Consider the following 72,089-nt stretch of genomic DNA (forward strand, 5'->3'; position numbering starts at 1 on the left):
TCATGCTGTTTCTGAGCCACCTGCTCCAGAAACACGGGTGCCACTCTCATCTGGGCTACCAAAGCACCTGTACCAGACAACTCCAACTGTAGACCTTCCTCAACGAGCTTGTAAAACTCCTTCACCACTGGCCTCCTTTCTGCCGATATGTGGGATAAATTGCCTAGTGACTTCCGGCTTAGGGCGTCTGCCACGACATTCGCCTTACCCGGATGATACTGAATCTTGCAATCATAGTCACTCAGCAGCTCAACCCATCTTCTCTATCTCAGGTTCAAATCTCTTTGACTCAGGATGTACTGCAGGCTCTTATGATCTGTAAAGATCTCACATTTTACCCCATAGAGGTAGTGCCTCCACATCTTGAGTGCAAAGATTACTGCTGCCATCTCAAGGTCATGTGTGGGGTAATTCAACTCATGCTTCTTTAGCTGCCTAGAAGCATAAGCGATCACCCTCTCATTCTGCATTAGTACACAACCCAGTCCCACACGGGACGCATCACAAAAGACTGTAAAGTCCTCATCACTAGATGGCAGAGCTAACACTGGTGCTGAAGTCAACCTCTTCTTAAGCTCTTCAAAACTCTCTTCGCACTGGTCGGTCCACACAAACTTCTGATTCTTCCTGGTCAACCTGGTCAGAGGAGCTGCTATTTTCGAGAAGTCCTGAACAAACCTCCTGTAGTAACCTGCCAAACCCAAGAAACTTCTAATCTCTATCACTGAAGTGGGTCTAGGCGAATTAGCCACAGTTTCTGTCTTCTTGGGGTCCACCTCTATTCCATTTTCTGACACGACATGCCCCAAAAATGAAATGCTCCTCAGCCAGAACTCACACTTAGAGAACTTGGCATACAAGCCATGTTCCCTCAAGGTCTGTAGAACCAACCTCAGATGATGGGCATGCTCCTCTGCATTCCTGGAATACACTAAGATATCATCTATGAAGACAATAACGAAGTGATCCAGGTACTGGTTAAACACTCTGTTCATGAGATCCATGAATGCTGCAGGGGCGTTGGTTAACCCGAACGGCATTACAAGGAACTCAAAATGCCCATATCTGGTCTTGAAAGCTGTCTTTGGCACATCCTCCTCCCTTATCCTTAGCTGATGGTACCCCGATCTCAGATCTATTTTGGAGAAACAACCTGCTCCGGCTAGCTGGTCAAATAGATCGTCGATCCTAGGCAACGGGTACTTATTCTTGGTAGTGACTTTGTTCAACTGCCTGTAGTCGATACAAAGCCTAAGGGATCCATCCTTCTTTCTTACAAACAAAACTGGAGCACCCCAGGGTGAGGTACTCGGTCGGATGAAGCCCTTGTCTACCAGCTCTTGCAACTGTTCTTTCAATTCCTTCAACTCTGCTGGTGCCATCCTGTAAGGAGGGATAGAGATCTGTCGGGTTCCAGGCATCAGTTCTATCTCGAACTCTATCTCCCTAGCAGGTGGTAAACCTGGCAGCTCGTCTGGGAACACATCCAAAAACTCTTTGACCACCGGCACCGAGGTGGGCTCTCTAACCTGACTGCTAAGCTCTCTCACATGAGCCAAATACCCCTGACATCCCTTCCTAAGCAACCTACGAGCCTGAAGAGCTGATATCAGACCTCTAGGTGTACCTCTCCTGTCTCCCCTGAAGACAACCTCTGACCCATCCTGACCTCTGAACCTGACTACCTTGTCCCTGCAGTCCAAGGTAGCACTATGGGTAGATAACCAGTCCATCCCTAGAATGACGTCAAAATCTGTCAAATCTAGAACCACCAGGTCGGCGGACAAGCATCTTCCCTCAACAAACACAGGACTACACTGGCAGACTGACTCTGCCACTGATGGATCACACTTGGGTCCACTGACCCAGAGAGGACATTCTAACTCAGAGATCATCAACCCTAACCTCTGGACGGCTCTCGGTGCAATAAAAGAATGAGATGCACCAGGGTCCATCAAGGCATACACATCTGAACAACCAATGACTAAGTTACCTGCCACCACGGTGTTAGATGCATCTGCCTCCTGCTGTGTCATTGTGAAGATCCGTGCTGGAGCTGATGGACCTTCACCTCTGAAACCCGCTGAAGAAGAGGCTGTCCCTCTCCCTCTACCTCTGCCACTGGCCTGAGTCGTGGCTGGAGCTGCTGGCTGCGCTACACTACCTGAAGCTGTCTGCTGGGACTGTGCCATCGGGGCTGCTCTTGGACATTCTCGAGACATATGCCCCTCTTGACCACATCTGTAACAGGCTGTCATCCCAAACCGACATACTCCCCTGTGTGGCTTACCACACCTTTCACAAACTGCATTATCCGCACCAGAGCTTGAGCCACCTCCAAATCCCATACTGGACTTAACCTTGTTCCAGAACTTGTTCTTCTTGGACTTCCTAGAGCCTCTGTCCCACTTTTTACTACCTGAAGCTGCTGCACTCATAGAAGAAGAGCCTGGGGTCTTAGAACCAGAAGGTTGTGCTACTGACTGCTTGACTTTCCCCTCGATGATAGCACTAGCCTCCATCCTCCTAGCCATATCCACTATGGCGTGGAAGCTCTCCCTATCTGCGGACTGGATCAAGGAGGAATACCTGGAGTGAAGTTTCATGATATACCTCCTTGACTTCTTCTGGTCTGTGTCAAGAGTTTGCCCTGCAAACGGCAACAGCTCCAAGAATCTGTCGGTGTACTCCTCTACACTCATTTCCTCTGTCTGTCTTAACTGTTCAAACTCAATCATTTTCAATTCTCTTGAACTATCAGGAAAAGCCCATCCTGCAAATTCATTTGCAAACTCCTCCCATGATAGGCTGTCCAACCTCGGGCTCACATAGTTCTTAAACCACTCGCGGCCCTTTTTGCATTTTAATGTGAACCCAACCATCTGAATGGCTCTACTGTCATCCGCCCCTATCTCATCTGTAATGGTTTTGACCCTCTCAAGGTACACAAACGGGTCATCACCGGGTTCAAACTGGGGAGCACCCAGCTTCATGTAGTCGGTCATCTTGACCTTGCTCCCACCAGATGAGCTAGGCTTAGGCACATGGGTTGCTGGAACTATGGGTTCTGCTGATGGTGGAGGAGGTGCAACATTTTCTGAGGTAGGGTTTGCTGGATTTGGATAATAAGGTGGGGGTGGATACATTGGGTATTGTGAATATGGTGGGTAGTAGGGTGGGTATGGCATCTGTGTGGGATAAGGGGTGAAGCTAGGGTAATCCGATGTACCTCCCATCGAATACCCGGGATTTTGTGAGAAGTGTGGGTAGTGGGGTGGCTGAAAAAATCCCGAGGCCTGAGTGCCTCCTTGGGACTCTCCCATTCCCTCTTCTGACATGCTAACTCCCAGACTGCCATCCCTCCTTTGCTCTACATCCATATCATCCCCCATGTCCTCTGACATACCTCCCTGAACTGTTCCCCTCACTGATCTGCTCCTACCCAGATCCAGAGACCTTCTAGGGTCTCTTACTGCTCTTTCTCTGATAGACCTACTAGACATTGCCCTAGGCAATGTAGGAGGACGGGCGCTCATGCCCTCATCCTCAGGTGGCACTCCAGTCAATCGTGCAGATCGACGAGTTCCTCTCATCCTGTTTTCTGAAAAACAGCACAAAGCACATAAACATCAGCATCAAATGGTTCATGTGTCAACACATGAACCCGCATCACATAACAATCATAACATTAATGCACATGCATATAATCATGGCATTTCACATCATCATACAAGATAGGACTCCACATCCTATCCTAGTGGACATGACCTTTCCTATTGTGCTTGACCTTCTATAACTTCTATGAGCCCAACATTCTAGGTCCGACCATATGAACCTAGGGCTTTGATACCATTCTGTAACGACCCGAAAATCGGACCGCTACCGACGCTAGGATCCAGGTCGGCTTAAGGCCGCCGGGACCCGTAGCAAGCCTAACATACATCCTGTGAACCTATTTAATCCCATACATGATCAACAACATACGTAAAAATTAAAACTTTTCTTTCATTCAAACACCAAACTCAACCTGAACATAGACATAATCATAAACATCGACCCCTCTGTGGGATCTCAACAATGCCTCAAAGGGCAAATACAACATATGTTGAGTTGGTTTACATGAGCATCATAAAAGATCTAGGATCATGCATTAAAAGAGATACCTTACACATAGAGTCAAGCACATCTTCTAATCCTCAATATCATTACATTTCATCACTATTCATAACATTACAATTTATCATGTCCACATTCTATCTATTACATACAAATGACTTCAATACTCTTGCTGACCTCCTGGTCTACCCTGTACCTGCAAACCTGGGGAATTTGAGAGAGGGGTGAGCTACTAGAGCCCAGTGAGCAGAATAATAATAACAATTTAAAACACATGCTATCATGTAATGCATCACATCACAACCATATCACATCAAGGATGGACTTGTCACCAAGGGTCCTCTACATAGTCCAACTGTGCCAGGGGCGTAGTGCAGGCCACACCTGGTCTTTCTCTTACATAAAACATAACATACATGTCCAACTGTGCCGGGGGCGTAGTGCAGGCCACACCCGGTCTTTCCCTTACATAGTGCCAGGGGCGTAGTGCAGGCCACACCTGGTCTTACATATCATATCACGTCTCATCATACTGAGGACCAATGGGTCATCCAACATCCATCCACAACAACATCAAGATATGCAATGCAACATATTCGTGAATTCTAATGCAAACACCCTAAAATATCACATGGCATTTATGATGGATGATTCATGCTAAAACTTTCATTTATTTAGAACATAAGAGTTTATTCTACTCACCTCTGGCTAGCTCTGACACTGACTGAAGCAGCTGACTCACTGCTGAGGTCCTCGGTTCCTCGGGTCCGAACCTACACAGGTGGACTCAAATGAGGGACCAAACAACTAGAACATAACTCTAAAAACATCCCCCAAAAACCCTCTAAAACTCCTCAAAACATCCATGCAAAAACATGCAAAGGAAGGCTGGACAGGGCACTTTCGGCGGCAGGTTCGGCGGCCAAAAGTCCCTCTAGAGCCGAAAGTCAGGCAGGTTCGGCGACACCTTCGGCGGCCAAAACTCCCAGACAGAGGCGAAACTCATGCATGTTCGGCGGCACTTTCGGCGGCCGAAACTCCCAGACAGAGACGAAAGTCTCCTTTCGGGGGCAAGCTTCGGCAGCTGAAGGCTGCTTCCACAAGAGGGTTCGACGACCGAAAGTCCTTTCGGCTGCCGAACCTGGTTTCTCCCAAAGGGCAGAAACTTAGTTCAAACATGCACAAATGCCTCCTAACTCATACCATCATGCATTTAGCTCAACCAAAACATGCATACAAGCTCCTAGGGGTCTCAAACTACCTTAAACCCCAACTACAACACAACAAACATACATTTATAAGCCACATTGCTCAAAAAACTCATCAAAAACCCATAAACTCAACATAAGCTTTCTCATGCATTTTCTACCCCATGAACTTGCATAAAACTTGTTTAAAACATAGTGTAAGCTAGAGATCGACTCTTACCTCTGGAAGATCAAGAGTAGAGGCGATCTAACTTGGAGTTGGGAGAGATTTAGCTCCTTGGGTCTCCAAGTGCAAAACTTGCTCAAAACTTGAAAATCTTCAAAAGAAAGCAAAAACTTGTGAAAATCTTGAAAGATCTGAAGGAAAAGACTCAAGATTGGTGAGGGACGGCGGAGAACTCACCTTGGCCGACAATGGGGAGAAAAACTCGCCCGTTTTCGGCTAAGGGACCCTTTTATAGTGGCTGGCTAGGCCACGTTTGGGGGCCGAACGTGCCTCCGCATGCATGCCATGTTCGGCGGCCGACCCTAGACTTCCCTCACTTATGCCTTCGGGGGCCTAAGGCACACCCGAAATGCATGCATGTTTGGCGGCCGAACCTGAGTTTTCCTCCAAGGTTGTTTTCATGCAAAAACTCATTCCCTTTTCATTTAAAATCATGAAATACATTAAAACATTTTATGAAAACATGTTTCTACCCTACTAGAGGCTTCCGACATCCGAGATTCCACCGGACGGTAGGAATTTCGATACCGGAGTCTAGCCGGGTATTACAAAGCCGCTGCAAGAGTTTATGCATAGGATGATGGCACATTAAGGTACTGGAACATCCTCTCAGATATCCGCTCCTACCTCCTTATTCCGCAACAACACTGTGATGATGCTTTGTTTGATTCTGACTAGTATGCAAACAAAGATAAATATACAAATGATGAGTTAGCAAGTTTAGTTTAATATGTTTTTATAGATGATGATGCATTATTAGTTTAACTTGTGAAACTTATCACATATTATACTTAAATTAGATATTATTTATGTAATATTTGACATTTTAAAATATTTTTAGTTTAAATTTAAATTTTAGTGTTTAAGTTAATACTTACTTTTATATAATATTAGTGTTATTCAACATGCATTGCACGTTTTTAAACTCGTTATAATATTCCTAAATGTTATTTATTTATATATATTATAAATTTAATTTATAATAAAAAATTAACTATAAAAAATAATAAGAATTTTAAAATTTAATTTTATTATGTGATATCTTAATTATCCTAATAATTTAACATTTACTATATTTTTATAAATCAAATAATTTTATTATTTAAATTATTTAATATTTTATTATTATCTTTTAATAAATCGATTGATATTATTAATTATTTTTAGCACTCCGAGACTTAACCTGGTGGAAAGTGCATCCTCATGGACCTGAGAGGTTTAAGGTTCGACTCCCCAATCCCCCTATTTCAAACAAAAATTATTAATTATTTTTAATAAATATTATATTATATTATTTTTTAATAATATAACATTAAATTTTAAAATTAATATAGTTAATTTTTGAAATTTTTTCTAAGAGTATGAGAATAAATTTTATTGTGCTTAAAGTACAATATTATTAGTTATTAATTAAAATAAAAACATTTAACTTCATACTTTTACAAATATTTAAAAATTTATTTTTATATTTATTTTATTATACGATATAATTTTATAATAATTATATTATTGCATAATATTAAATAATTTATTTTAATCTACCTATATATATATATTATAAATAATAAAATCACCATCTAATTTATATCTTTATTTTTAAAAATTTAATATTATTATATCTTATATATCTTTTTAAAATTTTCTTTAACTAACTAAAATTAATATAAAATATAATATTATCATCTATTCTAAAAATTAAATTTTAAAAAATAAATTACCAACAATTTAAATAATTAAATATAGTTGAAAATAATTTAAAGACTTAAAGGGTATTATTAGCAATCCCATTAATCCCTCTCTTTCCACTTTTATATATGATATAGATAATTGATTATGTTTGTATTGAGATCATAAATATTATAAATATACAGATACATAGTATTATAAAATTATGGATATAGTAAAAAAATAAATGATACTATAATTGAAATTCTATAATCGCTAACAAATTACCTATAAATTGTCCGTTGGTATCAATAACAAGAAAAATCCGTTAGCGATCTAGTTAATTGTTGTACTCTATATTAACGAATTGTGACAGAAGTTTTATTAATATCTGTAATGGAATAGTAAAAAAAATTTTGTTAATATCTGTAATAAAATAGTGACAAAAATTTTATTAATATTTGTGACGAAATCATGATGGAAATTCATTTAATAATATTATAAAATTAGTTGTCAACAATAGATTGGTCATGCATTTTAATCGCTAATGAAAGTTTTCATTGTTGGTCTGTCAAGACAATAATAAATTTTGAAAGGCCATTCGAAATAAAATTACTAACGAGATTTTCTATTATGAATAAAATTTATTAGTAATCGTTAATGATTTCGATCAATAATGGAATTATATTATTTATTAATGAATTTTTTTATTAATAAATTGTGAATTTCTTATGGTGCTATGATATATTAGAAAATTAATAACAACATACTTGAAAAGAAATCAATAAAAAGAAAATATTTATAATTTGATATAGATGAAAAAGAAAATAAGTCTATTTTTATGAAGGGAGTATTACAATAAATTATTAAATAAGTTGAGATTGAGTTTAACTAGCGTACATAACTAACGAATTACTGATGAATAGAGTTCAAAGTTAGCTTAGTTTAACTTTTTTTTTAACAAATAAAATCTTATAACATTAAATAAGTGTTAATCTAATAAAATATTATTTTTAATATAAAGTATTAAAAATTATTTCTCTATATTAATTAAAACAAAAATAAAATAAAGAATAAAAAATTAAAAAATGAAAATAGTAAATAATTTTTAATACTTAAAATTATGAATTTCAAATTTTAAAGATAAAATTGAATATTTTGCTTAAAACAACTTAAACTAGGCTTATTTTAATTTTTGGAGATTGAAACGATGAGTTTTGATTTTACAATTCAAAATTCTTGAGTTTCAGCTACTTGAGTGCTAAATCTCTTAGGTTTTAACTCTTTTTGGAGTCGAAACTCTTTGTAGATCTAGAATTTTAGGCTATATTAAGTGCATTAAATTAGTCATTGAAGGATATCAATTATCATTAAAAAAATAAATAAAACTAATATTTATTAAAATTTTTTAAGTGTTAGCAATATGATGAGTTTATTTAAATTTTTAATTATAATTTAGAAATAAATTTAAATAAAAATAAAATTTAATAATTTTAATCAACGGTAAAATTCAAAATATATTTTACCTTTTAAATTTCATTTATTTGCATAAAATAACTTGTATTTATAAAATATTTTTTATAAAAATATTTTCTGTAATAAAAAATATTTTTTGATAAAATAATTTTATTTTTTATTATTTAATTTTAATTTAAAATAAAATATATTAAAAATTTATATATAGAAATATTAATAAGAATTTTAAAATATAAAAAAATACTTAATTTTTTTTTGAATATTAGCAAAATAATTTTTTGTTAATTAAACTTTTTAAATATTTTAAATGATAAAAAATTGCAGAAAATCGTAGGAGAAAAAGGAAATTGTATATTTTTTCAGAAGAAAATATATGTATATTTTTATCGGGGATAGAGTCTAATTAAGAGGAACAACTCTACGTTTACCTTTGTCAAGCCCAACCTAAAGGCTGGCAGGCACCGTCTTACCTTACATTACCCGGCAAAAACCTGCGCAGATTAGTCAAAAGGGTATCTGACCGTGAAATTCGCCCTTCTGACGGCTGGCCAAATGCGTTCACAGGCGTCACTCCCTTGTGCACGTTACCTTCCAATGTTACCCTTTTTTTAATCCAAAATTATTATTAATTATATTTATTTGTTTTTTAAAAGAAACTGAAAATGTGAAGCAATGGCGCTACTTCTAAGAAGCTTCCAAGTGCTGGCCAATATATTCTCATAGTCCAATCTTTGATCTTTCCTTCCTTGATTTATAAAGCCACTCTTCGCTCCAACTATCTTTCATTTTACAATTTAGGCAAATTCCAAGGAACACCGAAACCGTTCTCTCTCTTTCTCTCTCCATTGCAGGATTTCCTTCAAATCTCCTCTAGATCCGTAGATTCTCCTCCATCAACATAGTGTTTGGTTCAATTTGTGCAAATCTTTGGTAACTTCGCCTCTGTCTGATGATCGTCTTTCTAATATTTTTAATGCATCAAAGATTTCTGTATACTTTTGATCCCAATTTCCCTCATCAATTTTTTGTTTACTTCAAATTAGTACTTCTTCAGTAGAAGAATAAGCAATCTTAGAACTATAACCTAGGGTTTTTACTTTGTTGCTTGACATTGTTTTTTGTTCTTTCATTGTTTCAGATTGTAGTATCACAAGATTTGGATATATTATCCTACAATCTCTAGCATACTCAGTGATGCGACATCTCCACAAAAATTGACTGAGGTAAAACTTCTGTTTTTTATCTTATTAGGCCTTTTATTATCTGCATTGTATGCAATGCTACATAAAAGTTAGTAGTACTGTGTTAGATGCCACACATGACACTGGAGAAATGTTAAGAGATTTTTATTCCTAGTCAAATGAAATTTTATCTTTGCAATTTTCTCTAGAGTCTAATGTAAGCAGTTTATTTTTCATTTATAATTGCTATAATGAAACAATGACCAAGTATAAAAATGATCGCGTAGCTTCATATATTTTAAGAAAAATTACTATTTCGTCCTTATAGAAAAACTCATGAATTTGTCATTCAGTTTTGAAAATTACATTAAAATGTTCTTGAATTTTTTAAAAAATCTACTGATTAGTCCTTCCATTAATTTTAGCCGTTAAGTGTTTCAAAAAAGTCTAAAATGTCTTCAATATGGAAGACTAATTAGTAGATATTTTTACAAAACTAAGAGATCAACTAATGAGTTTTTTCATATTACAAGAATTAAATTGTATAACACTTAATGGCTTTAACGGCTATAACCAACAAAATGACTAATTAGTAGAACTTTTAAGACCTCAAGCATATTTTAATGTATTTTGCAAAGTATGGGAACTAACTTATGAGTTCCCCATACCACAAGTCTAAATTGTAAATTTCCCTAATTTTTTTTGGCAAGTGGTATAGTGATGCTTAGACACTTGAAGGAACTAGGTTTTCCCAAACGTGTAAGCTTGCAAAGTTTATTTGCTGAATGTGATTGTAATTTAATTTTTTATATGCAATTTTCTGATAATTTTATAAAATGATTTTACCATTCTATATTGATTTTTAATAGGTTAAATATGATAATTGATTGCTATGATAAATTACGATAGCTATATTTTACCCCTAGTTAAAGTTGGTTTACTTTATGTTTTATTTCTTTTAAAACCATAATCTTTGATTTCAAATTTCGATGTAGCCAATTAAATTAGCCTTTCATTTTTATAGTAGAAAATTACGTGGGGTTTTTTCCCATCTCATTATTTTCTCCCTTCCCAATTTTATATATTGTAGCTGTAAGTATTAGATATTAAATTAATATTAATAAAATAAATTTTAAAAAATAATAAATAAACACAATTGCAGTGATAGTGTTATATGTATTTAATTCATAATCACAATTTCATCCTAATTTAAAAGTCTAAAACAACTAAAAAATTAATTATTATTTAATATATTCCAGGAAATTAAGAAATTTTAAAATTTCAATATGTAAGAGGTTTACCTAAATCTATAGGAGAGGATGTTTTAGCAATATATGTATATAAATAAATTTAAATTAAGAGAATTTATCAGTAAATAGGATTCTACTGGTTTGTATTTTTAAATTTTTATATGTTCAATAAGTTAATTTGTATTTTATCATCTTATTATCTAAAGTTATAAATTTAAAATCAAAATTTATTTCAATTTGTATAGAAAATATATATATTAATAACTTAACATTTCTCTTTAGCATTTAAAAAGAAGATTATATATGATTGAAATATATAATTTCTGATTTTTAAAATTTATTATTTTTTATATTCATTATCTATAAGTTTATAACATTAAAACTAAAGGAAGAATTTAATTAATTATGACAAATTTAAATCTTAAATAATTAAGCATTTAAATAATAATTTATTCTAAAATTGATTTGTTGCTTGTGAGTAGGATATTTTTATATGTTATTTTATTTTCTTGCTTTCGTGGAAACTCTTGTTTGTAGAATTAATGTGACTTTCTAATCTTGATAGTTGTTTTACTAGTGAAAGACTTTTTTTCCCCAGAGAATGAGGCTAAACAAATTAAATACGAAGTATTTCAAATTCTTAAATAAACAAAACTCAACGAATTTTTTTAGCAGAAGAATTTTATTATGAAGTTGGAAAAGTGAGATTGTGCTCAGTGGAAACTCTTATTTATATATTCAATGGGACTTTTACCTTTCTAAGGCAGTAATTCCTGTAACAATGGAAGACTTCTTGTGAAAGAGAATGAGGCTAGGCAAATTAAATAGGATTTATTATGACTTCTTAAATAAACAACAATTAACGAATTTTTACTGAAGAATTTTTATATGAAGTTGGAAAAGTGAGATTGCACTGCGAAAAAAAGGTATATTTATTCTAAAAACTTTATAGTTAAAAAGTTCAGTTTATTTAAATTTTACAATATCAAATCTTTTGTGTATACCCTTTTGTCCCACAAAGATAGGTTTACTTCTAATTCCATATGGCCTAAGAAAATACAATTAATATAGATAAAGCTATAAATTTTATTCGGTATTTCCTAATATACCCCCTCTCATATTTCTCTATTGAAAATTAAATTATTTATGTTACTATGTTATTTTTTGAATTGATAAATTTACCCTTTTAATGCATATTAGTAAGCCAATGAATAAACTATCATCTTAAAAAGGAAAGTGGCTTATTACTTAGGATGGATAAGAGAAAGAAAGTAAGCCTATCTTTCTAGGATGGAGGGATTATAATTTATTAGGATCCCTAAATCTTATTTGGATTTTTATTAATTAAATTTATTATAGTGATTAAATTTAGTTTAGTAGCCAATTAAAATAAGATAAAATTAGTATTTTGTTGTTATATTACTAAAATTAACATGGTCCATTATTCCCCATGCTTTCCACTTTTATATTTTTCGTAGAAAATTCATTTGGCGAGTCATTTTTATACAATGAGAAGTAAGTTATCATCAGTTTGGTGTCGTCTATTATTACTTTGTTTTATACACACTTTATTTATGCTTTATATGTTTCACCATTGGATTAAATTTTAATCATTAATCTAATGGTAGTTTGTAACTAAGTATGATTTACTTTGTGACATGCAAAGTTATCATATAATCTTCCATCAGTTTGGTATCATGTTAGGATGACTCTGATACCATGTTAATACTCTACACCCAACTCTGAATTGTGAAGAAGAAGAGCAGAAGAAGAGACCTAGAGATTTAGATGGCTCTGATACCATGTTAAGTTCTTATTAGAAAAAAAGAGGAGGAAGGGAGGAGAAGGAAAAACTATAAAGGCTACATCTTTCCTCAATTTCTATATATCTTTATTATATCGCTTTACATAATACATGTTGCATATTTATATAAAGAACTACGAGATTTAAATCCTTAAATCAAGGAAGACATATTCCTTGAATTAAGAGACAACTAATTCCTAAATTAAAGAGTAATATTCTCCTTAATTTAAGCAGAATCTCATCAATTTCAACAGGAACATTTGGTTCCATGATATTAGTCAAAATGGTAATATGGTGATAACAGAAGAACTGTAATGTGTAAAAGATGACACAATAATTACTTTGTCTCATAAGTCTCAAAGTGCTATACTGCTACATCGTGAGTCGCAATATAGAAATTTTATTGGAACCATTTTAAAAAATTAAATGCAGAATATATTGAGTAATGTTTTGGCATAGGATATCAAGCACCTCCTAGATTTTGTTGTTTTTAGATTGAAATTGGATTGGCATAAATTTCTGGCTTTAGCGATGGCAAGAACAGTAGTTCAATTTATGACTTTTGTTTGACATTAGAGTTATGACAGTTTTCTGCAAGAACAGAAATATATCCAATGTTGTTGATTGATCCAGTGAAGGAATATTATTTTGGTTCAGTTCTCACTCACTGTCTGTGCAATTCCAGGGTGGTAAATATTTTTAAAATTGTAGATAGATTTTATTGAGATCTCATGCCTTGGAAGTTGTAAGTTTATTGAACACGAATTTGTTTATGCAGATGGGGCCAATAGAGGAGAAGTTAGACCTTGAATCTGATGAGGACATCTCTTTTGGGTCATCAACGGTCGGGGGGAAAGTACATTCTTTTGATTTTGAGACAACCAATGTGGGCTCTCATGCAGATGTGGTCAATTCATGGGCTTTTAAGCGAATACGAATGTGCCCTCTTAGGAGTGTTTATATCGTCTTAATTAAAGCAAAGATTAACTTGCTGCTGCCTTTTGGTCCCTCAGCAATTTTTCTACATTATTTTACTAGTAAGCATGTAAGACTAAGGTGGTTCTTTATCATTCTTCCTTTTAATTAGATGAAAAAGGAAATAATAGTTTGATTGAGTAGGAAGGAACAGTAGAAGGTAGTTTTATGCAGGATTTATACTCTTTGAAATACTTTATAAAATTTATATGATGGGTTAATGGCAATCACTTGTCTAAAACCCCACTTTAGTTAAATTTTTCAATGATATATACTATGTATTAACAATTGTTTCATGGTTAACAATATTTAGGGATGGATCTTTTTCCTGAGTTTACTGGGCATCATTCCTTTGGCAGAACGTCTAGGTTACACAACTGAGTAATCATCTACATTTCAAGTCAATGTAATACTTGGTTAATTTCTTTTCTCACTTATTATAATGCTAATACACTAGTTTACCAATTGTTATGATGCAGGCAGCTTGCGTTCTACACAGGACCAACAGGTATGACAATCTTAAATACTCTATTTGGTTTTAGGTGACAGGGTTAGCTAAATTGAAGCATATTTTGATTTGCTAAGAAGTTTTGATGCCTTAAATCTCCATTTGGATCTGTCAAATCATGAGCTCCCCAGATCTATTCAGAGTCTCCCATTATAGTTTGAAATCCTTTTTCTCTCAGGTGTTTTTAACCCCGGTGCATTACAATATCCAATCCCTTGCAGCCCATCTTTTCTGTTCTATTTTTAGAACCTTTTCTTTTTCCTTTTGATAACAGACATTTGTAATCATTCATTGATTAATCATCCTTCCACTACAAAAGTTACCACTTGAATGACTTTAGTTTGCAGTCCGTCATATAGGGCTAGCCAGGCTGGGAAAAAGGGAAGCTGGTATGACTTTAGGAACCATTCAGTTCTGAGCTGGTCATTGATGTCAATCTTGTACTGAAGGCCTCCGTTTTCAATATAAAAGATGCACCTGAAGTCTAAAGTCTATCCTTGTGCATTTTAAAATGTAGGAATACAGGGAGTACGTGTTAGACACTCTGCCTAATTAGCTTTTGTGGTGGAAAAACATAAATATTTGTTGAATTTTAGAGCTTGCCTTTAAGGAAGAAGATGTCTATTGTTTGTAAACTGAAGCAAGGGTTAAATGGATGTTTGAGATTTTAAGGAGAATAAGCTACTTTTTCTGGTCGAAGCTATTTTCTGGCTGTGGTAACGTGTGATTTTGAAAGGGTTGATTTAACAGGTTAATGATTATAGTTAGGCAAATAGATAGATATTTAATATGTTCTAAGATCAAATAAGGCTGGAAAAGTTGGAAATTATGTAGCACTGGAGATGCTTAGTTACTGCTGCAAACAGTAATTGGCTAGAAGCAGGCATAAGAAAATTCTGCCGCACAAAAAACAGCAGCATAAGAAAATCTTGCACTCTAAACAATTCTCTGGGACTTATAACTTAATTGAAAAAACATAAGCAACTAGTAACAACTGGTGGGAATTTTTTTAGTTGTTTGGTGATCATTTAAGCATAAAAAGAGAACTTAGACATGAATACCACAAGAGAAACATAAATTACATGCAAATCTAATAAGGAAAGTCGGAAACCAAAGATAACTATGATAAGAAAGAACATAGGATTCTTTTAGTTGTTTGGCCTTCAGATTTACACAAGTTAAAATGCCCATGTGATGCTGCTGATATTTCTTTTCAAATTTCTTCACAATATTATAATAAATGAAATATATATATGCATGTGTGTGTGTGTCTGTACGTGTGTGTTATGTATGTATAATCATAATTATTATTATAATATATTGTAAAAGTTATTTGATCATTTTCATTTTCCATGCATGTAATGTAGATTCATATATAGTCTAAGAAAAATTGTCGTGCTATGATTTTATAAATTAATAGGTTAAAGTGAACAATTAGGGATGATGTTTTGATAGAAAAAAGTCATCTTAATTTCCCATATTAATTATAATGACACTGTGATTCATATTTTTGGGTATGCATATATATATATATATATATATATATATGTAGTAGTTTGCTTTGGAGATAATCTATAGTGATTGAGACAATGTAATAACTTGTTAAAAATAAATAAATTGATAAAGTTGAAATAAAATTTGTATTTATAAATTGATAAAATTTGAAGTATTGGAATTGATCTGAATTTCTTTTTGCATTATTTAGTATTGACTTTTATTTTGTCTCTCTTATGGGACTTGCAGTTGGTGGTCTTCTAAATGCCACATTTGGAAATGCAACGGAAATGATAATATCGATTTATGCATTGAAGAGTGGGATGATAAGAGTTGTTCAACAATCTTTGCTAGGTTCCATCTTGTCAAATATGCTTTTGGTGCTTGGATGTTCTTTCTTCACTGGTGGGATTGTTAATCACAGTAAGGTTCAGGTTTTTAATAAGGTATATTGTCATAATCTTGTCGACTTAGTTGTTTACTTGCACATGTAAGAACAAGTAAATATGATATGGAGTAGGAACTCTTGCATTCTTATCACATTGCAGTCTTGAGTTCATGTTGAATTAGGTTTACCCATGCAACAGGCAGCTGCTGTAGTGAATTCTGGATTGCTTTTGATGGCTGTAATGGGGATTATGTTTCCAGCTGTGCTTCATTCAACACGCACAGAGATTCATTTTGGAAAGTCAGAGTTATATCTTTCAAGATTTAGTAGCTGCATAATGCTAGTAGCATATGGAAGCTACCTCTTCTTTCAACTCAGAAGTCAACATAATCTTTACAGCTCTGTTGATGAGGTTTGTGCTTTTTTCTCAATTTAATGCTTAAGAAATTTAGAGTTAGATGTTGGATTTTTTCATGTTGTTGAAAGCTGTGAATTATGTATAGGTACCTATATGTCATGTTTAGATGTTTATGCTATATATATATATATATATATATATATATATATTCATATTTCTGTGATACTTATTTAGAAAGGATGGCAAAGGCCATAGAGAAGGCATTTTCTCATCCACAATGGACTGCATATATTATTGGTAGGTGGTTAAGTTCTGGGTTGCAGTATTCAGTGTTTGGTTGCTGCTGCTAGTTATGTTGCTTTTGAGGTGAGAATGGCAAAACAAGGTTATACTTTCAAAATGAGTTCAACTATTCATGCATAATGTATTAAGGTGTTTGAAGATTTTTTGAGAGTTCTATTGCTGTAGAAAGTTATCTATACAAGCTATGTGCTCTCTAATTTATACATAAAAAATCAAAGCTAATTAGAAAATTACAAGGAATAAATTCTCTACAATTATGTCCTATAGTTTAGCCTAAAATATGGCATGAGATCTGATAAATATTTTCCTCTTCCTGGTCCATGATAAATCTGGTTTTCTTCTGGGTCCCATCAGAGAGCCCAGCAAGAAGGGACCCAGAAGAAAACCAGATTTATCATGGACCAGGAAGAGGAAAATATTTATCAAGATCAACCCTTAATCTTTGCAATTATATCCTAAAGACCTTCTCATTAGTCAACATTCCCCCTCAAGTTGGTACATAGATATCACACATGCCCAATTTGCAAACCAAATTGTGGTAGGTCCTAATATTAAGCCTTTTAGTGAACATATCAGGTAGCTGCTTCTCAGAAGTCACATGGACTAGATTCAAGGCACCATATATAATTTTCTCTTTAATAAAGTACTGTGTGCTTTGTTCGATCGTGTTGAACTAGGTTTGGAACAATACTAATGGCAGCTTTGTTGTCACAATGTAAGAGTGATTTATCTTTGCAATCACAAAAGTTCACATACTCTTTGAGCCATTGCTCTATACTCGACTTCAGCACGTTATCAAGCAACAACACTTTGCTTTTTGTTTCTCCAAATAACAAGGTTTCCTCCCACTAGTGTGCAGTAACCAGAGGTTGATCTTCTACTAGCAAGTGATCCAATCTAATCTGCATATGTAAAAACTTCTACTTGAAGTAGAAGGTAACCATGTTTGGAGAAAAGGAGACCTTTCCCAAAGGCATACTTAAGGTATTGTAGAATGCGGAAACAACTTGCATATATTAGTCGTGAGGATCATGTATAAACTGACTTACTAACCTAACTGTAAATACAGTGTCTGGTCGAGTGTGTGAGTGATCAATCAATCTCCCTAACCTAAGGTGAACATGTTTTAAATAACGGCAATTATGTAACGTAACGGCCGTTATGTAACGGGTTTTGAGAGGGTCGTTACCCGTTATCCCGTTATACAACGGCCGTTACCTACCATTACATAACTGTAACGACCCTTATCAATAATTAAAATTCTTTTATATCCTTCGTTTTCTACTCCCTATTCTCATTTTCATTAGTTTCTACACTTTTCAGTTTTTTCAGAGACTATATTTTTTAAGTTTTCTCTTCCCTTTCTTTGTCAAATTTCAACCTTTCCTGCATATTTCTCGTATAAGCTTAGATCCATTATAAACTACTCTATTTCCAAACTTATTTTTTCTAAAAAGTTAGTTAAATTTTATCTATTTTAGTTTTTAATTGTTGTTTTTTTCCTTTTTTTTTTTTTTTAATTTTTTGTAGATTAAAGTGTTAGTTTGGAGTTAAAATTGTACTTTGAGCTATTAGTTTACTTGATCTTTACTCGATCTATAAAGATTATGTTGAATTTTTTTTTAAAACTACATGAAACTTAAGTTAAATAATCTATATTTTATATATTTATGTTTATTATGCATTTGTATATATTGTTCTGAATTAAATCTAATCAATATCATTTTATTTATGAACTTTGCAATTTTTTTTTTTAAAAATTTGTGTAGCGCCAGGCCGTTACCGTTACGTTACGGCCGTTACATGTCTGTTTCCATTACCCGCGACCACGACGACTATGAACGTGGCCGCCACCGCGATTTAAAACCAAGATGTAAAAGAAAGGAATCCTGAATCCTCACTTGTCCTTAAGATCATAGTGTGATTACTTGTTCTCTCTTAATGCTCCAAGAAGTGCATTGCATGGTCTATTACTTTATAGTGATAAAAGTGTTGATGTGTTGGCAAATGTGTAACGGATTAGCATGACCTTTATCAAGAATTGAAGACAGAATTGGTGGAGGCCAACGAGAAAAACTATGGCTTTTTAAGTTATTATTATTTCTTTAATTATGATTTAAATTCTGGACCTGGCTCACTACTTAGCCTAATTAGCATATCATATAACTTATTAAAGCATGAGCTTTGAGTTTGAGCCCAATGATAACATGCTGGTACTTAGCTTTCCTTAAGAATTTCGTCACTAAAAAATGTCTATCTCCTTGAAGAATCCTTTTCCAAGAGTTTATTTTAAGAAACAACTATTATAATTCGAAAAGCAATTTTGAAGTTGCATCCCCTTGAAAAATACTTTATGATTCAACCATAATTTGTGTGTTGACTTGATGCCTTCTTACAATTCTATTATCAAGGATAGCTAATTGGAAGTTAGGAATAATAGTAGTTGCAATTGGTAGTGTTGACCTTATTGAAGAATGATGTCTAAAAGTGCATCGAAAGAACTTGACCTTAAGCTTGCCGTGTTAGATGGAGAGTCATATACATAAACACTGGTTGGTATGTTTGCAATATCTTCCTACACAATCCTCTCCTCTTGAGCTAGCTTTCAGATTTGAGTTAGGCCTAAGTCTATTTTATTAACATGGTATTAGAGTCTTTGTGATTAATATTGGGCCTCCCATCACGCACCAAGTGTTAGTATTTGGCATATGTTAAGCGTAGTTGTCACACCGAGATTTGAATCGAAAATCGAAATCTTGATTTTATGAATTGAGAATCGAATTAATTAAAAAATATATGTTCTAAAAGTAAGTAAAAAAGTATCTTGTAATGACATGTTTTGATAAATATATAATTGTTATTTATATAATTAGAAATATTTTTTATAATAGCATAGCATGTATTTTCTAAGTTATATAGTTTATCTTATAAATTTCAACAGTTATCATTATATATATGTTGAAACTCTTATTTAAGTTTGATCAAATAATTAAGTAATAAAAAAAGATAGCTGTTTGTAATATTATTAATATAAATTGTCATAACTTGACAACTATAGTTAGTCTAGTAAATTAACTAAAAAGAAAAAGGAAAAGAAAGAAGAGGGAGAGGGGAAAAAATGGGTGGTGAAATAAAAAAAAAAAAAGAGTTAAGGTTTTATGTACATTTTTCATAGCAAAAATGAATGAGATCTTAAATCTTAAAAATATAAGGTTTGACAAACCTTTTATAAATAATGGATTAAATCAGATGAAGACTCGATGTATTCATATTAATTCACTTGATTTACTATTGATTTTTTCAATCTATTCACAATTCAAGTGCATTTGCAATTTACCCTATATATTTGAATCGCTAGGATGTAGAATCGAATAGAGAATCTTAACTTGTACAATTCAGCTGGGCCAATCCTTATTTGGCTGAGGTTGAAGATTTTTTTTTTTAACTTCTATAAACCTTGTTAAATTTGTGAAATACAAAATATATTTTACTATGAAGTAGCTGCCATGTGGCAATTTCGGGGCTAGAGCGCAATATCTGCTTCAGGTGGTGTTGGTGGCTGCTACTGACTGTTCAAATGATACTTATTATTTTTATACCAAGTATTAGTTAGCCATGTTGAACCTTTTGGTGATTATGTGCTAACGGGGGAATTCATTGGGTATAGACTACAGAGGTGATCAGAGGGGGAAAAGCGAGGCCTTGAAATGTAGAAGCCCTAATAACAGTGCTCTTTTTTGTTCTTTTCCCAGTTTTTCTTTTCATGTTTCTCTGATTTAGTTTTGTGTATATTTGTTATATATATTTATGGTATCACGCTATTAGTGTCGTTTTGTCATTATGACTATTTGGTCTCTTAAAAGTTCTTTCAAGATCCTTGTTAAGTTATCATGAGATAAATCAGCCCTTTGCTGGCTGCAGCATAGGGATGATGAACAAGAATGTTCTGATGAAGAAGAGGCACCAGAAATAACTTATTGGGAAGCAATTGGGTGGCTTGCAATTTTAACTTCATGGATTTCTGTATTGTCTGGATACCTTGTTGATGCAATCCAGGTACATTTGTTTCAATCTTTTATTTTTCCTTCTCCTATTAGTTTTTCTTTGAAAACTTGAATGTTTTAAGGACTGTGGAACTGTTGAACATTTCTAACTTTAAGGTTTCATTTACTTCTTAGAAATTATTTTTCTAGAAAACATCCTTTGCATTTTCTAGTGTTTGGTATGCTTAAGCAATTTGGTCAACAGCAATATTTTTCTTTTTTCTTTTCCTTCTTTTTTTTTTTTTTTGTAATTATTGCAAGTAAATTGCATAGTTTCTTGGAAGAGAGGCATATCAGGTGAGAGCCCAAAGATACCAAGTTAAATGATAAGATAGTGGAATGCTGGTCATTTAACTGGATACAATCATGTCATTCAAGTGTTCATTATTGCCTAAACCATACATACTCATCGTTGCTCCTAGGAAAGGACTTTCTTTTACAAATGTGGGGCTTACAAGATGGAGGGTTTCATAGTTGCTCCTAGATTAGGATTTTTCATTGGCGTTCTAATTTTTTGATCGTAGGTGAGCATTCAGTTGATTTGGTGCGTGCAATTTGAAATTTAGCAAAACAGAAAAAAATTGAAAATCGTTTTAAGAGTGGAAATTGAACCGAACTAGTGGTTGAACTGTACTGATTTGAACCAAAGCCAATATAGCTCAGTTTGGTTTGTGTATTTAATTTTTAACAAAAATATGTATGTGTTTATGTTTTCATATAATATTTCAATAAAATCATATAGAATATTATGTAAATTCTGTTGGTTTGATTATTTTTTTTTTTTCACCTTCAGAAATCAACCAAATTACTTAAAAATGAAAACCGTACTGGAAAAAACAAATAATGTTGGTTCATCATTGTTTTTATGGCTTAAACTGAGGTACTTTGTTGGAGAGAAGTTGAACTTAAAGTATAACGAAAATTCAGTTAGGCTTTGAATGCAATAAAATTTTCTTTGCTTTTTGTACCCTGTGCGAGGACTCTTTTGATAATCCAGCTTGTATATTATCTCTGGTAACTCCCATATCAGTTTTTTGCTTACACATATACAAGAACCATGATTTGAGAAGAAACTAAGCAGGCATCTGGAAGCTTATTGAGAATGATGCCCATGCATCAATGTGAGGGATAATTCTGGGGTTTTGCAGTTTGTGTTTGCTTGCAAATTAATTAATTTCAAGTACTTAGTGAGCACTTGATTACCTGCATGACTTTTTTCTTTCAGGGAGCATCTGACTCATTGAACATGCCTGTGGCTTTTATTAGCGTGATCCTGCTTCCAATTGTAGGAAATGCTGCAGAGCATGCAAGTGCAATCATGTTTGCCATGAAGGATAAGCTCGTTAGTGCTACAATAATACTTATTACTCATTTCACATTTTCTTAAAAGTGTTTATGTTGTTTTCTTTTCTAGTTTTAAAGTTGTTTTAGTCTTGGTTCAGGATATTTCACTTGGAGTTGCAATTGGATCTTGCACACAAATATCAATGTTTGTGGTAAGTTTCTAAAGTCTTCACTTAGTTTTTGTTGCTAACTCTTAGGAGGTTAAGGAACCATCTCTAACTTTTGGGTTAATTGCACCAACAATTCCTCAACTTAGGTGGTAGCATGGTTTTAAATCGCGGTCGCGGCCACGTTCGTGGTCGTGGTCACAGGTAACGGAAACAAATCTGTAACGGCTGTAATGTAACGGTAACGGCCTGGCGCTATGCAAATTTTTTAAAAAAATTTGCAAATTTCATAAATAAAATGATATTAATTAGATTTAATTCAGAACAATGTAAACAAATGCATAATAAACATAAATATATAAAATATAGATTATTTAACTTAAGTTAAACATCATATAGTTTAAAATAAGAAAAATCAACATACTCTTTATAGATTGAGTAAACTAATAGCTCAATTACATTTGTATTGAAGCAAAATTACATTTGGTCCTTAAAATTATTTAGTATGATGTTGATTGTTTAATTTATTTGATGAACATAGATTTGAATTTAATTTTTTTAAATCAAATTATATTTTAGAAAATTATTTTTAAATTAAAAAGAGGGCAAGTACACTAATTGGAGCTTCAATTAAATTATTTGATTTAGGGACAAAAATCGAAAAACTGAAATCATAAAAAAATCAATTGAAAAATGTTGCCTAGATAGTGGAGTCAAATGGGGGTGCCGGGTTTGGTTGGGTTGGAAGCTGGGCTGTGAAGGGGGTCTCTTGATCTCCTTTGTTTGACCACCAAAGCATAGGTTGTCACTGTTGCTCAGTTTATCAAAAGGCGGGGTGATCGGGGAGGGGGAGGGGGAGGGTGAGAGAGGGAGAAGCTTTGGCAGCCAAAACTAGAAGGGAGGGGGGTGCATGAGAGGATGAAGGAAAGGGGAAAAGAGCTAGCCGGACTTTCTTGTAATATCACATTTGTATTGAAGCAAAATTATATTTGGTCCTTAAAATTATTTAGTATGATGTTGATTATTTAATTTATTTGATGAACTTAGATTTGAATTTAATTTTTTTAAATCAAATTATATTTTAGTAAATTATTTTAAAATTAAAAAGAGGGCAAGTACATTAATTGGAGCTTGAATTAAAGTATTTGATTTAGGGACAAAAATTGAAAATCTGAAAAACTGAAATCATGAAAAAATCAATTGAAAAATGTTGCCCTAGATAGTGGAGTCAAATGGGGGTGTCGGGTTTGGCTGGGTTGGAAGCTGGGCTGTGAAGGGGTCTCTTAGATCTCCTTTGTTTGACCACCAAAGCATAGGTTCTCACTGTTGCTTAGTTTACCAAAAGGTGGGGTGATCAAGGAGGGGGTGCGAAAGGGAGAAGCTTTGGCAGCCAAAACTAGAAGGGAGGGGGGAGGGTGCATGAGAGGATGAAGGAAAAGGGAAGAGCTGGCAGGACTTTCTTGTAATATCACATTTTTATGAAGCAATATTACATTTGGTCCTTAAAATTATTTAGTATGATTACATTAATTGGAGATTGAATTAAATTATTTGATTTAGGGACAAAAATCGAAAACTGAAAACATGAAAAAATCAATTGAACCAAACCAATAAAGGAAGAATCACATCGAACCAAACTAAATCGGAATGGTTTCGAGGAAAAAAAAAAGTCTTCCACAATTCTAAATCTCAACTTGCAAATCTGTGATAAATCCCATTGTTAAGCCTTTTAGTGAACACGTTGGCTAGTTGCTTGTTAAAGGTCATCTGAACTAAACTCGAGATATCATCTTATACTTTCTCCTTAAGTCAGGATAAAGTTTTTTAAAAATAAAAGAGGATGGATGTCCTAATCGTTTATGCTACTGTATTATTTTCTAGTTAACAACCTTATTCTCTCCAAGAAAGCCTGAGATGAACTAGAACCTGAATTTCCCTCCAACATATATAACCATCGTGCAACCTAACATTGCTAATCTCTTCTCGGTTTGAAGGTCTTAAATAACATAATGGTCGGGAAAAACATTCAATTTTATGGTTGAGGATTTTGGTAAGAGCACTGACAAATAAAAAATTAATGAGAAACCTAAAGAACATAGGGTAGCTTAATTTTTGGAGCATAAAAAAACAGAACTAATTTAAAAGATAGGAGTGAAAAAATCATCAACTATTTACCAGTGTCCTGTTGTAGACGTAGAAGGTAATTAAGGAAGCTTTTAGAGGAATTCGTCATGTGTCTATTTACTCCATAATTACTCTATGGTTGAGGATTTTGGTAAGAGTACTAACAGATAAAAGATTAATAAGAAAATGAGAAACGTAAAGAACAGCGTTTTTTGGAGCATAAACAATAGAACTGATTTAAAAGATAGGAGTGAAAAAATCAACTATTTACCAGTGTCCTGTTGTAGATGTAAAGGTAATTAAAGAAGCTTTTAGAGGAATTCGTCATGTGTCTTTTTACTCCATCATTACTCTATGGAGCAGTATCAGAAGCGCTTACATCACCCCTATTAGTGTCTTTCTTGTTTGACATTTTAAAGAAAAAAAGGAGCCAACAATACAAAGAGCAAAGAACACCACAGATGGGATGCAAAGCTACTGTTGAAACACCACAAAGAACAAAAGAGAGACCCATTTCATGGGACTGGGCTGCTCAAAGGCGATATGGAGGGAAGATGGTTGGAAAGGAGCACCGCCATAAAAAGTTGTCGGAGAAAGGCCCATGCGCTGGCATGTGGAAGGACATGCAGGGAGCTGTGACGGTGCATGAAGTCTCGCGCGTGCTCAGAATAGTGTTGCATTGCTGAGGAATGGCTGGAAATCTAATGGGCTTTCCTTTCGGACAGGCGGTGTTGACCAACTCCCTTGATTTAGTCGCTTCACCTAGAAACTTGATCAATTAAGTAACCCTAACTCTATGTGACAGATTTAAAACTTATGTAAGCTTTATTGCTTTTCTCTAATTTTTTTAATACAATGTAATCATCAACCTAACTAGAAAGTTTATACAAAAGAACAAATGGAACCTAAAAATCAGTAATCAAAGATTTGAAATCTGCTAAATAGTCACAATTAACCAAGCCGACAAATTGAATTAAAAAAAATAATAATAATAACTGAAACCAAATTAAATCAAGTCAGTTTGATTTTTCTATTAAAAATGATGAGCTCACCCCCCTAATTTGATTGAAATAAAATTTTAGAAAATAGGATTTTAAAATTAAAGGGGAAAATAGAATTATTTATTAATGAACTTAATTAAAGTTTAATAAGATTTAAACTAATGATAAATATAATAAAATAGAAAAATGTAAATTAAGAAATAATTTTATTACTAAATTTAATAAATATCAATTTTATTAAAATTAATTTTATGGATAAATAAGTATCTATTTTGATTTCTTTTGCTTATTGGCTATATTTTATTATTACCCCTTCAGCCGATGATTTTCTCTTCTTTTTATTATTCTTCTTTTTATTGGATTTAAGTTAGCAGCAGTAGGTTGATGTTTAAATGGTTACAATTGTTAGGCTAATGTGGTGTTGAAATTTGTAGATCCCCTTTTGTGTGGTTGTGGGGTGGCTAATGGGACAACCTATGGACTTGAATTTTCAACTCTTTGAAACAGCAACTCTCTTTATCACAGTGCTAGTTGTGGCATTCATGTTGCAGGTTTGTGGCAGTTTGTTCATTCTTTTATCCATTTTCTGGAAGGACTTTTGTGGTTATAGTATTGTTATCTTCTTTTCTTGTGTGAAGCATGACATGCATACGAATAGATGTTTATATTCTTTATTACTTATTTGACACAATTTTCTTTGATATTCACTCTTTTTTATGGCATTTTATGATTTTAACTAGTATGGATAGTGGGAAGTTGTAGAGGGAGAGCTGATGTTACACTCGTCTGTTTTATCACAAGCCCAACAGAAGTTAAATATTGCAACCATGTTTTTATTGAATATCAAAATACAAAATCTTCTGATGAAATTTTTATTGAGATGATAGTGATGGAAGATCTACAAATTTCTCTGATGGGTAAAATATCATTAATGTAAGGTGTAGGTGGATGAAATTTGATTTTATATATATAGATATTGACATAAGTTGACATTTGACAGGGTAATATTTCCATTTTTTTTTTCTTCTGAAAGAGCCTAATATATCGATAGGCATCTTAATGTTTATATATAATGTTACCTGGACCTGGTGCAACGCAATAGATCATGGTGGGGCAGGCTTATTTTGTAAAGCTTTTTTTAAGTTAGGTGGATTTGAGTAAAGCCAGTTTTAAGGTTTAGCTTTAATATACAAGTACATAGATAAGGTGGACTTGAGTCTGTATTGTGCTCCTCAATAAATCTGCATTGCCTCTACCCTCTCTCTCATCAGTTCTTTCCTTGGCAATGTTTATTCAAAAATCAAGATAGATACCTGAGATGTAATTGTACATTCAAATGGCAGGATACTAAAGATAAAAGAATGAAAGATTTAAAAATTTGTGCCATTACTGTGTATGTGTTAAATCAGGAGTCCAACAACCCATGGCTCCTTATGTAGTTGATTATCTGTTGGAAAACAATCCAATTAGACATCTTGCGTAGCTTAAGATTTTGAAAACTTTTACAATTAAGCGCTTTGGAGAATGCAGGTGATTGGAATCAAATTAATAGAAAACGTGCCATATGGTTTGTCATTTTAACCATATGAATAAAAAAAATCTGTGGTCATCTAAGAAGCAAATGGCCACTGACATCTTGTTTACTAATGGACATACAATTGTACTGAATTTAATCGCCTATTAGATGACCACAAATTTATGCTTGAGACATCAATTTACAAGAGCAGTTTGGAAAGTTTCCAGTCCATTATACTACCACCAGAATAAAGAAAAACAATATAAACTTCCTAGTTTCTTAAAATAAAACTTTTTGACTTTTCTAACTAATTCGAGATTGGCTCACTATTAAATTTACAACTTTAAAAATTATAATAAAAAAATGAAGCAAAAATGTTGGTCATGTGCTAGCACACAAAAAGTAATGCTGATTGGCGTGACCATATAGGTAATGATGCATAAAATTATATTAGTTTTATGATTTTAACTCTGTCAATAATTCTTATCAAAATAATTCTCAAAATTTTCTTAGCTGTAAACTTTCAAAGTTCAAGTACTTAGTTGAGGGAGCTGGAAGTTTATTCACGTAAAAGAAGTTTATTATTATTATTTAGGATGTTTTTTTGTTTGAATATAGAAACTTTTTCTTATTTGAGAATTTATTTGTTTTATCAGAACTTTTTTTTTTTTTTCTAGAAGTATTAATCTGAGGAAGATAGGGACCAGACATTGAGTCTTTACAAGTAGCGGGTAATCAAGTTGTCTGGCTTTAATTTGAAGGCATGTGTTACTGGTGCATGATTTTGTGATTTCTCCATCTCTCTTCTTGATTGTAGTGCTTTTTCTTTTTCTTTATTTAGTTGCCTTAAGATAAACATATTTCATTAATTCGCCATGAAGTTAAAGCTCAGGAGCAAATCTATTAAACACATATTCATTGTGTAGAACTTAAGGCTATGTTTAATATTATGTGACAACTGAGAAAAAAATGTAATGTTATGGTAAATTACATTGCAAAGTTGATTACTTTGTTTGGTAATACAAAATAACTTTGTAATGTATTGATAATTACTTAATATAATCAATTGCAGTTTTAAATAATGTAATGATTATTACATATACAAATGGATATGATCATGATTGCTTGTTTTGATTTATTTCATTTATTGTTAACCACCACTACTATTGTCACTGCCACCCCCACCTCTACTATTACCTCCTAGCTACTATTGTCACCAATTATCACAGTAACTATCACTAATTATTACTGTTGAATCCCACATTGGTTGTGGAAAGGGGTAATGTACCCCTTATATAACCCATAGGCACTTCTCCCCCAAGAGTTAGCTTTTGGGGTGAGTTAAGCTTGGCTCAAATTTAACATGGTATCAGAACCTCCCATCCGATGTTGGGCGCCCCATAAATGTGACACGCACCAGTAAAAAATTCTGGGCGTGAGAGGGTGTGTTGAATCCCACATCGGTTGTGGAAAGGGGTAATGTGCTCCTTATATGGGCTATAAGCACTCCTTCCCCAAGAGCTAACTTTTAGGGTGAGTTAGGCCTGACCCAAATTTAACAATTACTACCATAAATAAGTTTAATATTAGAATAAAAAGTTCCATTGTATTATGTTATTTATATTTTATTTTACAACAAAAAATTGTAATGCAATGATAATTGCATTACATTACATCATTCATTACATTATATTATTGATTACATTATATTGCTTTACTTCATACCAATCATAACCTTAGATCTTTCTTTAAATAACTGTAAAATCCACAAAGAGTTCTTAGTTTTAACCATAAAAGTGTACTAGTGGGCTGGTTATATGATGAGGCCTACATTATAGGGTCCTTGTGGAAGAACTAGAAGAAAGAGAACTATTTCATATGTTGAGAAATATAAGGACTTGGTATACAACTTATAATTACTTGCTTATTAATGTAATAAACTATTGTGCTTCTGAAATAACATTGGCTAAGAGAAGCTTTTGATGTGGTAAAAGTATTGGAGTCCTTCAAATAGCTATTTGATGTGTTAATCTAACTGCTATCTTCATTTAAGCATGTAGATTTTGAGTTATTTGTCCTATTCATATATTTTATTTGTTGAAAAATATTGAGATTCGATAACAAATACATGAAGCCAATTATGACACATGAAGCAACACTGAGAATTGTGCTTTAAAGTAGTAATAGCTAACAATAGAATCATTTGCTGGAGAAAATATAGAAATCTTTGAAATGACAGCCTTATATATCAATAAAACTAATATTTTGGCTCACCTATGCACTATTGCTTCTAGTTTGTCAATGACAACTCTTCATTATCATTGTTTTTATGTAGGAAGGGACATCAAACTATTTTAAAGGATTAATGCTTATTCTCTGCTATCTCGTAGTTGCAGCGAGTTTCTTTGTACATGTTGATCCTTCAAATGGTAAGCTTTTGAAACCACTTGGTTATTATGCAGAATAATCCTTAGTGCTTGCAATTGTTTTATCTTAAAATGTCAATTGTTCGTTTTCTTCTATCCCCAACCTCTCTTGAAACCAGCAAAAAGAAGCTTCAAAATGACCAAGTCTAAAAATATAAGAAATAAGAATATAGAATTATTATCCATATTTCATAGGGTGTATTTGGGGGTATCATACAGATTCTAGTGCTTTTAGAGTTAACATGGTATCAAAGCTTACAGAAAATTTTAGGAGCTTCTCCTTCTTAATCTCCCTTAAAAGTCTAGGATTCTTCAATTACTCTTCTCCTTCTCCATGATTTGAGACTCAAGCATTAAAGTCCCTACTCTCTTAATTTCTTATCCTTAATCAGAGCCTGGGGTTGAAGTCTCTATTCTGTTTTATCTTTTCAAAGCTATGGGTTTGAGTTCCAAAAGCTATTCTCCTACTTATGGATGCATTCACCTTGATCTCCTTAATTCAATTGCTTAAGTGCAATGTGGTTGTTGTTGTTGTTTTTCTGACAGATGAGTAGAGATCCATTGATCTTAATAGCAATGGCTGAAGCAAACTGGGTGTATGTACACAGGAAGTCACACTAGCAAAGGCATTTTTTTGGCACTGACTATATTACATGGATTTGATACTTGCCGAGTATTCTATGAATCTGTCTAGTTAGGCATTTATATATCTCTAATGTTTTGCAGCATCTCCTATCATTATTATGTGCAATTATTAATTTTTAAGAAGATACTTGATATGAAGGGGTAGGGAGGATGATTTATGGGCCATTGGCCATGGCCTTCTTTGTTGTTTGTCAATTTAATTGATTTAACAACATGAAACAAGAGAAGCAATTCGTCCACTTGTCAAACCCTCCAGATACCAAGTCATGCTCCCAAGGTATAACCTTTCTAAGATAGCCTTCCTTTAATATAAGAGTTTTTAACTCTTGAGTTCGATTTGTTGAACTAGTTCATGAGGTGACTCGTTAAGCAGATTCATTAATTAAACAATCAAACTTGAGCAAGCTCAAGCTCGTAAGCTGAATTCCTTTATAAATTTATTTAACAGATTTATGAGTTGACTCATTAGTTAAAATATTTATATTAATTTTATATGTTATAAATTTGTAATTATATATATATTTTTAATTTTTTCTAAAGATATTATACATTTTTAAAATTATAGTATAATAATTGTAAAAAATATATTTATAAAATATAGATATTTATAATGTAACGATTTTCAATTTTCAATTTTCAATTTATAACTTATTACTACACTGCATTACTCTCTCCCTCTTTGAGTATTTTTTTTAATCCTTAAATTTTGAAGAGATTAAAAATTAAGTTGAGCACTAAGTAGGGCTTTTTTTTTTTGTGGAAAATAAGTAGGGCCTTATTATACCTCCACTATTTTGCCTTTAAAAATCTGTGTGACTCTCTCTAAACTTTAAATCTAATATTAAAATTAAAGTTTGTTTCGTCCCTTTATATATACTCTCAAAAAATTTATATACACTTTTATGATTATTTTTATACTTAATATTACTTTATTTTCGTAAATTTATTTATTTATATAATTTACATATCAACTCTCTATTTTCACATTGAATATTTATATATAAATTAATTAATTTTGCACAAACATTTATATAAATATTTTACCTAAACTCATTATTATATATATGATGTCGAGTTTATGTTAAATAATACACTTTGTATAATTAATTAAAGTTTCCAATTAGTTGAGTGAATATGTGTTAATATTTAAAGTGAATTAAAATAAAAATAATAATAATAATAATAATAATAATAATAAATAATGTTAAGACCTCAAAATATTTTAAATAATTAATATATTATCATATAATAACTTTATATATTAATATCAACAGAGTACTTTATAGACATTTATTAAAACAAAGAAATAAGAATATAAAGTGGAAAGATATTAAAAGAAAATATGAAAGTAATAAATAACAAAAATGAGAACTCAAAGGAAAATAAATAAAAATAAAAAAGGTCACTTAGGTTGGGTTTCCATAGCAAACCAAGAAAGAAATTCCTAGCTTTAGAGAACCACTTGTCTACAATTGAACATTGAAGACATAAAGAAACATAAATTTTGAGCCTATGCCCCGCTATACTACCTTACAAGTTTAGGAGGGATTTGAAAGTTTTTTAAAGTCAAAATTTTAAAAGATATAAATTAAATTAAAATTTTATTTAAAGTCTCCATAATAACTTAAATATTTATTTTTTAAAATTTTATTTATTTAAAACTTATATAAACGACTTACTTATTTAAAGCTCAAAGCGACCTTGAATTAAGCTTAAATTTAATATATTTAAAATAAATCAAACTCAAGTTTAAATTTAAAAAATAAAAAATTTAAACTATTTAAAATTCTACTCAATTTTACTCCTAGGAACATAAGATAAATATGTAATAAATTATCTTAATTGAAATAAAAATTAAAAATGATTTTTTTTTTCTTTTAGCATGTTTAATAACATTTAAAGTCTGCATAAAATATCATACATTGGAGAAAAAAGAGGCTCGAACCAGAGACACCCAAGATCAAGCATAATACTCTTCATGATCAAACTACACCGCAGTTGGCTAAAAAAATGATACTCTTCATGATCAAACTACGTCCAATTAAATACCCATACGAATTCAACCCTCTACTGTCCCTATGCTAAGTGCCGCACGAACAAGTGTCATTCCAGCGATTTAGGTTTAAATTCAATCGATTTAATTTAAATCGAATCGAAATGAATAAATTAAAAATTAAGAAATTTTAATATTTATAAAAATTAAATCAATAAAAGTAAAGTTAAATCGAGTTTACTTTTTATTTTTAAATTTTATTTTTAGTTTTTTAAAATTTAATTAAAATATTTTAATTTAATCTTTTAATATTATAAAAAATAATATATTATTATTCATTAATCGATATGATTTAATTTTATCAATTTTTTTAATTTTTTTAATTAAAATCAAAATAATTAAAATTTTTAAAAATTAAAATTAAACTAAATTAAAAAAATAAAAAATTAAAATAAAATTTTAAATTAATTTAATTTTATCAATTTTTCCGTCTAAACTAAATAATGATCGCTCCTGTTGGGTGATAAAATCATGGCATTATAAGTTGGATCCTTTCCCTTTTTGCCCTGCGAATCTCTCTATAGGGGCATCAATCATTTCAGACCAATATGCAACATCAAAGATTTCAGAAACTCTCTTCTTCACTTCTACTCTCACTCTCAACTCCAAATACCCGTTCTTCACCATTGGAACCCAAATCTAACAGTTGCTTCTATTGCGTCACCGGTGTGATCCTCACTTGTCTCTCTTGCTTTCTTCTTCTGCCAAATCAAAAGTAAGAGCATTTATCTAGCTATTTCTTTCCTCTTTTTATTTGATTAGGTTTCTATACTATGAATTGGAAATCAATTGCTACAGATGTTGAATTGATTACTCAAATATGGGGCACCTAGAAATGCAGTTCTGTATCCATATTCTTCTGTCCAAGGATTTAATAAGCTTATATTTTTATTTAAGAGCCGAATAAATCATTATTTAATATAATATTTTTTAATAATAAAATATTATTTTTTTAATAATAAAAATAACTTTTTTATATAATAAGATTGCATTTTTATAATTTTAAAAATTATTTACTATTTATATTATATTGTAGGAATTAAAAAATAAATAAATTTCAATTATAAATGTCACAGCTCTATTGAATCCACACAATTTATTTAATGATTTTTAATTAAAGTAATTTTATTAAATGAGGCCATTTAAATTAAAAACTATCATGTAACTCAATTAAATAGGATAAATTAATCAATAAAATGGCAACACTTCCTAAAAAGGAATTGGAGCTCCTCTTCTCAAATCAGAGCTCTATAGATGTAAAGATCTTCCTCTTTAAATGAAACGATGAAGGATATTAAATCTCAAACTATAAAAATTTTATCAAGATTATAAGTTATCAATTTTAAAGAATTTCCATTAAAATTATCAAACTCTAAATCAAAAAAGTTTGTTCTGCCGATTCAAAAACAAGTTTTTAAATCACATGTATTCAAGGAAAGAATTAAAGTATGAAATTTTTTTATTTTAAAAAATTCATTATTTATTAAATTAATATTTGCTTACATTTTTCTTATTTAATTTCAAATATGAAATTTGTGCGTATATATATATTTTTTTAATTTTATATTAATTAAAATATTAAATTTTAATATTTTAAATTATAAAAATAATATTATATTATTAAAAAAATATCAAGACTTATTTAGCTTTTAATAAATATATAAAAGCTAAATTGTTCAAAATTTTTGAATTGAAATTATTTAACCCTTAATAAAAATATCACATTTATGCATATATACCAGAAGACAAACAAGCGTGCGCATTAATTGGCCACAAATGCTACACTTAAGCATAAACTTTCTGAACTCACCACCTTCTAAGTTGCTAGATAATCTTAGACATTGGATACTCGAGTTAGTTCGACTAAGTTAATTTATCTCATTCTTTTTTCTGTTTATCTAAAAAAAATATAACAATTTAATTGAACTTAACAGAGATAGACAAAACATATCATTCCATGGATCAGACATAATTTCTCATTTGTTCAATTTGCTTTGAAAAAAAATATATTATTATATTACACTGATATTGTAGTAAACTCTAAGCTGCAATAATTGTTGTTCATCTTTTTGTGAGAAGAATGTGTAAGCATATGATGTGCAATTGGTCATTGACATTCTACAGTTTCTCCTGGAATAACTCAGGAATCCATCCAATATATTATGATCTAGAATAAGGTTATGGCTCAAAAACTTCCCTCCTCGGTGGTTGGCCGCCTCAAGAAATACCTCAAACTGTTGGCAAGTACCTGCCAAATTTCATAGTCATTTTCATATGCACAACAAGAATCAGCCACAAACTTCCTGTAGGCTGAGCAGCCCAAGAATGCGTAGACTGTAAATGTATGTAAATTTTGGTACTGGGATTCGGTAATGTTTACCGGGGTTTAAATAATGGAAACAAAAAGCGCAACTTAATCAGTCTGCTGCTGATTCAGATTTTTTTTTTTAAACCATTAGCAAACAAGGGTTTAGGCGATGGAATTAGACATGGTGTAATAGGATTGGCTTAGCCTGAATCTTTTGATATTTCAAACTAGTACCAAATTCAAATATTGACTTCGGGAGGTGTTTGGAGGTAAGCTATGCATGTTTAAAGTAATAAATACGACTATCTAGTTTTGGATCAAGGTTTTTTTTTGGGAGGTTAAGGTTCTTAAAGGTTTTAAAACCTCCAAAACCCCACTTTTTCAACTCACCAAATTAGTGGTTGGGGAGATTTTGATGCCTTACTTTACCACCGTACATTAAAAATCCTCATTACACTCCTAAGCACTCAAACACAGGAAAGAATAGCCTTTTTATGATAAACAAGTTAGAAAGTTTTTCAAAATTTACAAGACTCAAAATCTTAATAGCGCAATGATGATCAATTCTGTAAAACACCTCTGTTGCGAGTCTTACCTGTTGAAGAGGTTTGATGATTGCTTTACCCTTGTAGCTAACATGAAACTTTGCCTTTGCCAACAAACCCTGGTTGCCAAAAGAAGAAAATACTAGTCTAATGGCGTTCTTCTGCTAATTCTATTTCAGAATACTTAAAAAAGGGGAAAAAAACAATGGAAACATGCAAATAGATGCCAAGGAATTACTACCTCAGTGTCAAATTCCCCTGATTCAACAGCAATATCAATGTCAGTGATAATCTTTACAAGATCCACCAACAATCCAGGGCGATCAGCTGTCTCCACATAAAGCAAGCTGCGAACAAAGGGAAAAAAAAAAAAAGAAAAGAAAAGAGAACAGTAAACACCATTCCCCACACGGAAAGATAATATTGACACATTACAACTAATAGTTTCCCGAGGATTATGCATCAAAACAACTAAAACTTAACATTTTTCAAGGAATGAGCATTTAATTAGTAATTCTAGGACTCCCCAATCCCCATGAGTGACTTGTCAGAAGATTCATTTATGACAAAAAGAAATTAGAATTTTTTTTCTTTTCAATTAGCTCACACATTATATTGATTATTTCTCTATCATTGTTGTCTTTTAAATATTCTTTTTTTTTTTCATGAATGAAATTTACCATTTCGTTAAAAATATTATTCAGTGCAAACATAATTGTAGTCTTTTTGATATCGCAAGAAGTTGCTAAAAGTAAGTTTTTCATTTTCACTGCAACCAGATGAAGATCAAATAAAATGCTTCCTATTATTAATAAATAATTGATCAAATATACACTTATACCCATGTACCATTTCATATTAGCTCACTAAGCACTTGAACTAAAATTATAACATACCGAACACCTAAACATACAAAAACTATAACAATTAAACACAAATTAATCATATCATTGATGATCTATAAAAAGAGGTCAGAAATAGTTCGACTCATTGCTAATCGTAAATTCTTATAAATTGATAAAATTATACTCCGTCTAACTTTGTTAAATTATAAAAATTCATAGCACAGTTAGTAAAATTTAGAGTACAGCCAACAATATGTGTGATCAATCTTTACTTTTTTAAATAAATCATCAATAATATGACTAATTTATGTTTAATAGTTATAATTTTTATAGTTTAAGTGTTGAATAGATTACAGTTTGAATTCAATAAGTTAATCTCAATTAGTATAGGGATATAAATATATATTCAGCCTAAATAATTAATCTCCCAAAGTTATTGCTTACAAGAGGATAGTGTGTCAATAAGTTTGGGGTATGGTACCAAGAAACACTGTCCTTTAACATTCTTCACAATGACAAATATCACTGAAGAAAATATACGGGAACCTCCTAAACAGTTATTCAGCCAAATGAAAGTGAAATTTCAAGTGTGAAAATGGTTTAACAAGTTATTAATTTATAAGATGTAAATTTCATATTTTCTGTCACTCTAAATAGAATTGCATACTGTCATTTCATTTTCCCCTTAACAATATCGCTAAAGCTTCACATTGGAAAGTTCATTTGCAAGAATAGAATCAAATAAATTTTGAGACAAACATGCATAATTTCTATTTCTTTAGTGAAATTTTTTATATTCCAAATATGAAAATTGACAGGACAGAAATCAATTAAATTCCATGCAAAATTCTTATTTCCAACAGGGGGTAAGAAAGAGAGAGTCAAAATGCACATTTACTAGCGTCACACTTACAAGAAACTATTGTTATACATGCTATATAAAGCTACTTCACAATCTATGCAATTGGGTTGCAAGAGGCCAAAATGCCAAAACATCTCATAAGAGAACCTATTTACCTTCGGTCAGGACCATCATCAGAAACACTTATGTGAGTTGCTATATCCACATCAACCTGAGGAATCACAATTTGATAAGTTTGACAGCATACAAGTTTTAATGCTCTCAGCATTGATACAAAGTATCCAAAATTTATTTCCTCATGATTTCAGATTCACAACAAGGCCAAAGAAAGTTGAAGGACAGTGGTAGAATGTGCGAGATATGACAGCCTTATCCCAGCACTTTGATATGCAGTAAGAAGATGTTATACAAGGGATAAATGACAAGAACTTCAGAAAGCAATAAACTAAGAGCGAGACCACAAGTAAAAAACCTGTTGTTTTGGTGGCTCTACACCGAAGGCAACTCCCATTGCTAACTGGGAACTTGATTCCTGGACCCCAAATTGACATTCATTAGCCCTAGAAGGAGAAACATATCCCACAAGAGTAGCTCCTTATGTGATAATTGAATGGAAGAAAAGTAATTAAAGTTCAAAAGAGATTACAGGGTGATACTGAAGCAGATTATTTATGATTGTCAATCGAATTGCCTCGAGCAGCTCTGGATCTTCAACCTTCCTACCTGTATCACTGTGAAAAAGGCTCCCCTTCTGAGCCAATAAATTCACTACGAAAAAAAAATGCATAACAAGAACTGGTTCATAAAAGCTCATTAGAAACACTAGATCAAATAGAAAAAAGAAGATTATCTCCATCTCTATGAGATAATTGCATACTTTTGCAACACTGTCAACTACACTTTTACTTCAAAATACAAGATAAGTAAACTATGTTTTTTTCACAGAGGAAAAGATTAACAGTTTTGAGGTAAATAAAATATGACTGTTAAACCAGATAAAGCTCATGATACTGAATTAAAGAAGAGGTAGGGAGAGCAAGCCAATTAACATTAATTACAATAATTAAGCGAAAATAATTGAAAAAATTAATGGATGTATGTATAACATATAACTTACGCTTTAGTGATGGCAAATTTATTGTGCTTCCCAGAAGAATCCAAAAAGACATTAGCTTTCAAAACATTGAGCCCAAGGTTTTTAAGCGCATTCATCTGTAGCAAATTGCATATTTTGATCACAACTATGCTAACCAAAATGTGAAAAAGAAAAAAATGACAGACATATTAACATTGACAATGTCAGCAAGAAAACAGGTCCTCACAGTGTCTAGAAGGGCTCCAAGACGATCACCAAAGGTTATCTCCACCACAGTTGCATCAGGATCAGAGTCTTGATCAATTATTACTTTGGGAGTTGGAATGGTATCGCTCTCACTGTAACTTTCATCCTGCTTAGAAAACCATTTTTCCCAAGTAAAAAACCAAAAAAAAAATTAGCTAGTCCACACATATTAATATCCAATCAGAGAAACAAATCCTTCCACACCTCTATGGTTGTGACAGGTGCCGCTCGTGGAACGACTATTGTCTTATAAGATGACGATCTAGCAAAATTTGCACACATATCATTTACAAGAAGTGCAGTGACAATACAATGGCAGGGAAAAATGGGTGATATTAATATTTGTTTTCTCCATTGTATTAAGTTCGCATTCCAAAACGAGCATATATATATATTTTTTTGCAACAGACAATCAAATTAAGCTGAAGAGGAATGGGAATTGGAAGCTAATCACAGAGCATCAACCATAACATGGTAAAACTTTAGATGCAACACATGGAAATGAAAATTCTCAAGTATGCCACTTGGACTACAACATGAATATGAATGTTGTATCATTTATACACAAAACCCAGAAGAAAATTAAAGATCTTGCCACTGAAACTATAAATTATGCACAAGAAGATGAAGAATATAGCCAAATCCAAAGAAACAAAAAACGTATATCCAACATTATCAATCGAGCTCAGAAGTGAGTTGGAACCACACACTTGATCTACAAATCCGTCGATTAAAAACTTCAAAGTATAATTAGCAGATATATACCTCCGTTTTGTTTTCTGATATATAATGTGAACAGGGGTAGCATCCGAACCAAAAGTAAAGGACTGACTTTCGAGGACTTTGGACTTGCTCTGAAGAAGAAAATTAGCAGAAGCCATAGCCACAGCCATTGTCGAGTATGGTAGAGAGAAGAAAGGCAGCGGTGAGGGAGTAGAAGAAAGAGAGAAAATCTATTTATCTTTGGCCGAATTATTATTAGATCCTTAATCTTTCATAAATTTTATTATTAATTCTTCTCTATTTTAAAATAATTTAATAAAAAATATATTTTATAAAATTAAACTATTTAAAATTTCTATAAACAAAACTATTAATTAATTAATTTATTTTAATGTTTATTAAAGAGAAGAAATAGTATTAATAATAAAAATTCTAAATGTTAAATAACATATAATTAAAATTATATAAATTAAATAATAAAATATTTTCTAAAATAGGAAAAATTATTAATTTTTAAAAAAGTTAAGGACTTGATGATAATTTTTCTTTCTTATTTTTGTTATATATGTATATATTCGGTATCCAATAACGACGCGATCGGTTGATGTGGCGCTTGCTGTCTCCATCCTTGCTATACTTTCTATCCGTTTCCTGCCAACTAGTCCGCCTATGGTCCTCAATAAATAGATTGATGGATTTCTTTTTTTTTTTTTTTTTTTTTTGTTTTTTAAAGAAAGATTTGATGGAATTTCAAAAGATTATAATTACTACCCTTTTCGTTTATAAATTACTTTTAATATAATTCCAACAATAAATTATACTTTCTAATAAATATTAAATAGTAATAAATAAATATATAAAAATTATTATGTTATTTCAAAAATAAATAAACTATTATTTAAAAAATAACTTACAATTTGCAAAAAAAAAAGAGAGTAAACATTTTATAGGCTAAACAGACTACATTATCCTTTTAAAAAACTTACAATCAAGGATAGAATATTAATTTTCATTGGTTGAATTTAAAATCATATCAAAAGTTTCCAATCACATGAGGTGAGCAAGGCCGTGGAATTAAAATTAAATTAAATTAAATAAATTAAAATTTAAAATTTAAATATTTATAAAAGTTGAATTAAAAAATTCAGTTAATTAAATCGATTTAATTTAATTTAATTTTATATATTTTATTTTAAATATTTTATAATTTAATTAAAATATTTTAATTTTAATTAAAATATAATATCTCTATATTATAAAATGATATAATTTTGATATTTAACCGTTTATTTTTTTAATTAAAATCGATTGGAATCGAAATAATTAAATTTTTAAAAATTAAAATTAAATTGAGAAAAATATATAACTGGATCGAATTTCAAAATTAATTTAATTCAGTCAGTTATTTAAATTTAAACTGAATGCTGATCATTTCTACCATCGTATATCCACATCCAAAAATTTTATTTTCATATTCCTTAAAAACCTGTAATTAATTTTGTTAAATCAGTAAATTTTATATTCTCTTTTATAAGATATCCGCTATTTATATTATTCTTTTATTAAATTATTTTTAAAATAGATAAAAATTACATTTAAAAAATTTATTAAATGAGAGTATTAAAAAAATAATAAATTATACTGTAGCCTTTAAATTTTAAATTAATTACTGAATTAATTTTTTATTTTTAAAATTAAATATTTAAATCGTTGTATTTTTATTATATCCAACAAACGATTCTTCTATCCATCTTTTTCAAAAAGAATATCATTATATACTATGATTTATTATACCTATTTTAATTTTGAGATGTTAGAGAAATATGAATTATATTATTAAATTCAATAAATTTTAAACACTTTAATTCCTCAATTATCATTTTATGATAAACGGTAACCTCCAATAATAACTAATATTATATAATAATTATTCAAAATAAGTCGTCTAATCATCACAAAATAAGACCACATAATAAAGATCTGGTAAAATGAAAAATGCGGTCCAGTCCGAGAAAAAGAAGATCCAAATACCTTAACACCTAGTTCATTAGCAAAACTCGCTCTTCTCTCGACAGGTCGAGTCTCACCCTTTTATGTCTATAATTGTCGAATCACCGATCTATTAGCTGGCGATATCCCTTATTAAGTAGTCGGTCATATTATCGCTGAATTATCAAGAAATGTTATATTTATCCTTACATTCTCATAGTCTAAAAAAGGAAGAATGACGGAAATAAAAGTATGATATTCTTTATTATTACTCAAGTTCTAAGCAATTTATTGTATTCTCTCTATTCTTGAGAGTCGGAGTGACTGCCGTGGGCACCCACCACTACCTCATCTTTTCTTCCTTGCAGGTCTAGCCACTCACAGTATAGTTCCATTCCAAGCACGTCATCAATCTAATCTCAGCAATATCAATAACTATAATCCAAATTAACAATGATAGGAAATAATTCACAATGTTGATATTTTTCCTACTTGTAAAGCCTATCTTTTCCAATATTTTCTTCCTATGTACCTCATCAAACGAAGATCGAAGGATGGTTCTTCTTGTCCAATTCTCCTTCAAATAGAGCACTGATAAAAAATAATAAAAAAAAAAAACTAGAAGAGCAATAATACAAAGTAATTAGGAATCAAATAAATGATTAAAACCCAACACCTTACTGACATTAATTACAGTTCAATCAATTTTTCCATCTTTCTAAAAATATTCCACAACTAAAAGAGCTTTTTCTTCTTAGCATCACCAATCTTAATAATCAAGGTTAAAATCCAGTCAATAAATCAACACTTTTAAGGTCACTACTTCACTGGCTTAAGCTACAAAGATTAGAGGAGAAACACAAAAATATTGCTTAATATGGGAATATGTCTAGCCCTAATCACATCAACTACTGTTTGCTAAATACTGATGGAGCATTTGGTTTTCTTAGCAAGTGAGCATATATATTGACCAACAAAATTAACCAAGCCAAGTTCAGCATTTGACTTTAGGATAAAAATTTTTGAGAAACTGGAATTGGTGATTTAGGATAAAGGATATAAGTATTGGAGAATTTATTATTTGTAGAAGAATTTTAGGGAAACAAAGGAAGTGGAAAACCAATTTGGAAAGGAAAGAAAAGGATATTTTTGAGGAAAAAAAAAAGCACCTCTCTCCTTTGAACAAGTTTTAAAACACTAGACTAACAGATTAATGGAGGGAGGATCTCTAATTTGAACGAAATAAAAAATTATGGATTTAAGTATTCGATTTTAAAAATAAAGGAATGAATCCATTAATTATATTAAAATTTAGGGACTAAAGTGTAATTTATTTTAGAAAAAATAACAAAGAAAATGCCATATTAAGAAATATGGTTTACTAATCTAACATAATTTCAACACATATTTCATACTGTTCTCAATATTGAATCAAGTATTTTTCTTATTACTCTCGTATTTTGTAGTGATATTTTACTGAAAAGCAAATGGGAGATGAATTTGATGAAATTGAATAAAAAGAGTTGAAATTAACTTCACCAACGATTTGAGCAAACCTACCAGATGATTGTATTTCACACAGCTAAAAATTATCTAAATTCTCGAGCTGAGTTGATCATATTTCAATTGAAAGACTGGAGCAGCGGTTTATTCAAATAATTGGACAAATCAACATGACAGTAGAAAATTAATTCAAATTTGAAATAAAAGATGAAATCTCTTTATTCAAAGTCACACGATTTCACAAGATTTTTCCTCCTTCAGCACTGCATAATATCCCCCTTAATTCAATGAGTCCTGTCCTGAATGGCAATAAATTAAAGAAGTATTTTCCAATTAAAGCAATCAAGATTTTCTAATTTCGAAAATGACTCTATTAGGGTTTAACACCTATTTAATTTGATCTTTATGAACACTCGCAGACGATCATCTTGGATGACCATCTCTTCCAGCAGAATTTCTTCTCTTCTCTTTTATATTTTCTTTCAAACCCTTAATGGCTAAACTCTTATTTCTAGTTGGAATTAAGTTGAAATTTTAATTTATCCATGAATTGTGAGATCTAAACATAATTGTTCATTTTTTATTCTTTCAATATTTATACAATTTCAGTTCTTAATATTATTATTATTTTGTTATTTGATCAATAGGGTCTATTGTTCATATTTTCAAAGTGATAAATTATTAGATTGAATGCTTGAAATCCGTAATTGCTTAAATTATTCAACAATAAGTAACAATTAGTGTGACTCACTAAAAATTTCATGATCTAACTTGAACTTACCACGCAGTGTGATTTATTGGTTAGAATTTCGTCTCTCTAATTCTTAAAACATTTGATAAATTAAATTTCAAAAAAATTCTTTAGGTTATTTGTTGATTAGGGTTAATTAGCGAACGTTTCCTAATTAATTTAAATCAAAGGAGAGATTGGTTATGTAGAGTATCTTCAATAACTAGAACTAATTTATTGAAACTAATAAATATATTTTTATTTTTATGATAAATTTTCAAGACCGAAATAAATTCTAATTTTCAACTAAAATTTATTTGCATTGATTTTATTCTCTTTTAATTATTACCTTATTTAATTGCTTTGATCTTTATTTTTTCTTCTCTCCTCATCAAACTCCTTCATTTTTTACTTTTATTGTTTTCATTTTTTACTTTTATTGTTTATTTTTCTAGTCAATCATATTCTCTCTATATGTAATTCATATTTGTTGGTTTTGAATAAATTATTTTTTTTAATTTCGACACCTATCATCTATAATTGAAGACAAATAAAAAAATAAAACAGTCATAACTCTATAATATGGAAAGAGACCAAATTTATGAATGAATTTAAATTAAAAATTAGTCAAATTTTTTTACAAATATGCAGAGGAAGAGTTGGAAGTCACTGAAAAATGCCAACGTCATGTTGAGAAGTGTTGGATCAAAACACAAATGAAAAAAAATGCAAAGAGAAGTATTCTTTTAATAGGAAACTGATTTAAACTGATCTGTTATATTTCATTGAAAAACTAACGTTTATAAAGAGAGAAAATGACTGCCTATTTTCTTGGACTTGATATAACTGAAAATAAAATGCAACATAATAAATAAATATCTCTAATTTATTCCATGATTATCTGCTAAAAATCTAGAACTAAAAAAATGCCAGCTCTTCAACACTCCTCCTTGGTTTTTTTGTGACAGACTCCAATCCATTGTCTAAGAATTTCAAACATTTCCTTGGGCAGTGCTTTAGTTAGCAAATCAGCTTTAGATAAACTATGGACCAGAATCACTTCATTGGATTGTTGACTTTCCCGAATAAAATGAAACTTGATCTTGATGTGTTTTGTCCTGCCATGAAACACAGGATTCTTTGAAATTGAAACAGCTGAAATATTATCACATTTAATTTCAATTGGACCTTTTTGTTGACAACCAAGATCCATTAAAAGCTTTCTTAACCAGATGGCTTGATTCATAGCGGAGACAGCAGCGATATACCTGACTTCCATTATCAATTGAGCTATTGTTTCTTGCTTCTTTGAGCTCCAAGTGAAGATACTAGAACCTAAAGTGAACAAATTTCCAGAAGTACTTTTGCAATCATCTAAGCAACCTTCCCAATCACTATCAGAATATCCCAATAACTTCACATCTTTTTTTTCCCGTACTTTTGAACATAACACCAAAGTCTATGGTACTTTTCAAGTAGCTGAGTACTCTTTTTGCTTTTGAAAAATGTTTTTCAGATGGAGAATGCATATATCTAGACAAGACACTCACAACAAACAAAATGTCTGGTTTTGTTGCTGTGAGATATAATAGGCCGCCTATGAGACTTCTGAATAAACTTTCATCAGCTTTCCTTGCATCACCATTTTTGCTTAATTTTTTAGACTTCTTAAACATAGCAGGAAATTCACTTCTAGCTTTAAGAAAATAGATCCAACACATTCTGGAAAAGTCATCAATGAAGAGAAGGAAGTATCTATTACCATTAATTGATGTGGTTTTCATGGGTCCACACACATCAGTGTGTACAAGTTGCAACTTTTGAAAAGCTCTCCAAACTTGGCCTTTTGGAAATGGAAGCTTCACTTGTTTTCCTTGCTGACAAGTATCGCAATCATGAGGTTCAGCTGTGATTTCTGGGAGCTTTTTTTCATATCATGCATAATTTAAAAATTTATTATCAAATAATGCAGGTCCGAAAATATTTTCGACGAACAAAGCGGAGTGTCGAACTACATACATGTTCGGCACTCAAAGTGCCGAACATGGCTAGCCTGCATGCATGACCACATGCATGAGTCTCATGCATGACTCCCATCTGATGAGTATTAAAAGAATAGTCTTCGGCACTTATAGTGGATAAGACTTTTCTTTCGTAGATTTTAATATTAATATTTTAATTATATTTATTTTAAAAATATTAAATTTCATTAAATATTAAATTTTTTTTAAAAAACTTAAATAATAAATAATGTTAATACTCATCTTTTTATATATTATTATAATATTAAAAAACTATTAATAATTTTAAATTAATTAAAAAAATGTATAAGATGGATTAAATAATTTCAAATTTTAATTTATTATATTTTTAAAAAAATTTTAAACTTTATTAACTTTTTAATTATATTTATATAAAATATATATAAAATTAATAAATTAAAATCCGAAATTATTTAATCCATCTTATAAATTTTTTTAATTAATTTAAAATTATTAATAGTTTTTTAATATTATAATAATATATTAAAAAGATGAGTATTAACATTATTTATTATTTAAGTTTTTTAAAATTTTTTTAATATTTAATGAAATTTAATATTTTTAAAATAAATATAATTAAAATATTAATATTAAAATCTATGAAAGAAAAGTCTTGGCCACTATAAGTGCCGAAGACTATTCTTTTAATACTCATCACACGGGACTCATGAGATGAGACTGACTCATGCATGAGACTCATGAATGCAGGCTAGCCATGTTCGGCACTTTGAGTGCCGAACATGTCGCTATGCAATTCGACACTCATAGTGTCGAACTACGCTTTGCTCGGCATTATGAATATCGAACATATTTGTCCTTTGACACACAGAATTTCGGATCCTGCATGAAAAAAAACTCAATTTCTGGCACATTTTCCACCAAATTTTACCTTTTTAGGCTGGTTAAACTCGAAGTGTCCAAATCTTTTATGCCACAAATTTGAGTCATTCAAGTCTGAACCTTCATAAGCTACAGTCCCATTCCATTCTACAACAAAGCTTTTCTTTTTCATTTTTACACAAAATAATTCTGTTCCATAGCTGTCAAAAATAATATAGCAATCGTCTTTAAATTCCAGAGGATATCCCTTTTCCAGCATTTGCCCAACACTCAGTAAATTTTGACTGAGTTCAGGTACATATAACACACCAACAATATGTTTGATACCAGAAAAAGTTCTTACTTCAACTATAACTTTAGCTTCCACATCTAGAAGGTCTCCATTACCAATTCTCACAATGGTTCTAAAGCTTTTATCAAGATCCTTGAACACTGCTGCATTGAATGTCATATGACTTGTGCATCCGCTGTCGATGAGCCAATTGTTGTTAATATCCACGCTTTGAAAACATGAAGCAACTAAGAGTTGCTCCTGAGCTTCAGATTCAGCTGCCTATGCTTTCTGGTTGCTTTGAGAACCTCTCGTCTTATTTTTGCATACCTTGGCAATGTGCCCAAGTTGTTTGCATTTGTCACATATCGCATCTGGTCTCCACCAGTAGTATTTCTCCACATGTGTAGACTTTTTACAATGTCTGCAAGGTGAATTTTTTTGCTGACCATTAGATCCTTCATTTTTGTCTCTCGACTTCTTATTGAAGTGTTTTTTTTCCTTTGTTTCCCTACTGGTTCTGTGTATAAAAGGCTCCCTCAATAATATATTCTTGTCTTAAAGCCCTCCTTTGCTCTTGTGATTGAAGAGCACTCATAAGTTACCTTTTCCACAATTTTGCTATCAGGAAAATCCACACCCAGCAACCGAATTTGGTTAACAATTAAAGAAATTCAGACGGAGAATTTGCTGATGGATTCATCTTCTTTCATGCTTAGGGCTTCAAAGTCTCTTTTCAGATTCAAAACTTGCATTTGACGAGTTCAATCGCTTCCCTGATACTCCACCTTCAATCTATCCCAAGCTTCTTTAGCTCCCTTGCAAGCCATGATCCGAGGGAAGATTGAATCTGATATAGAATTCTGAATAACAGTCTTGGCTTTAGACTGTTTGGCCTTTTCTTCATTGTGATTTCTGATTTGTGCCACAGTAGGAAGTGGAGGCACAAGCCTGTCTTCATCAACGATCTCCCAAAGATCAAATGTTTCCAAATAGGACTGCATTTTAACAAACCAAATTTAATAATTTTCTCCCGTAAAGGTATGTGGCACTAACAAGGAAGGGCTGGTGTTGGTCGACATTTTGAGTTTAAAAGTATAAACTGCTCTTGATTTTTCCTACAGATCCTCAAAAACCAATTGAGGCTCTGATACCGCATGTTAGATCAAAACACGAATGGAAAAAAATGCAGAGAGAAGTATTCTTTTAATAGGAAACTGATCTATTATATTTTATTGAAAATTCAACGTGTATAAAGAGAGAAAATAACAATGACTGCCTATTTTTTAGATTTGATATAACTGAAAATAAAATACAAAATAATAAATAAATATCTTTAATTTATTACATGATTATGTGCTAAAAATCTGGAATTAAAAAAATGCCAGGTCTTCAACAAGAAGAATAACTTGGGAGGAAAACTGTATGAAGAAATTATGGAGAAGGAAAGTCAATCAAGAAACTCTGAAGTGTCTATTAGTATATTGGATCTAGATCTAAAATGGGTTGAAGCTGGAGAGGTTGTTTTGAAGGAGAAGGACGACGATGATCCAAAAGTTGTTAAAAGGAATCAAATACCCAACGTCGTGCTGAGAAAAATAAACTGAGAGAAAAATTGCATGAAGAAATGATGGAGGAGAAGGAAAGTAGATGAAGAGACTCTAAAGTGCTTGTTAGTAGATTGGATCTAAATCTAAAAAGGGATGAGAATGGAGAGGTTGTTTTGAAGGAGAAGGATAGCGATGATCCAGAAGTTGTTAAGAGAAATCAGGAGAATGACATGTGAGGAGAAATGTTGGAGGAGAGAAATGAAGATGATAGGCAAAGCGAAAGAAAATTTGAGTTGATCTATTTGCAAGAAATAGGCTCGCCATTCTGAGTGTGAATTGTCTTTTGTTCTACCAATTGTTGTTGAGGGGTAGAGAATAGTAAAGTTCAAGATATATGAGGTGATGGAGGAAGCTTATTATAGTATTGTTCTTTGAGAATTGTGGTTTTTATTCATTATAATTATGTTATTTGATTAGTGTTGTTAATTTTAGATTTTGTTCTAAGATTTTTCATGCATATTAGATTAGAATTTTTGGGTTCAATTGGGTATATTTGTGGAGTTTTTAATTTTAACTTTTGTTAATTTTGTTTTATTAAAATAATATAAATTTTTTACATTTAAAATTTGAAGAAAATAATATTTTATCTTATTTTGGTGCATGTCTCTCACTTGATATTTTCTTATAAAAGTTGGTTTTAAATGAACTTATATGAAAAATTTTGGACTTATTTAGACTAAAAGATGAAATTGGATTGATTTGTACTTTGAATAAAAGTTAAAGGGCTAGTTTGGACTTCATTCTAATTATAAATTGTAAAGTTTTTTGCATAATTACTTTAGCCGATTGCCTCCATAATGCATTGATTGACAGTATTTATGGATAGCGTCCTAGGTTTCAGAGCTTGGAAAATTGAGATAGAGGCATTGACAGGACGCCATTGATTTTGTTGCAATGAAAGCCAAGGTTGAAAATTGAGATAGAGGCACAATATAGAAATACCAGGTGTAGGTACAGCTACTTGGACTTCCATGGGAATTCTAGTTTAAGGATATTCTAAGCAAAATAGGGAGCATTTTGCCTGCTGATTCAATTAAGGTCTAGGGGATGTTTTTATACTTAGATAAACAATCAAGATGCCTCTTAAAATATATGGAGAAAATTGGATAGATGTTTGGTCAACATAACATGGTTAGAAGAGTATAGTTTGTCTGAATATGAAGCTTTGCCTGCTGGAATTTCATACAATTCCCCTTTAGCAGTTACTATAAGAAGAGACATGGAGCAAGATCCTTTTCAGATTTTAAAACATGCAAGTTTCTCGTCCTAAGTATGGTGAGTGGGATTCGATTCAAACTAAAAAAACGGACCGAACTAAATTAATTTGAAAATTCAGTTTGATTTTTTATTTATTTCGGTTTGGTTCGGTTCGATTTTTAATTTTAAAAATTTTGATTATTTTAGTTCGTTTCGATTTTGATCAGAAAAAAATTGAAAAAATCAAACCGAACCAATTAGTGATAATAATATATTATTTTCAATAATATAGAAAGATTAAATCATAATAAAGTTAAAATATTCTAATTAAATTTTAAAATATTAAAAATAAAGTGTAAAAAATAAAAAATTTATTAAAAATTCAAATCGATCAAATCGAATTGAATCGAATCAAACCGGTTTAGTTCGATTCGATTTCTAATCAAAATTGATTCGATTCGATTTTCATAAATATAAAAATTTCAATTTTTGATTTATTCGGTTCGATTTAATTTTAAACCAAATCGATCGAATGCTCACCCCTAATCCTAAATATCAAGGAATTGTTGAAATATCTTGGCAAAGAGAGATTAAGGGCACCGTCAACGCCCTGTGACATGTGGTATCAGAGCAAGGTGGGCTTCCGCATGGCATGGTTGCCATCCCGCCTGAAGATCCTGGAAGAATAGAGGAGAAGAGGAGTTGTCTTTCCTGGTGTGGAGAACCAGCAGAGTGACTGCGCGTAGTTGAGTTGAGCTTCCTTGGTGGAGGGGAGCAAGGATTGATGCTGCGCGTACCGAGGTGCTATATCGGACTCACTAGGTGAAGGTGGTGTCCAGAGCAAGTATTGCGGGGCAACTGAGTGAGCGAGGATAGGGTTCCTCGGGTGCCTCAACGGGTGGGGCAAGGCAAGGTGAAGCCTGCGTTCCGACGGGATAGGGACGTCCCCATTGGCTCGTTGCGCTCGTAGCTTGGGTGGAGAAGCGTCACTTCGGATAAACAATGCTGGAATCAAGTACTTAATTGAAGACATGCTCGAGGGCGAGCATGGATTGAGTGGGGGCTGGAGCCGCTCCCCTGATGAGCCCAAGGCAGGGCGAAACCAGTCAGCATGGCAGAACTCCTCGATAGGCTGAACTTGGCGGGCTGTAACCTCGTTGGGGCCTGACCAAGTGCCGCACAGGCGCAGTGCTCAAAAGCGCCCTGTGACATGTATTAGAGATAAGGGTTGGTTGTTAATATTGATAGCTGTACAGATAGATATTGTTATATTTAAACTTGTAATTCTGGTAGAATAGATAACAACACTCACGTGTATACTCTGTATAAATAGATTCAAGTTATGTTAATAAAGATTAAGCCTTACAGAATTATCATGGTATCAGAGCCTTAATTAGGTTTAGCAACCATGGGTGATACATCGCCAAAAGATCAGAGTCCTGTCAAATTCCCCTCTGCTTCTTCGTCTTCTTCTTCTTCTTCGATTCTTGCTTCTTTGTCTTCTGTCCCTAATGTTAGTAATCAACTCTCTGTTAAACTAAATTCCACCAATTATATTTTGTGGAAGACTCAGATGTTGCCGATTTTGAGGGGTTATAATTTGGAGAACCATATTGATAAGAATTTTACGCCGCCACCTTCTACTCTCAATGGTCAGTCCAATCCAGAGTTTACTACGTGGTATTTTGAAGATCAAATTGTGTTGGGTTGGATTAATTCTTCTTTATCAGAATCTATGTTGGCAGATGTTGTTGGAGTTTCATCTGCGTTGGAAGCTTGGACGTGTTTAGAAGCATCTTTTGCTGCTGGTTGTCGAACTCAAACTCGACATCTGAAGAGTGCGATTCATCACTTACAGCGCAATAATACTGAATCTATTGAGGCTTATTTGCTTCGTGCTCGAACATTGTTGAATCAGCTTCGTGCTCTTCAAGGAACTATGGCAGATGAGGACTTTGTTGGTGCTATTCTTGATGGGCTCGGACAAGATTATCGCCCTTTTACTAGATCGATTGAAGCTCGGCTGCAACCTGTTTCATTCAATGAGCTTCGGGGACTATTGCTTTCTGAAGAACAACAACTTCAAAAGTTTGATGCTACTGTTCACATGTCTCCTGCTACTGCTCTCTATAGCAGTCGAGATACTTCTGGATATCGTCAACAGTCTGGAAATCGTGGCAGAGGTGGCCGGTCTGGGCGTGGTGGAGGTGGACGCTATTATGGTGGTGGTCGATCTTCGGGTAGTGGTCGCATGTCTGATTTCCGTCAATCTGATTCTTTTTCGAAGAACTCCACATCTGCTGGGTCTGTTATTTGTTACAATTGTAACGGTACTGGCCATATGTCTCGTCAATGTCCCAGTCCGCGAAAGACGCCTCAAGCTCATCATGTTGCACCAAGCTCACAGGCGGCTCAGCCATGGATTGTTGATTCTGGTGCTACACATCATCTTACAGGAGCACTGACTAACTTATCGATTGACGCCGAGTACACTGGTCCTGATGAGGTTATGGTGAGCAATGGTAATTCTATTCCTATTTCACATGTTGGCAACACTGTTTTGTGTGACAATTCTAGGTTTCGCTTGAACAATATTTTATATTCGTCTCAATCACCGTTTAGTTTACTCTCTGCGAATTCCTTTGCACGTGATAATTGTGTCTCACTCGAATTATTTCCTGATTATTTTCTTGTTAAGGATATCCGCACGAGGCGAGTTCTTCACAAAGGCCCAGTTGATCGTGGTTTATACAAGTTCTTCCCTGTCAAGAGTTCTTTAATTTCTGCTCATCATGTTTCTTTCCGTTGTTGGCATTCTAGATTGGGTCATGCCCATGATAAAGCTGTTATTTCTACTTTGAAATCAAATAATATTGCTTGTTCCGTTAATAAAAATTCTTTGTGTTCAGCTTGTTGCGTTTCTAAATCTCATCGGTTACCTTATTCTTCTTCTAATTATGTCGCTTCAGCTCCTCTTGAGTTAATATGTTCTGATGTGTGGGGACCTGCTCCAGTTGTTTCTTCTAATGGTAATCGGTATTATGTTCTATTCTACGATCATTTTAGTAAATATTCCTGGATTTATTGTTTACAACACAAGTCCGATGTTTATGCGACCTTCGTTAAGTTTAAAGCTTTTGTTGAGACATTTTTTGATTCAAAGATTAAAATTTTTCAATGTGATTGGGGTGGTGAGTTTAGGTCGTTGGTTCCTTTTCTGTCTGACAATGGTATTTCGTTGAGAGTATCTTGTCCTCATACTCCACAACAAAATGGGTGTGTTGAGCGTAAACATCGTCATGTGGTTGAGACAGGTCTTGCTTTACTTAATCATGCTTCTGTTCCTCTTCAATTTTGGGATTATGCTTTTGAGACTGCTGTATATGCGATTAATAGACTTGTCACACCTTTGTTGCCTCACATGTCACCATTTGCTCGGTTGTTTGGAAAACAACCAAATTTACATGCTTTGAGGACTTTTGGTTGTATTTGTTATCCTTTTACTAGACCCTACAATAAAAATAAACTGGACAATCGGTCTGTTATGTGCTTGTTTGTCGGCTATAGCACTATACACAAAGGATACAAATGTTTGGATGTTGTTAGAAATCGGCTCTATATTTCGCGTGATGTTGTTTTTGATGAGTTAAATTATTATTTTCCAAAGCAGCAGGTTGCAGCACCTGGTTTATCACGATTCGTTCAAAATATGGAGTCTGGGATTTTAGGTCCTCCACCGGCGCCACTTAATAAAACATGCCGAATTTTTCCACCAATAACTAATGCGGGTTTGCAGGATCCTTCTCTTGGTTTTCCTTCTTTCCAACCAGTGACACCAACTAATACTTCTGCTTCTCTCGAGTTAGTTGATTTCGTGGCTCCAAGAGGAGAGTTGCAGGAAGCTGGTTCGACTGTTTTGCCAGCAGATGCTTCTGACCGTTTCGTGCCGTCGGTGACACTTCCTGTTTCATCCTCCACTGCTGTTAGTAATGTTCATCCAATGCAGACCAGGTCAAAAACCGGGAATTCAAGACCAAAACTCTTAGCAGCCATTACACCTCCAAGGCAGCCAGGTAGTGTCTCTGAAGCTAAGAAATTTAAAGAATGGCGTGCGGCCATGGATGATGAGTTAAATTCTCTCATTAAGCTTGGCACTTGGGACTTAGTTGTGCCACCAAAGGATGCTAATCTTGTTGGTTGCAAATGGGTTTTTCGGGTAAAGGAGAATGCTGATGGCTCTATTGCTCGCTACAAGGCACGGTTAGTAGCTAAAGGGTTTCATCAACGACCGGGTGTTGATTATTTAGAAACATTCTCTCCGGTTGTAAAACCTACAACTATTCGTTTAGTTCTTGGGATTGCTGTTACTAATAAATGGACAGTTACACAGTATGATGTCTCGAATGCTTTTCTCCATGGCACATTGGATGAAGATGTGTATATGGTTCAACCTCCTGGGTTTGTTGATTCTTCTAAGCCGAATTATGTGTGTAAGTTACATCGCTCGTTGTATGGCTTAAAGCAAGCTCCAAGGCAGTGGAATAATTGCTTAAAAGAGGCTTTGATCAGTTGTGGTTTTGTTCAATCTCACTTGGATCATTCTCTTTTTGTTCTTCGAAGTGGTGCTTCTGTTTTATATTGTTTAACTTATGTTGACGATTTGTTATTGACGGGAAATGATTTAAAACTGGCCTCCGATGTTGAAGGCAAATTGGGTGATCATTTTTTGTTAAAAAATTTGGGCCAATTGAATTATTTTTTGGGAGTGCAGGCCACATGGAAGGGTAATTCTTTGTTTTTGTCTCAAACAAAGTATATTACTGATCTACTTCATAGAGTACAAATGACCAGCTCTAAGGCTGTCTCCACTCCAGCTGCTGTCACTCATTCTAAGTCCACTGAATTGACCACGGCTTTCTCTGATACAACACTCTACAGAAGTACGCTAGGCCGCCTTCAGTATCTATCTTTCACCCGTCCTGAAATTGGTTACTCCGTTAATAAGCTTGCTCAATATATGCATTCTCCAATGGTCTCGCATTGGCAGGAAGTTAAGCGGATCTTACGATATTTGCAAGGTACTGCTGGTTTTGGAATAACAATTTCTCCAACCTCTTTAACTAAGTTAAATGCTTACAGTGATGCCGATTGGGCAGGATCGGTTGATGATAGAAAGTCAACAACGGGTTATGCCATTTATCTTGGATGTAATCTTGTTTCGTGGAGTTCTCGCAAGCAAAAAAGTGTCTCTCGTTCTTCGACGGAAGCAGAATATAGGGCACTTGCCAATACTACTTCTGAGGTCATTTGGATTCAAAACATGATGGCAGAGCTTGGAATTACAGTTCCGATTCCCTTATTATGGTGTGATAATTTGGGTGCAACTAATTTAACTGTTAATCCTGTTTATCATAGTCGAATGAAGCATGTTCAAATTGACGTTCATTTTGTTCGGGATCAAGTTGCTCAAAAGAAACTGACTGTTTGTTATCTTTCCACTAAAGATCAAATAGCCGACATTTTAACAAAACCACTTTCTAAAGGACGTTTTCTACAGCTGCGGGACAAGTTAACTATCTCTTCACCAGGATAGATTAACTTGTGGGGGCATATTAGAGATAAGGGTTGGTTGTTAATATTGATAGCTGTACAGATAGATATTGTTATATTTAAACTTGTAATTCTGGTAGAATAGATAACAACACTCACGTGTATACTCTGTATAAATAGATTCAAGTTATGTTAATAAAGATTAAGCCTTACAGAATTATCAAAGGGCACCGTCATGTTCTTATGGCATAAGTTGATGGGTTTAAGGAAAAATATAAGATAGTTACACATAAGAAAATTCTCTAATATTTTAGATAGAGTGAGAAAAAGCAGGCAATTATTAGAAGGGTATATGTGGAGTTATAAGGGATCCTCTAAATCAGGTGTTATTAGATGAAGAGAGAGTTATTATTCAACAAAAAAAAAAAAAGATTGCTTGGGCAGGAAGAATAATTTTTTAAGCAGAAAAACTTGAGGTTAATTGGATTAAACTTAGTGATACAAATACTAAATGCTTTCATAATTCAGATAAAGCTAGAATAGTAAAAAATAAGATCAAAAGTTGGACCCTTCTTAAGGGAGTCATTTCTAACTAAAGAGAGTTTAAATTAGTTATGGTTGATCTTTATAGAAGTTTGATTAGGTCAAATGACAATATTTAGTAGCAGACACTTCTAGAAGTAATTAAAAGTTCCCTTAAAATTATTGAAGAAGATTACTGATAGTTTATATAAGAAGGTCACAGGAGAAGATAAAAAAAAGGCAATGTAATCTATTGGGAATGAAAAGGCACTGGATTGGTTGGTACAATAGTTTTTTCTTTATCGAAAAAACTTATAGTATTATGGAAAATAATGTGTTTGGGCTATGAGAGATTTTTTTTTATGATAGAAGACTGTTGAAATAATTTAATTAAACAACTCTTACTATAGTCCCCAAGGTTTAACATCCTAAGAACCTAACTAACTTACCTATTGTAATTATTTCAAGCTAGTTAGGGAGTGTCACTACCAAAAGACAGAGCTTCTGTGACAGAATTAGCGACGGATGCTGTTTCCGTCGCAAAAAAATTTTAATTACCGACGGACTCTGCAATGGATTTTCTGTCCGTCGCATGTAATATAAATTACCGACAGAATTAGCAACTAATCAGCGAAAAGATTTTTAATAATTTGCAATAGATTTCTGACGGATTAGTGACAAAATTAAAGCAATTAGTGACAGATTTTAAGTCTGTCACTGTTCTATCAAAAATTATGTTCAACCCCGTTATGGGGATGGTTATCAAGCAAGTTATATTAGGTATTTGATCGGCTCAAACTGTAATTTAATAATTAATAAATAAATTTTCTTATTAAATTGCTACTATATATCAGATAACTCCCTTATTAAATTTAAGGTTTTAACTTTTCACAGTTTATATAATTCTTTATTTATGTTGAATATTACTTTTCTTATTATTATCTCTTTTCATTAATGTGATATTAATTTACTTATATTTTATCATTTCTTAATGTTCGACCTCTCTTTTATATTTAAATTGTAAAATACTATATTGTTAATTAATTTTGATTATAGCCAGCTTTACATGTTCTATTTCCAATCAATATTGTATATTTAGAACTTATTTTATTAGGCTTATTAACCGTGTTGATAGTTGGCTGTGCTACTGTGAGAAGCAAGAGCTTTACATTGACGAGCCATTTCCTTAAATTGAAAGAATATCAAATTGACAGTTATTTAAGTTGTAGATATATATTTATTAAGTATTATTAGACGCTACTAAAAAAGAAAGCATTTTGTATATCAATATATATAGAATTGCAATGCGGACGTAACAATTCATTTCTTATTATAAATTTTTATTGTATTTATAAATAAAATTTGATGAATAAATCTTTTTAAAATGTAAAATAAATTTAAAATTTATTAACAATGAAATTAATAATAATATTTATTTTATTATTATTATTATTATTATAAAAGAGAAAATACTATCTTAGCTCTTAAAGAATAAAATATCAATTTGCTTTTATCCCCTTAATTATATTCCTCCTTCACTTTCATTATCTAATTAATATAATTAATTAATTTGACAATATTAATTAATACTAATTACTAAATACATAAAACAACAAAAACTAGGTTCTCTGACTCAAACACAAACATCATATTCTTTCCTTTGCCATCACCCAGCTGTCGGTCTTCTTCTCTAAGTGCAAATCGACATTCTCTCTCTCACAGACATAGTCGGCAGCCTGCTTCTCACCCAACGGGTGGCGGCCAACAACTGTAGCAATTAAGTTTGGCAGTGATCTCCTTTCAGCGGTGCCTGCGACCTTGCACTACCAGTGAGCCCCTTAGCAACGGCGTCATCTCTCTGTTGTCCGCATTTCTTCTCGTCATTTGGTACGTCTCGATGTCCATTTGGTCCATTTTTCTCTTTTTTTTGAATAACCTTTCCAAATATAATGGCAGCTATTGCTTGTATCCTTGATGATCGATAAGGGAAGATAAATTCAAGCTTAAGGTCACATTTCAAGATATGGTGAGTTTCTAATTGTTTTCTAAGGGTTTCAATTTAAAATATGTAGTAGGATGGATGGATTATGTTATTCTCCCATTTCAGGCTCGCTTTGCCTATATTTTATTGCACGGAAATTCTTAGCAAAATAGGAATATTTAGCATCATTGTCTTTAATTTGAGAAAGAAGATTTAATATGAATGGTGGATTGATATTTAGCATTAGTTCAAATGCCATTACATTTTACAAGTGTACTGATGCTTAGACTTCAAATAATGCATTCATTTTTTTATTTCACTCATTTATTTGCAGGACTTTACATTTTAGGGATATTTATTAGCTATTGATAATTACAATCAAATATGCAAGCTTGTTTAGCTTGCATATTTAGCTTCACAGATACTAGACCACCATATATACATGATGCCACTTGATGTCCAAAGAATCCTGATTCCATAATACAAGGAGCACTACTCATTGCATGCAATTTTCTATAAAAATGTTGTGCTTGTAGTTAGTAGTAATATGTTCCAATATATGTGCAGGTTGACAGGATGGGGTTGGAAGGCTTCTTACTGAGTTGGATAAATTGAGTTAGTATTCAAAGTAGAATAAGAGTGTAAGAAATTCTGCAAGAAACTTAAGGCGATGGTATAAGATGGGATGTGATTTTTTGACATGTCCAACATTAAACTAGAGACCCTGCATTACTTGATAATAGCAGGTAAATGAGATTTCCTCTCTAGTTTTTAATACTCAAATGGCTATATCTACTTATCTTCATTTTTATAAGAAATTTATTTGTGAGTAAGTATTAATATTGGGTTTAAACTTGTAATTAATGAATGAAAACTTTTTTTTAAAATTTTCTTCTCAAGTATCTGTAGATAATTTATTGGGCTTGTGCTTGTGTTTACTGACAATTAAATATGGTCGACAATGTTTTGACACTTGGTTGATAAAGATTTATAAGTTCTGCCTCTAATGTCCATATGTTAATATTTGGTATTGCTTGGGTTTGGTGCTGGTTTTATCATTTGTGAATTAGGTAAACTACTTGATTATTGAATTTAATAAAATAATATTATTTAATTAGGATAAATTACATTCAACATTCATTTTATATGGCTCATGCACTTCTCTACATGTGCATCTACAAAGTTTGCTGATGGTATCGATTTGGATTTAAATATTATGATTTTTGCGAGTTTAAATATTTAATATGATAAAAATAAAGTTGTGAATATTAAATAGTATAAGAGTATGTATATGCATTTGGCCTATATATCATTGACTTTGCAATCTTCTCTTACTTTATAAAAACACTTCTATTAATTTTTTTTTTCATTTACAGGTGAATTACTTACTATTTTATTATCTTTGAATCAAATAAAGATGTCATTTCTTCGATTTCTTATTTATTCTTTGAGTATTACTCGGCAAAAAATACAAATGGTGGGCTAAAATGATGCATCATAAGTTATCTTGATGATGAGAAAAGTAAAGCAAGCCTTGGCAAAGAATACAAACGATGGGCTAAAATAATACTGCATCAATTATTGCTAATGATAAGAAGAGGAAAGCGCCTCTTGTATGCTTAGTTTTATGGCTAGTTAATACCATAAATTTTAATTTATTTTTATAAGCATTAAAGTTTTTGTATGGATCATTCAATTTTAACAATATATACAATTTATTTATATCGATCAAAATTACCATAATTGTATATTATATTTATTTATGCATTAGTGAGATTATATAAGTAATAAAAGATGTTTGAAACTAAATTTATATTGATAAAATTATCATAATTGTATATTATATTTATTTATGCATTATTTTGAGATTATATAAGTAATAAAAGATGTTTGAAAATAAATAAATTTAGTGGAAAATTTAAATGAAAATATTTTGATTTTTTTGATTGATTTACGACGAATATAACTGTTAATTATTTTTGACATATTACCGACGAAATAGTTATTGGATAGATTATGAATTTAGCGACAAATAAAGTTTCTCTTAAATATTTTCACACATAATTTTAAGCTACAGATTTTGATATGAGTCCATCGAAAATCTATCATTGAAAGTATCAGTAGCTTAAATATTTTCACACACAATGCTTTAACTTTTTTAAACCTTTTATTTAATTGAATTATTTATCATAATATAATTCAAATTAACCTGTCATTTAAAAAATAATCAATTGGGTACATAACTATTCCATTTTTCTTAAATAAAAAAAATAAAAAAAAAAATATTTTTCTTGACCAATTATCTTAATCACGCCACTGCTTTTTTAGCCGTTAACTATTTTGTCCAATCATTTCAAATAATCAGTTATTTAATTTTTATACTTATGTAATCAATAAATAACTAAAATGTCTTTTTTTTTAATTATTATATATAATTTTTAAAAAAATACTTTATAGCCTTTAAAATATAACATAATTAAGATTTATCTTTCTATTTTAAAAATAAAATATATTAATTTTTAAATTTTATAACCGCTAAAATCAAGAGTCCTGGTCAGTAAAGTATGAACGGACTATAATATCCATATGAAAAATCTTGCTGAAAAAAAAACCATGTAGTACCAAACATTCTTTTAGGCATTTCATCAAACAATAAACATGTATCAAACTATAGAAGTATGAAGAAAAGAAATGGCATATTGTTGCATTCATGTGTTGAACCAAGAGAGTGCAGAAAAGAAATTGGTGTGAATTGAGAGGTACCAAGAGCATTATTGTCAACAACATAAAGGAACGATATCTAGTGAATATGCGCTCAAATGCTGCTGAAAAAAAAAAAAAAAAAAAAAAAAGGAAATATGATAATGGAAAAATGGGTATTTATCACATGTTGTCAATTTCATGGAGCTTGAATCTTCCCCATTTCAACTATCTAGCTTTCCTAGAATTAAAAGCTCTCTCAAATATGTTCAAGAAATCCCACAGCACAGTTTGATGGAGATTGAAGAGATGAAGTCAAGACCCACATACCCAAACATTGTGGATGAGAGAGAGAATCCAGAATGTTAAAGACATGAGAGGGAGAGAGAGCTCTCATGAGTGTTTAACGCATTGACTTAACAAAAAATAATAATAGAGGTAATGCCATTGTGAATGATTTGTCGGGAAACTAAAATATTCAGTTAGAAAGATATATTTATTACTTATATTATATATTAGAATCTAAAAAATAATTTTCTCATTTTAAAATATAACTATTTAAAAGAATAATTATGTAATCTTTATAATTTTATAATAATAATATTTTATTTCTATAATTTAGAAATTACAACTATTTTATTAATATAATTAATAAAAAATTAAATAATTAATAATTTAAAATAATATGTAGTATGATGATAAGTGTATCTAAATAAATCTGAGAAATTTTAGGTTTTATTTTATTAATTTTTAATTTTTATTTTAAAAAAAAATTAAAATAATATAAAATACGTTTTTAATAATAAAAAAATTAATTAATTAATTTTATTAAATCATATGAATGAAATAGTAATTCTCTTTAAATAGTATTTTATTTTAAAAAATATCAATTAAAATAGCTTTTTTAAAAATATTTAATTGTTTTTAAAAATCTAACTTCGATTAATATTTTCAGAATTAATAAATTTATCAGATTAAATTAAATTTAAAAATATAAATTTTAATAGCGTTTTCAAGAATATTTATACGAAGAAAAAAGTATTTCTTCGATTGGTGTTTTCTAAAAGATCACGAGTTGTGTAAATTATTTAACATCATATTAAATTTGTAAAAAAATAAAAATAATTCACATTATTTTAATAATAAACCCCGTCAAAACATAGTTTGTAAGAAAATTAGCAGTGTTGACTCTTCTTGAACTAGTGAAGGATGGGATTTGAATTACATGGCAATTACAGCGTCTCAAAATATCAAATCCATAGACTAGCGACGTGGATTTACTTCATTCTTCGTCTCGAGAGCAAGACATTGAAATCTAAGCTTCCTCATTTGGCCACTTGGCAGTTTCAACTAGGCTAAACTGCCTAATGTTCTAACTCTATTTTTTCAGAAAAAAAAAAAATTATTTTTAGTTCATCATTGTTGGAATAAGATCATTTTGGAGAACATACAAAGGAATGGAAAACTTTTGTCAGTTGGGATATTTTGGAGATTTATAATTTCACAGTTGTCTACAAAACAATAAGAGAACGACTTAGAATTAAATTTGACCATCAACTGATCACTCAAAATTATTGCATAATAAAACATTTCAGCTTTGATAAAATTGAAACTGGCCTTACGACTAAGAACCACTCAGATCATGTTTACTGAAATTTGGCCTTGTAATTTTTTGCTCTCTCTCTCATAGACATTTTGAAAACATTGCAGAAATTTAGAATTAAATTTGACCATCACAGTGTGATCACCCAAAATTATTGCCTAATAAAACATCTCAACTTTGATAAAATTGAAATTGGCCTTACAACTAAGAACCACTCGGATCAAGTTTACTGAAATTGGCCTTGTAATTTTTGGTTCTCTCTCTCTCATACAGACATTTTGAAAACATTGCAGAAATTTGAAAATATGAAAATCAAGTTGCTTTTTGAGTTTAAAAAAAATGTTAAAAAAAGAAACAAATTAGCCCACATTATTGTAACAATAGTGCTGTTCAATTTGGGTCAGTACCATAGAAAAACAAAACAGCTAATGGAGTACTCTTTTTAGAGTAAAGTGGACTTGCTGTAGACAGACCCACTTGGTATTTGTCTACTGATGAAACTATATCCCCTTGCTATGACATCTTTCCCTCGCCCACTGCTTCTCTACTCCAATTTATCGAATGGCACCATAAAGATTTTGACCCAAAAGTACCAACCACGTAGAAGCATCAATAAGATGATGGTAGACATTACGAGCCAACTAACCTCCCTCATCATTGCAATCTCAAGCTCCCCCATCTCATCTGATTGTTTGCTTCAGTTTAAATCCAACAAAATGCACCTTAAGAATTGTAAAGCATCCGAACCAGGATGTTTGTCAACAGAAGTGACATTACCAGATATTAAATGCAGCCGCAGCACCAGTTGATGTCCGAATGGAAGCTTCTTGACTTTTGTACAGAGAAGCCTGCACATAAATCATAATGGCATATATTTCCGCAACATCTTTCCGATTATTATGCTTTCAACTATCTGAATGCTTAACCACAGTGATAGTTTTTTGCTCAACAGATGGAGGGAAGATTGATTCAGTTCATGGAGCAGAGTTGAGACATGTTGATGGTGGTTATGTCTAAGAATACATGATTGATGCCTTGTTAAACACTTTGTCATGAAATGGAAGTCTCAACTGCCTTGGGATGCCATGTTATGTAATGAAATGTAAATCATGACAATTGCACAAGTAGAAAGATGTCTATCCAGATAAGCATCATCCCTAATATTGATGTAGAATACGAGTAAGAGGCATAAAAGAATCAAACACGCATGAAAAAAAAAATTGACCAAAAAGCTGCCATGCACCACTTCTTCAAATAGTAAATAGATCTGCCCTATTAGGTTATCCACACATCAACATGTGGTGCTGACAGATGCATGTCCCGGAGATATTAGTATAACATGAACAGATGCTGCGTTCATGATAGCATTGTGTGCACTCATGCACATGAGAAGAGATGCTAATGCTGATGTTGATGATGAAATGGATGCATGCAACAGCTGCAAGATGCATCCTATCATGTATTCTTGGTGCATAAGGATCAGAGTACATCCCCTTCTAGCTACTGGTAGGTGATAGCTGGTGGAGCTCCATTGGCACTGGGAGAAGCAGCAGCGTGACTTCCATCTTTCCTCTTACCAAAAGGGTTCTTCGAATATGTAAATCACAAGTCAAGGAAAAAAATCATTACAGAATTATGTTTAAAAGAAATTGAATGGTAACAGAAAATGCAGGCAGAACAAATATCTAGGTATCTCCCCCTTCCTATTCTTGGAAGGATGAAAGAAAAAAACTACATCAGGGAACATATAGCAAAAGAACTTGAATTATTTTCCCCCCTCCTTTTTCATTTTTTGCAAAAGGACAAGGATAAATTACAAAAAACATTATATGATGTAGCCTAAATACACTTTCATCCTTGCTATTTCAAAATTAAGCATGTTAGCCCAATGCTATCATAAATGAAAAACTTAAGATTTTGAGGATCTTAAGTTGCTTTATTATTACATTCAAAAACCACTGTGCAATCTTTAAAACTTCAAGGAGTAAAGTGAAGTAAGAGTTAAAGCACAAGTGAAGAATTCACAAAATTCTACCTCATGATTAGAGAGTTGCACTATTAAAAAACCTAAAAGAGAAAAACAAAGGGAAAAAAAAAAAAAAACTTATATTGCACTAATAAGGAGAGAGGTTTCAATGATTGCCTAAAAAATCATGCTACGGTATACCATGTAAGAGTCGTACATCAAAAGAGAGACCTTTTAATGATTCACAACAGTCAAATTAATCAGAATACTATCAGGAGATACAACACAGATCCTACAAAAATGCAGCCGCCATATACACATCAAGTTACACTGACCCCCTAAATTCAAAACAAAGAAAGGTTAACACAGATATCATAGAACATATCAACTAGGAACTTAAAATTCAATTGATAGACAATATTTGAACTTGCACTAGGAAAGGGAATTTGACCAAAAGGATGTGTTTGAAAAACATTTAGGACAAACCTAAGCAGAGGAGTTTTCAGCATGATCAGGTGAGACACTTGAATGGGATAATAATAATAATAATAACAATAATAATAATAATAACAATAACAACAACAATAACAAGATGAAGATAGAACGCGTAAAATGTCACGGTTGAAAGAATAAAACAAAAAGGCTAAAAAGGATATTGTATTCGCATGCCAACAGAACCAGAGCTTGGGATAACAGCACCTTGAAAACTAAGGTGCACATTGGTTGCACTGTTCACATCCTGTAAATTTTGGTAACAAACTCTTAGAATTCACCAAACGAGAACTTAAAATTATATAAGGTCCAACACGCTGAAGAGAAAAAAAAAATTATATAAGGTCCAACACGCTGAAGAGAAAAAAATTGAAAAATCAAAGCCACAGCCCTCAGCACTTGTGCTGATCAATATCAGGTAACTTACTTCAAATTCAATAAAACAAACAGTATGTCTTTCTTGTCTCAAAATTTTCATTTGCTTAAATCCAGGCTGCCTGCATGACCAAAATAATCAAAATGATCACAACTCCTTATCAGCAGAAACATAAAATCAATTAGCTAAGAAGACTATCCATGGTAAGATATTCTTACACGCTGAATAGACCCCTCACTTCTTCCTCATTGATGTTCTCTCCAAGATTACCAATAAATAAGGTATTACAAGGAGGATTATCTTTTGTATTCTGTGTTAACAAAAAAGAAAATAAAAATAAACAGATGATCAGAACAATCTCGTTGAACAAATAAAGTTAATCCAGTGATGATGAATAACTAATATGAGACAGGGGGGTTGAAAAATGTGAACCTAAATAAAAATAATAATAAACCAAAAATAAAAAAAGGATGGGCAAGGTGATGTTTGCCTTTGGTATGCATGACTTCAAAAAAAGGCACTGAACAAGACAGTGCAAGACAAATACAATGGAAATTATTGTACAATCTAATGGTTGGAATGAAATGGACAAACTGTCAAAGATGCCAACCGCATTTCTAGGGTCTAGCAACCCAAAATCATCACTGCAAGAGAGCGATGGGCAGGCAGACAGATAGACGGACAATAGAAAGAACAATCACATTAGTTGGATTTGCATTATTCAATAAAGTTCAGAGGTCAAGGACTTCTGAACTAATGATGAAATTAAGACATTTTATTTTAGCTAAAAAAGGAAGGAACTACAGAGGTTGATTTCTACTGTTAATGGAACAAGATACACACCGAGAGAGGAAGAAAAATGGAAAATGGGGAATTATTTATTACACAAAAGGATATTGGAATTATCTTATAATACAAACCAAGGCAATGAAACATGGTTAGCATTCTACCATAGTTCAAAATTAAGAATCAAAACATAGCAAATTAACAAAAGAAATGGAAGAACTATAGTCAATCATTTGACATTTCTCAATAGTATGATAGGAAAAAATAGTGTTACCTGAACAGGTACATAACTGCTAGGAGCTGGCATTGGTGCAGGGGTCGGCATTGGTACCTGAGGAACAGGATAGCCTCCATATGGATCATATGGAGGTGGAGCATGGGCCATGTACCTAGAAGCAAGCACCTAGGTAAGGTTCTTGAGAGAAAAATACAATTTCAAAAATACAAACCATAAACTTCTCCAACAGAAATTCTCCATTTTGCATGATCTTCAAAAAAATAGCTGCAGAGACAAAAACTAATACCCATGTGGTCCCCAAACGGGGGCAGGAGGAGGGTGGAATGGGGAGGGAGCTGTATAAGCACTATGAGAATAGTCACCACCAGTTCTCAAACGTTTACTTTGATCATACACACTAGAATCAGCCACTATTCCTGTAAATTAACAGATATTAGAAATGTATAACCACTGCAAAATTTCAAAATTTCAAAATCCGTTCTTACACTTGACTTCCAACAATTGACAAACAATTGAAATATGGTCCACTGACCAAAACAAATATAAATCCTTGCACAGGTTTGCAATTTATTCAAATCCTTTTAATTTTCACAATCCTAATTTAAGAAATTAGTTGTAATTTTCTCCACATGGTTAAAACTATAATATTTTACCAGTGATTAGAATGAAATTTTTATTACTTTTTGGTTTTTCCTAACACTCCCTTTTTCTTTCTCCTTACTACAACTTCCTCTATTGCTAAGCCCTAAAAATCAGCTCCATGGGTGGCAGCCTGATTAATAAAAGTTATCCTGATATTTTCATGGTAGCAATTCACAGTTATGCAAAGATCTTGCCACTACTACGGAATTTTTTGTGGGGATGTATTAATGGCACGTTAGCCCCTCCATGTCAGTGTTTTGGTTCTTGATAATAAATTATAAATATCACTTGGGTTTCATTTGATTTTGGTTTCATTATGCTGGACATTATCTAGTTAGCATAACTTTTCTCTCTTCAGTTGTACTAGGTTATTAGGTAATAGGTATCCTTCGCATTATAATCAAATTGTTAAATGTGTTGCAAACTATGAAAAAAAGGTAACCAGGGCATGAGCACACACACAAGGTACCAAAAGAAATGTTTACTAATGTGAATGCAAAATTTATGTAATATTGCTAATTTGAAAGTGCTAAATAATTAAAAGCACAAAATTAAAAATAAAAATAAATAAATGTAATAAAGTACCAATACTACAAATATTACTACTAAGACTACTTGAGGACAAGAAGTGCACATTAGGGTGCTCAGAAATAGCAGTTGTGCAAAAGCATTTACATGCAATAAAGACAAAAAAGATAGCAGCAAATACTAGAGCATGTCACACAAAAAACACCACAAAAGAAAATCTCAAATTCTACATTCTAAGTTAATCCAAGAAAATTAATGGTACTAATTGTCATATTCGAGGAAAAGGTCATCTCCCATAAAGCCTATTCTAACTCCTTTTGTCCATTCCTGTAGAGTATTTACTTAATCTGTATTTTCTACATTAGTAGCTATTTAACAAGAAGCATACTTGTTCTAGATCCAAGTAAAAATAGGTAGATTGACTAAGAGAGGGATGAAGTTAATTTGGCTCTAGAAGGGTAGAGCAGCAAATCGTATTTATGAAATTCACCTTAAAAGAGTTGATTTACATGTCTTCTATTGGCATAAACAATGCCATCCAAAAGCAAACCAAATCACATAAGCATACCAAATATCCAACTGGATAAGTAAAACCAACTAATACAGACTAAAATAATTTTAAAAAAGGAAAACCTCAAGGACTATGGTATACATTAATTATTAAGACATGATTTCAGTCTCTGACCCCAGGAATGGAACTACACAGCCAAATACAAATGACCTAAATCCTTGGAATGCGCTGGATGACTATGATTTCTAAGCAAGTCCAGTGATGACTAAGATCTCTAATGATTTTGACTAGTGAGACTTTTTAAAAATAACTGCTATACTAGAATCCTATAAATTATAGTCAAATAAGGTTTCAGTTCTTACAAACTCTTCCTATAATATTTATGCTTATTAGTAGGGGTGTGCAGTATTTGGTTCAAATCGAAAAAACCGACCGAACAGAACCGATTTGAAAATTTGGTTCGATTTTTTATACATTTCGGTTTGGTTCATTTTTTAATTTCAGAAATTTCGGTTATTTCGGTTCGGTTCGGTTTTGATCAGAAAAAAATCGAAAAAACCGAACCGAACCGATTAGTGATAATAATATGTTGTTTCAATAATATAGAGAAATTAAATCATATTAAAATTAAAATATTTTAATTAAATTTTAAAATATTAAAAATAAAGTGTAAACAATAAAAAAATTATTAAAAATCGAAACCGATCAAACCGAATCGAACCAAATCAGACCGGTTCGGTTCGATTCGGTTTCTGACCAAAATTGGTTCGGTTCAGTTTTCATAAACACTGAAATTTGGATTTTCTGTTTATTCGGTTCGGTTCGGTTTTGAACCGAACCGACCTAATGCTCACCCCTACTTATTAGGCCGACGTAATCTCACAAACCATCAAGCTACTCATATATTAGAGAATATTGAACCAAAGCATATTAATAGAAAACATAAGGTTGTTATCACCCATTTTCTTGTTCAAAATCAATATGCTAAAAACCAACAGCGGCAAAAACTCCATTCAGCAACAAAAATTCCAATGGCAAATTCACATAAATTTTGAACATGCATTTGAATGTGAATCACTTGTCATTCTATCTACCATAATAATTTCACTTACCCTTGTTCTCTTTTGCAGTTAAGTATTAGACAATGATAACAAAGAAAAGGATAATATCAATCAACACTAAGTAATGATTAAGCTTCCATGTCTGATTTGCACAGAACATCTGACCTCTTTTCACAAATAGATTCTTCTTTGCCATCTCTGTATGCAACACTGACTTAGACTCCGCATCAAATACCATGTCCTAACACCCCCCCAACAGAAAATTTAAAAAAAAAGGGAAAAAAAAAGAAAGAAAATCAAACACATAGCTATCTAAATTAACTAGTTGAGAAGGAGATATGATCAGTTGAATAGAACAAACAAACCTGAAGGGCATCTTTTGCAGCAATAGCAAGCTGGGCAGTGGAGAAAAGAGCAAAACCCATAGGCTTTTCTCCCTTGAAGTTCACTTGTGAAGCCTCATAACCTGGTAGCCATCTCAATAAGTTCTGCAGTTCTCTCTCCTTCACGTCTTCAGGAAGACCCGTTATGAATATTGTTCGAAGCTAAAGATCATTAATCCAAAGTTCATTACGTATGAATACTTTTACGCATTGAGGATTCACACACTTCATAGATCTATCAGATCTGAACCAATCGACAGAGATACAGAAACGGGGGGGGGGGGGGGGGGTTTACCTCATCGTGCGTAGGACCGCGATTGCTATTATCAACAAGGACCGGCGAAGGATGATGAACAGGAGGAGGAGGAGGCGCAGCCGCCGCAGCTGGTGGAGGAGGAGGAGCAGCTGCAGGCGGCCACTGCTGGTGGTATGGGTGGATTCCAGCTCCGGCCATGTCGATGATGGTGGTTCCAAGTCGATAATAATGAAACCCTATAAACCACCAAAAGTTGAGGCGGATGAAAATACCTCGACTCTGGATGAAGCCTTTATTTGTCCACTCTCTGCCGGTTCTTATTAGTAAATTTTATTTTAATATGGATTAGAAAAGGTCAACTACAAATTATTAATTAATTTTTATTAAGGACAATTATTATTTTCCTGCAACTGATTATTGAGTTGTTCAATATTTAAAAATATATTAAATACACTATATTTTTAAATTATTAATTATTTAGGTTTTTATATTAATTGTTATAGTTAGGATTTTGAAATATCATGATTAAATGGTTATTATTTTAAAATAGCCTATTCCACCAAAAAATTTAAAAGTTTAGTAACTTTTATATTTAAACTCTACTCTAAGTTTAAAATAATATACAATAAAATTAATTTTTTCATATTTATTTTAATTTTAACTATTAATCTAAATTAATTTTTTTCTAACTTTTTTTAAACCATTTGTGTTCTCGTATGAATTATTATCTCTATTTCTTAATTCTTAACCTTATGTAATCGTAGGCCTATCCTCTACCCAATCAAATTTCTAATTCTACAAAATCTCAAACTATTCAATAATAGTAGGTGGTATCTAATACGGTGAGTCTTTCTTCCCAATGCGATTAGGGCATTCTTCTACTCACTGATTATTTTTCATTCCAAGCATGATAGATATGACATTTAATACAATTGTTTATTCATCAAGTGCATTGGTAGGTACTCACGACAGTTATTCTAACACTCAAGTTAGTAAACTGAGAATGCGAGAAAATTATAATGTTTATAACTTGTTGTTGTATAAGAATTGTATACTTTTGTCTTTGTGCGCGTTTGGTTTTTATACTATAAGAAAATGAAGTTAATATGGTATTTTCTGAAAATTTAATAATTGATGTGACGGGCTATTTGTTAAGAGATTACGCCAATTAATCGGTCGGTAATCTCGCGATTATACGATTACAGGTATAATAGAGATATGCTGGATTGTGTCTATTAACGGTAACTTTGTGCCGAGACTCAATTTCTTCGAGGGAGGACGAGTCTTGATGAAGGACTGAGTGTAACAGTATCCAAGTCTTTTTTTCTTGGGTGGGACCGGATACTAGTCTTATAAGATACTTGCCACGTGACTCTATTTTATTTTGTGATGACAGCTCATGGTTCACTTTGGGTGATTCTTGTGTAGTATTAATTAATACTTTATGTTCTTGTCTTATCTATTATAACAAAAAAATAATTAAGATTAGAAGTAAAAACATTAAAATCACTATAAAAATGCAAGCAGCTCTTTCCATTCTCCCATCTTTTGCAATTTGATTCCTTAATACAACCTTTGATATTGATTGAGTAGTATTCCTTTTCGTTGTTGATTGTACACGTGACATGCTTAAAGAAGACATGTCCTTCTTTGGTCTATCTCTCTTATTCTATTTACATTGAAAATAATAAGTATAATACTGAACAAAATTATTAATAACCAATTTACATGTAATTTTAGCATTTATCTTGGGTGGATTATAAGCGGCTAGTGAGTCTTTATGACATGCTCTTTTATTATGGCCAAGCTGTAGGCAACATTGATAGTCCATAATCAAGTCATTCCTGCTCAAATTCTCTTATGCTACGAGGCATTTTTTAAACTATGGAGGCAATATAGATGGACCATTTACCTCTGGCCATATATCAGATCTATTCAAAAGTTGCAATTTTGATAAACAACAATGTACTATGACTTATTATAATATTCATTCACATCATCTACGAGGTCATGTTTCATAAAAGTAAATACATGACATCAATCAAATCTCATTCTCTATATAAATAAGACTTCTAAAAGAATGCTCACAACAAACACACTTTCACACACTTTCATCGTTTGACATTTGAAACATGTTTCTAATAGCATGCTTCACTTTTCAAAACCTAGTTTCCAACTTAAAATTGATTCAGAGATAATTTGCATATATTTTTATAATCACATCCATTTAATTTTATTTATTTTCTTTTATTTAATAGATGTTTTATGTTTAATTAGAGAATTTTCAATTTTATGTTTTTACTTGGTGTTTTTTTTTTATTGTTTTTACATATTAAAATCAGCCAAGGCATGAAGGAGGGATATTCAGAAGAGACTTGGAGAACTTTGGAGCACTCTTAGAAGAAACAGATAAAAGCACAAAGCAAACCAATATAATCCATGTTTGCCGGGTGTTTCGGCACTTTACCTCGTGTTTCAACGATTAAATATGTGAAGGGAAAAAAGTGTCCTAAAGAAATAGAAAAAACATGGGGCAGCCCCATGTAATCCAAAGCTACCCGTATTTTTACCTTTTATACTATATTTTCATTATTTAGGACAAAATTAAGGAAAACATCAAAGAGCATGGGGTAGACCCTTTTTTTTCCAAGTCTACCTTGTATGTTGGCCTTAAACACGTACTCCACCCTATGTTTTAACAAAAAAAACTTAGTTTTCAATTTTGTCCCTAATAAGTTTAAATGGGATATAAATACATCATATTTGAGAGTATGGGGATCTTCACTTTTTCATACCTCTACATGACACATATCGTAAGGAAATCAAGAAGGAATATTTGAAGACCTGACAGTAGAAATCTACGCATATGAGTTTTTCTTTCTTCCTTTATTCTTTTAATTTGTTTTTTAGAATTATTTTAGAATGATTTTAGATAATTTTCATTGAAATTTGTTCTTGAATCTTGAATTATGAATAGCTAAATTGTTTTGAAATGGGACTTTATATAGCTTGGATTATAGATTCTATTTAATTTATTTGAGTTAGTTTTTTTTATCTAAACTATTATTCAATTCTTGATATTAATGCTTTTGAGTAACTTTGTGAATACTTAAATGATATTTTCTTGAGATTAATACCAAAGAACGTTTTAGGATTGAATTAAAAATTGAATATCACAAGAATATTAATTAAATTGGAAATAAAAATTTGATCCATGGAGACTAAAAAATAATTATAGTGTTTGAAAAATTAATTAGAGAATTATCATATTATTGAGATAGTGATAATTTTTAGTTAATTAATTTACTCTTATTCGGGAGAGAGGGTTAATTATCTTAGATTTATTTGCTCTAGTTTTAGTAATTAAAATTAGAAAGATTTATAATTTAGTCCCTGAGTATTGCCATTATTAACAAGTCAGTCCCTATATTTTTAGAAACCTATTAAAACGTCTTTATCTTTTCACTCTGTCAACA

The 72,089-nt window shown here is 32.0% G+C and overlaps 3 protein-coding genes across 7 annotated transcripts; 1 reads left to right on the forward strand and 2 right to left on the reverse strand.

The window, feature by feature from the left end:
* The first annotated feature begins 9,125 nt into the window (after positions 1 to 9,125).
* On the forward strand, positions 9,126 to 30,504 carry LOC110611524 (vacuolar cation/proton exchanger 3). Of its 2 annotated transcripts, XM_021751909.2 has the most exons (13): positions 9,128 to 9,621; positions 9,830 to 9,914; positions 13,705 to 13,971; positions 14,215 to 14,282; positions 14,381 to 14,409; positions 16,153 to 16,349; positions 16,491 to 16,703; positions 20,874 to 21,008; positions 22,221 to 22,337; positions 22,438 to 22,491; positions 26,006 to 26,122; positions 29,423 to 29,516; positions 30,060 to 30,504. In XM_021751909.2, the coding sequence occupies exons 3-13, from the start codon at positions 13,705 to 13,707 to the stop codon at positions 30,065 to 30,067; spliced, it is 1,299 nt and encodes a 432-aa protein (XP_021607601.1). In that variant the 5' UTR covers positions 9,128 to 9,621; positions 9,830 to 9,914; the 3' UTR covers positions 30,068 to 30,504. The 2 variants fall into 2 exon arrangements, with proteins under 2 accessions (XP_021607602.1, XP_021607601.1); XM_021751910.2 differs by lacking the exons at positions 29,423 to 29,516; positions 30,060 to 30,504 and adding an exon at positions 27,765 to 28,347 and having other exon boundaries at positions 9,126 to 9,621.
* Positions 30,505 to 34,208: 3,704 nt separating this feature from the next.
* Positions 34,209 to 39,057, reverse strand: LOC110612379 (ACT domain-containing protein ACR11). The gene is made up of 10 exons (XM_021753154.2): positions 38,879 to 39,057; positions 38,318 to 38,375; positions 38,094 to 38,219; positions 37,889 to 37,983; positions 37,418 to 37,502; positions 37,244 to 37,303; positions 36,927 to 36,982; positions 35,306 to 35,411; positions 35,115 to 35,183; positions 34,209 to 34,459 (listed from the first exon to the last, which is right to left on the reverse strand). The coding sequence occupies exons 1-10, from the start codon at positions 39,004 to 39,006 to the stop codon at positions 34,397 to 34,399; spliced, it is 846 nt and encodes a 281-aa protein (XP_021608846.1). The 5' UTR covers positions 39,007 to 39,057; the 3' UTR covers positions 34,209 to 34,396.
* Positions 39,058 to 61,716: 22,659 nt separating this feature from the next.
* LOC110611226 (cell wall integrity protein scw1) lies at positions 61,717 to 68,934 on the reverse strand. Of its 4 annotated transcripts, none has more exons than XR_006350197.1 (10): positions 68,653 to 68,934; positions 68,340 to 68,519; positions 68,140 to 68,215; positions 65,519 to 65,648; positions 65,269 to 65,383; positions 64,427 to 64,518; positions 64,194 to 64,329; positions 63,997 to 64,158; positions 62,152 to 62,971; positions 61,717 to 62,069 (listed from the first exon to the last, which is right to left on the reverse strand). XR_006350197.1 is itself a non-coding variant. In XM_021751414.2 (9 exons), the coding sequence occupies exons 1-9, from the start codon at positions 68,809 to 68,811 to the stop codon at positions 62,875 to 62,877; spliced, it is 1,002 nt and encodes a 333-aa protein (XP_021607106.1). In that variant the 5' UTR covers positions 68,812 to 68,932; the 3' UTR covers positions 61,717 to 62,874. The 4 variants fall into 4 exon arrangements, 1 of the variants encoding a protein (XP_021607106.1); XR_002487330.2 differs by having other exon boundaries at positions 61,717 to 62,058; positions 63,997 to 64,079; positions 64,260 to 64,329; positions 68,653 to 68,932; XR_002487329.2 differs by having other exon boundaries at positions 63,997 to 64,079; positions 64,260 to 64,329; positions 68,653 to 68,932.
* Between the last annotated feature and the right edge of the window lie 3,155 nt (positions 68,935 to 72,089).

The sequence above is a fragment of the Manihot esculenta genome, chromosome 3, assembly GCF_001659605.2.
Source record: "Manihot esculenta cultivar AM560-2 chromosome 3, M.esculenta_v8, whole genome shotgun sequence".
Classification (NCBI taxonomy): Eukaryota; Viridiplantae; Streptophyta; class Magnoliopsida; order Malpighiales; family Euphorbiaceae; genus Manihot; species Manihot esculenta.

Bases quoted from the DNA above. Each gene is read 5' to 3' on its own strand.
- LOC110611524 (XM_021751909.2), top strand. From the start codon at position 13,705: ATGGGGCCAATAGAGGAGAAGTTAGACCTTGAATCTGATGAGGACATC. The intron at 14,410-16,152 runs GTATGACAATCT...TGGGACTTGCAG, and splicing joins GTTCTACACAGGACCAACAG to TTGGTGGTCTTCTAAATGCC. The intron at 26,123-29,422 runs GTTTGTGGCAGT...GTTTTTATGTAG, and splicing joins TTGTGGCATTCATGTTGCAG to GAAGGGACATCAAACTATTT.
- LOC110612379 (XM_021753154.2), bottom strand. From the start codon at position 39,006: ATGGCTGTGGCTATGGCTTCTGCTAATTTTCTTCTTCAGAGCAAGTCC. The intron at 37,984-38,093 runs GTGAGGACCTGT...AATTTGCTACAG, and splicing joins TTGGAGCCCTTCTAGACACT to ATGAATGCGCTTAAAAACCT. The intron at 34,460-35,114 runs GTAAGACTCGCA...GAAATTTGGCAG, and splicing joins TCATCAAACCTCTTCAACAG to GTACTTGCCAACAGTTTGAG.
- LOC110611226 (XM_021751414.2), bottom strand. From the start codon at position 68,811: ATGGCCGGAGCTGGAATCCACCCATACCACCAGCAGTGGCCGCCTGCA. The intron at 68,520-68,652 runs GTAAACCCCCCC...AATGATCTTTAG, and splicing joins GCGGTCCTACGCACGATGAG to CTTCGAACAATATTCATAAC. The intron at 64,080-64,259 runs GTAAGTTACCTG...CAAAATTTACAG, and splicing joins TTTGTTTTATTGAATTTGAA to GATGTGAACAGTGCAACCAA.